The sequence below is a fragment of the Silurus meridionalis genome, chromosome 6 (genome assembly GCF_014805685.1).
Source record: "Silurus meridionalis isolate SWU-2019-XX chromosome 6, ASM1480568v1, whole genome shotgun sequence".
NCBI classification, from domain to species: domain Eukaryota; kingdom Metazoa; phylum Chordata; class Actinopteri; order Siluriformes; family Siluridae; genus Silurus; species Silurus meridionalis.
Genome location: NC_060889.1, coordinates 26,766,155 through 26,837,844, shown reverse-complemented (window position 1 = coordinate 26,837,844; position 71,690 = coordinate 26,766,155). Strand labels below are relative to the sequence as shown.

Sequence of the window (71,690 nt, the reverse complement as noted above, 5' to 3'; positions counted from 1 at the left end):
TCGAAGCTGATCCAGAGAACTGGTTTAAAAAAAATCATTGATGTAAGTTAGTGAACTCTTACAGCATGTAGGTGATGACTCCGAGGCTCCACATGTCCGTGTTGAAAGACACAAAGTCGTAGTTGACAACCTCTGGGGCGAGAAACTCAGGAGTGCCAAAATTCACCCGTAACTTCTCCCGGGGTACGTATCTGTTAATGGAGGAGGCAAGAGCAAGTCATTATTAGCTAAAGAATTGTTCAGTATTTAATAATATTAGAGGAGTTCGATAAATAACATACTTTCTTGCGAGTCCAAAGTCGATGATCTTGACTTTGTTTGTCAGTCTGCTAACACACAGGATATTCTCAGGCTGGAGACAACAACATAAAAATTGTCACAATACAGCTTTATAGATTACATTAACATAAAATTTCATTGTTATTCAAATTGCAAAACAATGTAGCTGTTGAATTTATTGGCATATGTATAACTGTATGCCATTTAACATTAGTTCGCTAGATCACTCCAGACAGAATTGAATCAAGAGGAGTAGAGTGATCTCTTGCTGTACCTGTTGTTCTATGACAATTATGTAAAGTGAGCTTCAGTGTAGTGAGCTGCTTTTATTTAGTAGCTTTTAGTGTAACGTGCTACTTATGTGTTACCTTCAGGTCTAGATGGAGGATATACATTTTGTGCATATAGCGCAGGCCCTCACAAATCTGTCTGACAAACATGATCGTGTCCAGCTCAGTCAGCGTGTAGTTCTCATCGATAATCCTGTCAAAGAGCTCACCACCATTCACACTGTCACCAATCAACACACAAGATCGTTTATAGTTTCAAAAAACACATTTAACAATAAACATCCTGAATATGTCTATATGAGTTGAGTTAATATTAATATTTTTGAAATTTATATAGTTTTTTATTGTAGTTTACATGTGATTGGCTTTTTAATGCATTTATCTTAATATTATATTAATATTATTATTATATATTTATGTGATTGCCAATTCAGAATAACCTGTAAATTACAAAATATAAATTTAAATATATATATTTTTTTATGTTCATTAAAATGTGAAAACAAATCTACTTCCAAAATTCCTTTACTGAAAACTTTTTCTTAAACTGAGCGTTCTAACATTTTTTATGGATTTTTTTTATTGTTATTATTACTATTATTATTATTACTAATTATATAATGTACTTAGGTGTTAAAAGTAGGCAGGCAGGCAGTAATAAATAAATAAATAAATACACAACCACAAGTGCATAGATTTATACTAAAACTTAATGCTTTAGTTGCAATAGTTGTATTAAAGGTGCCGTTTCTTTATTATTATTTTTTTATACCCACATTTCTTTATTGCATGTTTATTAAGTTGCTATATTCGAATAGGTTTTGAACTGACAGGGGGAGGGTCTAATGTCTAGGTCAGAAACACGCAAAACAGAAACCTGAGACATTCTGCACAAAATTGGTACAAACTAATTATCCAAAATCATTACATTGTAAAAATATAATGTATTTTTAAAACAATATTATTAAAATAGTTTTTAAAATAGTTATTAATATTGAAGAGAGCACTTTTAAACAGTCCCTATCTATTAACAATGGTTTTGTTTTTTGTTTTAATGCCTTATCAGCACATTTAAATACATCCTTATTGTAGAAAAGAAATAAAAATATCAAAGCGTTACATACAATTCAAGGACTAGGATAATGTCGTTCCTGGATTCGTAGGCGGCGTAGAGCTGGATTAAATTGGCATGGTCCAAATGGTTCATAACCTGAATCTCATTTTTCACCACCTCCTACCAAAGCAAACAGAAGTACATAGCATTTCTGTTAAATCCAAACTTGAAATTAATAGCGTTTGCATAATTTTATTATGATTAAGAAACAATTTTTATGAGTAGTTTTGGAGTGTTTGAATGATTGGTGTTTGGATGATTGTTGTCATCGTTAATTCTACCTTTTCCTTCTGACTCCGTGCTTTAATGATCTTGGCAGCCAGAGTGAGTCCAGAAGAATTTTCGATACATTTGTGCACCTGGCCAAAACGACCTCTGTGAGACAAATGTAAAAAAAACAAAGATTGAAGAAAATGTCTTTCTATTCTTTAAAAAAAAAAAAAAAACCACTTAATCTTAATCTAAAGTTTACCTTTAAGTACAGTATTCATTTGAAACCTGGCACTGGCACTGAGTTTAGTCTGTGAACTAATTCTCATGTACTTATGGTGTTTTTCCAAGCTACTTTAAAGCAAAGTCTCTTTGAAGTTCTAGATTACTGCTTACTGATTAGCCTCCAGCTGGCAAAGGGGTCCAGTTTCACATACCCAGAAATCCCGGGTTAAAAATAACTGCCCCTGACTCTGGAGCTATGAATCGAGCAAGAGGAGAGCAGAGCTCAGCAGTGGAAGGTTACGCAAAACCCTCCCTGTGAAGATTAAAAGGACTTTCCGAACTCTTCGCAACATTTCTTACATTCTGTACTCTGCATTTCTCTATTAGCTTCTCTGTGCCAAAGGTAAGGAATTGGAATGGAAAAGTTTACCCTCCGATGATCTCCTGGTGGTTGATGGTGTAGAAGTTGCTGATTTGGTTGGGTTTAGCCGAAACCACACGGTGGCTGAAGGGAGCTGGAGGAGGAGGGGTGCAGTCTGGAGGAAGGGCAAGGTGGGAATAAAAATGAATGACAAACAATTTATAAAATATATATGTAGGACAAAGTTGGTTCTTTGACGTGTTTTTTTGTATTTAACATTTGTTGATGAGTTATCTTATGTTGCATTTATATACTTTTTTGTGTGTGTATATATATATATATATATATATATATATATATATATATATATATATATATATATATATATATATATATTTAAAAAAAATACAATAGTACAAATTCAAATAATTATAAAAAACTTAAAATATTAGCAATTAATTGATTAATTAATTAATGGAAATATAAAAATATATTAACAAATGCGTCTTTTTTTATAAAATTTTTATATATTCTATTATACAAAAAAATTACTTTTTTCAACTTATTAGAACATTACAATCCCTTTTAGTAATCATGCATCAAATAAATGCACCATAATGAACTCCATAGGCCTCACCGATGAAGAACTGCTCGCCTTCGTCTTCATCTATCTCTTTCTCTTCTGTTTTCTTCATTTTGCTGAAATCTAAATGTATTTCGATCCCATCCGCTTTGAAAATGCCACACAGATCTTTTGGAAGATGCGTCAGGTTTTCGTTGGCTTCTTCTCTGAGTTCTGTACAGGCCTGCAGTTCACAGCTTGTTTCTGACACACATTGCTCACTGCTTATGGTGACTTCATGCGATGGTTCAGGTTCTGGTTCAGAGCTGAAAAAATGTATATTTGAATGAAAAATGTGTAGTATATAGTCTACAGATTTGTTGCCGAAGATTATGTATTATGAATTTTCAGCAATGGGATATTTTAATATTAAAATAAATATAGGTAAAAAAAAATAAAAAAATCTAACTAAAAAGCGCCAAGATGGCTCGCTCAAGTTATACTTTTACTTGTCTTACATCTGAAATATGATAGAACGCTGTCTCATATCAAATCTCCGGTCATTTTTTACAATTTCTACTCTATTTCACGAAACAACATTTTCTTTTGGCTGCTCCCGTTAGGGGTCACCACAGCGGGTCATCCGTCTCCATACTACTCTGTTCTCTACATCTGCCTCTTTTAAACCAACTACCTGCATGTCTTCCCTCACCACATCCATAAACCTCCTCCTTGGTCTTCCTCTTTCCTCCTTCCTAGCAGCTCCTTCTTTACCATTATTCTACCTTTGTACCCCATGTCCCTCCTCTGCACATGTCCAAACCATCTCAATCTTGCCTTCCTCACCTTGTTTCCAAAACGTCCTACATGTGCTGTCCCTCTAATAAACTCATTTCTAATATTGTCCATCCTCGTCACTCCCAACGAAAACCTAAACATCTTCAGCTCTGCTACCTCCAGCTCCACCTCCTGTCTTTTACCCAATGCCACTGTCTCTAATCCATACAACATCTCAGGTCTCACCACAGTCCTATACACTTTCCCTTTCACTCTCGCAGATACTCTTGTATCACAAATCACTCCTGCTATCACTCTTCTCCACCCACTCCACCCTGCCTGCACTCTTTTCTTTACTTCTCTAACACACTCTCCATTACTTTGCACTGTTGACCCCAGGTACCTGAACTCCTTCACCTTCTCCACCTCTTTCCCCTGCAACAGCACCACTCCACTGCCCTCCCTCTCATTCACGCACATATACTCTGTCTTACTCCTACTGACTTTCATTCCCTTCTGTCCAGCGCGTACCTCCACCTCTCCAGGCTTTCCTCAACCTGCTCACTACTCTCACCACAAATCACAATATCATCCACAAACATCATAGTCCAACTCTATTTCAAAAAACATGTGCTTTAATTCAATAAAACATTCATTTAAAGCCATGTTGCAATCTGGGAGTATTTTTGGGCTATCACTGCAGTAATCATTTGAGTAAATGAAGTACCTTTGTGGTGTAACAGCATTCTCAGCCTCGATAACATCAACCATGACAGACTCTTCCTCTTTGCTTCCTTCCTTAAGCAGCTCTTTTGTATCCTCTTTGGATTTGTCACCCATTTCGTCTTCTTCATCCTGGATATCTTCGGTGTTCTCCTCCTCCGCTTTCTCCTCTACTTCTTTTAACTTTGTGCCACTCTCCTGGCTCTCTGGTAAATGCTCCTCGTGTTCAACCGCAGGAACTTTTGCTTGATCCAAAATGAAATCCAGAAGGTTCTGGCTTAAAGGCTCCTCAGCCTCTGACCTTGTGGATGATACAGAGCACTCAGCATTCTCTCTGTTAAGCTTTTGAACTTCCTCCAGGAGCAGAGCCTGCTTTCTCACAAACACAGCATCTGTGGTAAACAGAAAAAAAAAAAAAAATTTTATCACCAACTTGCAAAACATCTTCCGTGATGTTCTGTGGAACATCTCCATCTTCATCTTATACGAGGATACCGATTCTGTGATTATCACGTGAGTTATTATGATCCCTGATCATAAAAAAAATGAATATGAAGATGAATTTCCAGATATTAATGCAAAATCAGTCTTCAGAACACAATTTTTTTGTAAAAAAACAATATCTAAAAATACATATTAATTTTGCACAGTTAATGTGGCACCATTGCACATCATATGTCGGAAATATCCCCATTTACTTTTATTTCACAAGCCATATGCTGCACAGGAAGTTGCATTATCTGAATTTCCTGAAGCTCACAGGAAGAAGAAAAGTATGTTTCCTTTGTTGTTTTAATGATATATTGATATTTACTGATGATGTCACTTCAAACATCCAAACCCTGTTTGTAACCCAGGATATTAGCATGAATGCTAGTTAACCACATTTGATAGTTATAGTGTTACTTCCAACCGTGTTACTCCTCTAAAAATAAAGAAACCTTATTGGAGGAAAACGTGATAAAGCAAATTAAAGAAGTTGACTGATATGGGTTACTACATACAGTATCCTTGACATCCGTATCATAATCTTTCATACCTGTGGTGTCTGGGGGCTTCTTTTTCTTCTGTGCCTTCAGCCCCTTAAAGCTCAGGCGACCCTTATCCTTCCCATCTTTAAACTTGTGATCCTTTAACTTCAAAATGTGGAAAAAACAAACAAAAAAGGTAAGCCATGAAGGAATACATTTTGTTAAACCAAACATGTTTACCACACTCGCCGTCATTCTATGCTTTTTCTGACAGCATAGAATGGTAGTTTTTTAACAGACTTCTGATCTATCACCTTAAGATTTAAAAAATAAAAAATAATACACACTTTTGAAGGCAATGAAAGGGAGGAGTGAAGAAAATGTAAGGATTTCTTTGAGGAAAAGAAATGCTTTGGTCCATGAAGTGTTAGATTATGAGTAGATGCCAGGCTGCTGGGCTCACGTGTTTCGGTTAACGCTTCTGCCCTTTCACTGGGTTTAGTAGAGGTAGTTTTCTGTTGCAGACACAACATGGATATGACGGAACACAGCACAGGGAATGATGAATGTTACCATAAGATAATGAATTAATGTGAGAAGATAGAGACATCAATGGCTATTAAAATTGAGAAATGATGGTAGATAAAATTATAAATTTTGTTGGGTTGATGTTAAAATGTCGTATGAGTGCATGTCTAAGAAACAAGTATATTTTACTTTTAGTAATTTCCTTTTAGTGAAACATTCTAAGTAGAACCTTTGCAGAATGTTAGAACTGTTATCCATCTAAAGAAGCCTTAAAAAATTATTCACTCAATATATGTCCAAAAGTGTGCATTTAAATAGAGAATACAAGAGGACCCAGAGGAGAACCTTGTGCCATGCCATGTATAACAAGTACTCAGTGAGATCAAATCCAAATGTTTTTCAATGTCATTCAATAAGCTTGTATGACTGACCTTGTTCTTTACAAGTCTACTCAGATTTTTAAAAGTCACCAGGATTCAAATAAAATAAATAAATAAATAAAAAGGTTAACTAAATGTTTTAAAAGGTCAATATTCTGTAGACTTATAGAAGTTTTGCTATATAAAGACTGCAACTGAGTCTGCATGAATATGAGAACCAGTCCAGAATGTGTTTCTGCAACGAAGATCACCTGATGATGGCAACCCTAGATCAGCAAGGGTTCCCAAACAAGGATACCACACAGGATCACTCAATTTAACAATGGGATGCACTAGCATAGGAGTTGAGCAATTAAAAATGGACACATTTCTTTTCCCATCTACCATTTCTGATTGTTTGACCACAGCAGGTGACTCAGTAAAACAGAAAACATAAGAAAATTGGCAAAAAAATACACATAGTGTAAAATAGTTTTTGATGTAAAAACAACTCAGTAACAGAAAGGTAGAGTGGTCACGGTTTGGGGTTCCCAAAAAAAGGCTGGCAAACATTTATGATTCTCAGAATCTGATCCTATTTCTGATTCATTTCTTGTTGAATTTGGGTGTGGTTAGATCTGGTGCCTGCACTATTTTCAGTGTACATTTCGAATTGGTGACATTGACTCGTCTGTAGGATCCTATCTCAACAGGGTGAGCTAGGGCTAAATACCTTTAGTCTAATTCAGCTGTCATTCCATAACCTGTCACTCTCAACTCTGACGCAAGCAGTGGAGACAACGCACATTCCTAATCACTTATATCATTCCTACCATACTCCTTAGAGGGTGTTGGAATCAATGTCTATACTTAATATCTATGAATCCTAAACTAGCTATCATTCAAATCTCTTTGATAACATGTAAATACACAATTTTATTATTAAAGCAACTAGCCATTATTTATTATTTATATTATTTAATAAGTAGAAGAAATTTAAGATTTCATTTCACATGGGTGATGCATCTAAATTGAGTTTGCTTAAACAGAAACCAGGCTATACCAAGAACTTTGCAGTTGGCTTCTCTGGTCAATTTAAGACACTTACATTGCTCAAGTAATGTTAAGAATGTACTGTCAGGTCAGGGTCACAGTTGGCATGATACAGTGTGTTGCCCAGGTATTAAAAACACCATGTTCCAAGAAGTGTAACAATACAGTTTTATGTACAGGACAACCTAGCAATGTCAGCAGTAAAAAAAAAAAAAAAAAGTAAGTCAGAGTTCTGACTCACCTTGCCTGGTACAGGTTCACCTGAGGCCTGTCTCTTAACACCATGTTTGCTATCCTGGTTCTTGCACCCTAAGGCTAAAGTTGCTTTGCTCTTGCGTGCTGCTGGCCCCTTGAACATGAGTTCCGTGATTTTGGAAGTCTTTACAGTTTCCCCAATCAAACTGACAACCTGCTGGATGCTCATCACAAGCCTCTCCATGCCTTCCAGTTTCTGGGTCTGCTGTTCGGTGCGCTTGTTTACGGCTGACATTATGCTGTTCATTTCTTGGCACATTTCTTTCATCTCGCCGCCAACACCTTGGGCTGGTTCCTTAGTGCGGCTTGTTGGAGGCACCTCCTCCTTGTCTACTTTCAGAATTTCCATGTCTCGTTCTATCCCAACAAGTTCTTCAGACATGCTGTCCAGGCGGCTGAGGACTTTCTCCTGGATGCTAATGAGTGTGTCCATTTTGCTACTTAGAGATTCAATCCTACCTTGGATTAAATCAAATCCAGGACTAGTTTCCACAGAAGTCATTGTGGCAGCAAAAATTAATGCCAACCAGTGGGAAGCTAGTGTAACGCAAAGATTTCACTCCTGCTGATGTCCAGAAATTGATTTAAATACTTCAAAGAATTACATATACAATTCTCTCATTAATCCATAAATATGCAATAGAAACCAATACCTTAGAAGATGAATAACCTGTCCTTCTTAATAGTTCAAGAACTACAATGCAGCAAGTCCTACAATGGCAAGTGTGCCCTTCTTTCTGTACACCTCCATTTGGCACTCCTGCAACTCTTCCAACTGGAGATAGCTTCAAGAATAGAATGAACCTGCCTCCCTAAATGTAACTGCCTAAGAGGTGGGGGTCCTGTGTCAACAGGGGCCTCAGGGGAGGGTGGCGGATCAGGAAGAGTTGTGTGACATCTGAGATGTTTCAAATGTTGAACTCTAGCAGATGCTCGAGTCAGACACTGACTGCCAGGTGTGAAAAGGTTCCTGTGTATACAGACACCACATATATGCACATGCAAGTAAATGGAAAAACTTTTTTCCACTTCAGCGCTCAATCTCAATTTACCCATTGGAAAAAATGGTTGATTTAAGACAAGGGAAGATCATGTCAAGACTTTCAAGATGTTTGCTGTTAAAAAGTATAAAATAATAAATAAATTAAATAATAAATACATTAAATTAATTAATTAACTAAGTTCAGTCTGGTTAAAGAGTTTCTGGAAAATGGTCTGTAACTTTAATATATTTACATATATTTTAATAATTCCCTCAAGTTTGATTTTATCCTGTTTCTTTCTTTGTTGCTGCTCATGATTCAAACAGGCTAAATGCAGGAGAACTTCATACAAATACTAATGAGCAGGACAATGCGGTTCACATTCATACAAACCTACATAGCCTTCACCTTTGTAACATTACATGTACATGTTTCCGCAGACTCTAAATTCATGGTAGGATTTTATTTATTTTCAGACTGGCTGTCTCTTTTGTATTGTCACCCAACAGCAGAAACACCCTGACTCACACATCAACAGGCTGCAGGTGGCATGTTACATCTCTGCATGTCACTGTGGCCCAGGCCTCTCGACTCTTATGGGAGCAAAGTGACAGCCATGATTAATTTGGTGTTGGGTTCCTGGCAAACACTTCTACTAAAATCCTATGAAAAAGCTTACTCATTCATAGTTAAGTCAGTTACAGATCAGTTTTAACTTAGAGGATGAAATATGAATCTGTTCTCTGTACCCACTTCTTTAAACAAGGAATAACCTGACAGTGCTTTCAGACATGGGCACTGCAAATGAGCACATGACGAATGGTGCCCACATGAATTATTTCTATTACTAATCTATCAGCTTTGAGTCCATCATGTCAATCCATTTTTTTACATCACTAAAACTCAGGAATGAAAACATGCCCATCCAAAAAAAATAAAAATGTTATCACTGCCAAAACTGAATATGAGCCAGTGCCTGGGTACATTCTCATCTTAGCCACTTAAATTTTTTTTGGACCTCTCAAAGTGTAACATGAATTATATTTGACAAGCAGTGGCACGGTCAGCAAGCTGAGCCAGGCCCACCAAAAATAGCTCGGCTCTTGGCTCATTCCAGGACTCGTGCCTAGCTCTGTACTTATAACCCCAGGAGGAGAATACAGTGCTCATTTTCCATCACCTTACTATAGAAACAAACTTGTCTGGAATAATTTGAATTTAATAACAAAAGCAAGACAAGAAAAGAGGCAAAAACAAAACAGTTAGTTGACCTAAACACATTTTTATTAGCAAAATTTTTATCATATATGGTTTTCTTTTTCAGTATAAGCAATGCTAGTATTTTAAGGAACCAATTTAATTCTGTTCTGGGCGTAGACAAGTGACATCAAGAACGCTATGATAAATTAGATCAAATAGAGGCCTAGTTGACGGGGCAGGACTGGTGCACCTGTTCACGGGTGCCAACAGATGACCGAGTGGAAGCATTGAGTGTGGAGATCATTATGTGATGTATAGGTCAGTTTATGAATGCTATATGATGTCGACACTAATACTGTTAACACTATAACCGTGACACTGTTGAAGAAACAAATGGAAGAAGAAGAATCAACCACACTGAGTTTTTATTTACATATGGACAGATGGATAAGGCTATGGTTTATATAATCAGCAAAGAAAATACTTTAAGCAAATTTTCAAATTATATCTATCTTATAGTCTTTATAACTTTTATTGAACTTTGAATCAAATTAATTATTTGCATTTCACCAAAAATCACCAAAGGACAGACAAATCTTAGCGTTAAATAAGAAAATTATAAAGTAAAAAGTAAGGCATTGAAATTCTTGTGTTGTATTATGGCCAATAGAAGCCCCCTCCATTGTTCTTCTATGTTGTCTGATAAGGGCATCATTACTGCCACCTGTGTCCCATTTCTTGCTTGCATTTAAGTTGCCCTGTTCTTTTCTTTCCAAACTTAGTGTTTAATGTTGTTAGGCCAGCATTTCTTGCCTCATGCAATTTCTCCTGTCTTTTGAGTTTGTCCTACTAGTGGAACCTTTTGGGATACCTTTCTTTCTTTTTGCACTTTGGATTACATTCAACTCTTTAAATTCTCACTAAATGAGTGCCTGACTCTCATTCATTTTCTTATTTAGTTTGTTATAAACAAAAATTAGTTTAACCCTAAATATGTTTGGGTCACTTCACTTGCTTGACATTTGCACATTCAATCAAACAGCACTTGGAATTCTCACTCCAAGCTTTCTGACTGTTTGGTTTGGCCAATATTAATGTGATTTCTGTGTTCTCACCTGCCTAAATAACACATTGGGGGTGTTTGATTCAAAAGCACTGTGTGTGAGTACCCTATGACAACAGATTGGGAAGATGTTGATAGAGTATTCAGGTCAGTATGTTTGGCAGACTACAGACTTCACACCTGTGATAAGTGTGACGCGACGGAAAACACATAAGCTCCCGATGCCAGGAACTGAAACAAGACCTGGGTGCTCAGGATAGTCCAGAACTGGAATTGGCCCATGCCGCTTCAGGACAAGAAGAAGATGCTGAGGTGGCTAGCTCGGGATGTGTTCAACACAAACAATACCAGCACATTTGTACGGTGACACCGGAACTTCTTGAGCATGAGAATAGTATGTTTAGCACTCCATTCTGGCTGCATTTTGGAGTGCCAAGTTGGCATGCAGAGATTTGGTACAGTATGACAGTGTGGCAGAGAAAGAGGCACATGGAGGTGAGGAATGCCACTCGGAGCACGCGTTTAGACCGGCCATTAATTACTCTGTCAGAAACATTACCCACGATACCCTCCTAGCCACGTATAAACACAGAGTGTGTGACCCTTCCAAAAAGACCTGACAAGAAGGTCATAAAGGGAGGGCTGCCCCTGGGTATTGGACCCATGTCTTTGGAACCCCTTGATTACTGGCTCCGATCTCCAGAGCACAAATTGTTCTTTTGGCATCCCTGCGAAAGTTGTAGTGGGTAAACGGATATGCTCTGAAGGCCTGTCACTGCCAGAGTAAGCGTACTCCAGGCTAGTGCTTTGACCCAGGGGAACATAAACACAATCCAGTGGAAAATTTCTGCGCTAATATCAAGCAGGTATCCACGACTGGACACGTCTACTTAGGGATGTCAATATCATGCAGAACAATCAGAGTGTCAAGATGGAAAAAAAAAAAGAAATTTGCGAATTTATGCTTAAAAAAGGAATTTGCATATCAAATCCAATACCTGTGCAAACTATTTGAGCAAACGATTTTTGGCCTAGTCATCGAAAAAAAAAGTATCATGAAGGTTATAAAACGTCAATATTAAGGTAGCAAGAGGCAGAAAACGTCTCAACGTCTTTAGCTACTCTCTCTTTAACACACAAAGTGTGAGTGAAGGATCACATGGTGTGATGCTTTGGTATTAGTAAAAGGATCCTTGCTCAACCAGGCAGTAAAACAGTAAGAACACACTCTCCTGGGACAAAATCCCTAGTGCTCAGTATTGAATTAATACCTGCTGAGTAGGTTAAAAACCATGAGAATTTTTACTGCGTAGGATCACAGAAGCAAAGCTGTGTGTGTTTTGTATAATGGAAAAACTAGAAAAGCTCAGTGGAATATTACAGAAATATCGCTAATATGTAAAATATCTCAGGTCCACATTTTCATAATCGCATTGTAAGACAGAAATACTATTTGAATTTTGGTGACTAATGATTAATGATCCACAATAAGAAAGTATTTTTATTGAAATGTACTTTGAAATGTACATTTTTCATTGTTTTTTTTTTCTTTCTGGAATTTTTCTTTTCATTATATTTAGTTTAGCTACATAAGCACATTCAAAAGCAAGTACATTTGTACTTTTACTTAAGTATAAATGTACAAGAAGGAGTTTTACTTTTACTAGAGACATTTTTGAGTAGGGCATTAGTACTTTTACCCAAGTTCAGGAATTATGTACTTCATCAAACACTGATTTTGTGGAATTTCTTGATGTTAGATGAATATGCATCTATGCATCCACAGCTTAGTACTGTAAATGAGAATAATGTTTGAAAGATGGAAAGTCAACTTGAAAATGTTGAGGGAAAAGGGTCTGTTTTCAACCCCATTAGCTGCACTTGTGTTTGAAAATTATTACCAGCCAGATGTTATTTATGACCCAAATTGAATTTCTATTAAACTTTTAGTAACAGGCTGTGTTTTAATAATCCATTTCTAAATGTGAAAAGTAAAGGGAGCTGCAAGACTGCATCTGCCTCCCTGCTCCCAATTCCACAGCATTTTAACGTGTAATAAAACATTTTAGAGGAAAAATTCTCCTGGATAATCTGGAAAGTGTGCACATTTTTTTAATAATTTCATGCAAAATGCTGTGCACATGCTCTACTGTCACAACTTTAACGTGAACTTTAACATGAACTTTATGATCTAGTAAACCCCAACTACTGTATACATTATACAATATTTTCCTACACATATATACTATAATTATTTACTATCTATATTCTTATACTAACCCTGAGTGTATTTGTGTACAAACCTGTTCATGCTCAAATCATATTACTCCAGCTGCATATCTTAATGCCAACACCAGAGGGAGCTGCACAACCACTCCAGAGAAAGCAAAAAAAGTTAATGTTTAGTTTTTGCCTCGCACTTTTAGTGTTTTATTAGTATTTTTATTATTACTATTATTACTATTAGTAGTATTATTATTAAACTTGAAAACATACACAACAATGCCAAGGATATAAAAAAAGAAACTAGAGTTAGCACAGTGACACTGTGGCTACTAACTCCGTACTGGAAATACGATTTCTTTTGTGCATGTATGGAAATGCTAAAGAATCCATAGCACTAGCGTTAGCCGATAACCAGGATGTGTCAAGCCGCTAAAGCTAGCAATATGGATTCTTTAGCGTTTTATGTCCAAGAATTTAGATGAAAATCCTTTTATTATTTAAATTATTTAATTTTTGCCAATTAAATGATTACTTAATGTAATCAATATAATGAGAAAGCGTATTGGATGAATTAGATTTATTCTATTTTATGTTTATAATTTTTTTTTATATTATATTATAAAATATTATTTTAGATAATATTTAACCAAGCAGGCATTTTAATATCAAATTGAAATGTGACTAAAAAAACAAGGTACGTACCAAACTGTGAATTTTGTATACTGTTACACCCAGTATCTAGGGACTTTGACCATGCCCAGTAACAGTGAACATATTTGTAATTCTATTATACTTTGTGTATATTCTTGTAGTGTTTTCATAAAGAAGAAAGAGCAAAAAAACAGAAAATCATTACCAACAATTTATTTCAGGTATGGCGTACAATCAGTGAAGAATTTATTAGAAACAACTGCACACAAAAAATTGGCAGATGTTCGAAAAGATTAAGAAAAGACTGTCCAATGTTTTTCAACATTTCAGCTCTCTAGTTTGTGGGATTACGTGCAAACTGTAGACCCGGATTTCTGTTTCTGCCTAAGTGGTTCTTTTATCTCAAGGAAGCCTCTTCATTCTAAAATGGTTTTGTGCACACCACAGTTGTAAAAAGTGGCTATTCAAGTTACTATATCCTTCCTGTCAGCTCAATCTCTTTCATCAGCAATACATTTTTACGCAACAGGATGGTTTTGTTTCTATCAAGAAGTCTAAAGCTTACCTAACCCAGTACAACTCGATAACAGGGCTCGATAACAATATTTATTTCTGGAACTGTTTTTTGCTGACAATATTGCTACTTAACTTATTGTTGTTACATTAAAGAGGTTAATGGTTGTAAATTGCCGTATTGAATTTATTGGTATTGGTTTTAATAAAAACTGTAATGGTCCCTGTGGGTCTTTACTATTAATTAATTGTCTTTTATTGATGTCATGTTTTATATATATATATATATATATATATATATATATATATATATATATATATATATATATATATATATATATATATATATATATAGTGGATACCATTGAGGACAAATAAAACCTCTGGCAACTTGTAGAGCACATGTTGGTATGTACTGGAAAAACAATAGGAACTATTGGGAAGTAAACAGATTCCAGTAAGTTTCTACAATGGTTTCTAAGGTTTTATAATGGAAACCATTTAATTATGTTTTAAGGTTAAAATAGTCTTTGTAGCTAAAACCACTAGAATTTCAGTGATGGTTTCTTTTATTCCTTTTAGTTTTCTTTTTTACCTTGAGTTGACAGTTTTTGGTCCTGTGATTTAACTTCAACCAGAGTCGGCCATTCATTTAACCACTGAGCCACCACTGAGTACTGTGAATACATCACGAAACACTTAGCATTTAGAATGATCTTATTAATACAGGTTTGTGTTCCTATCAGTGGGTCAGGGATTTGCCTTGTCTTAATAGGGTACAGTACATAAATACTTCTTGACCAACTGAAAATAATTCTCTGGATGACTTTTAATCCCCTACCTAAATACATCCTCAGTGTAATTCTTACAAGCTTGTCACTGTTCATCCCAGTTATAAACAACATCCATAAACCCAGAGCAGAAATACATCTGTTAAGTAATTCCTGAGATCACAAAAGTACAGAAAGTGGATTTTTTATACAATAGTGTGCAAAAACAAATGACCATTATACACAGTTTCAGTGGAAACTATCTTATATATTTAATTGTGTGTGTGGTGTGTGGAAGACACAGAAATAAAGAGATAAAAAACAAGAGTTCAATGGGAAGCTTAATGCTCAATAATGCAAACGCTTCATCCTTCTAAATCTCATAATGCGATAGGAACGATAACGAAATCCAGGATACTCTCTGCCAGGGTCGTTATGCAGGTTCAAATACTGTATGTCAATAATAAAATCTGTCTATGAAACAGTCTATAAACTCTCTGATCTCTTAAATACCATGAGTGTTTAACACCACAGGATTACCTTGATCAGACAGGAAATACTTCAGAGTAGTAACAGTAGTATTATTAATAGTCCTTTCATACATAAGGTTTTATGTGCAATCTTACAGGAAGTGGCTTCTTTTAAGAAGAGTTTTTGCTTTTTTTCACAGTTTTATTGATTATTCTAATGTCTCATCATCTTGCAGTATGATGTAAATATTTAATGAAGCTAATGATTAGTATCTACATGATTTTTTTTATTTTTCTATTCTGCTGCTGCCACCTAATTGGCTGAGCTGCATAACTGAGTATTTCTTAATAAGTTGTAATAAAATAGAATAAAATATAAAGCTATGAAGATAATAAAACAATACAAATGTAATGTAAATAAGAAAAACCCAAAGACGGCCACAAACCTTTTTATCTCTCAGATAACATGAGGGTTTAAAACCAAAGTTGGTTTCTGTATTTCTGATTGTTCCGAAGGGGAAGCAAGTCGATAATTAATGCTTGTTTTATTTATTTATTTATTTATTTATTTATTTATTTATTTATTTATTTACTTGTTTTTTTGTTTGTGTGTTTTATTATCTCCAGACAAATCAACAAATCTTAAACCAATCCCTATTTTATCTACATGATCTGATAAGTACAAGATAAGCTTGAGGTAGTATGAGTATAAGGTAGCTTGTTATTTGATTCTCGCTAGGAAAGATAAAGGCGTGGTTTGTGTTAAATTGATCAAAACGCAAGTGTGAAATCATTCTAACTTCATTTCAAAAATTTTAGCTAACTTTAGATTAGCTATAATTGTCAGCCGCTCCATCATCATATCAAAATTTGGTCCAGACGATCAGAAAACATTTGATGGTTGGTGTTTAAATCCTGGCAGCAGCAACCCTGAGTTTTATGTACTAAATGTTCTGGCTTAGTATTATTTGTTTTTTTGAGCCAACAATGTACTTAGATTAGATTCACATGCCAAAAAGAGACTGTTTCCAGTTGCAGCTGTGAATAGCTTTTTTTTTGTTTGTTTTGCTTTTTAAAGGCATTCAATTAATTAAATAATTGACTGTGAAAGCTAAGCTTAATGATCTGAGAGAAAATCTGGGATTAGGGATAATAATTAGCACTTTTCCTTCCATTAAATCTTTGTTTAAATGGAGGCGGGTTTAGGTTTATGCTCTCTCTCTCTCTCTCTCTCTCTCTCTCTCTGTCATTGTACTATGTACACTAGTGACCCTACAATCTATGACTTGTAATATATTACATATATATACATACATATATACATACATTACTACATTTACAAAACTAATGGTAATTTTTTGATGCAGTCTCCTGTAATATCTGAGTCTCTAGAGCCCATTCACAACATTAAGTGAAGTAGAAGTCTTTATCAAAATGTATATTTTCATAATTTAATATTTTTATATAATGGATGATTTACCAAAATCATACCTTTAGTTCAGTAAGATAATTAGAAAAATTCATAATAGATGCCTCACTGTATATAATTGTAACTGTATTTTATTATGATTACAGTTGTTTATAAGGCAACTTAGAATGAAGATTATACGGATCAGAACTACCTGTGGGTTCAATGGTTTGAATATACACCTTATAACCATTAGAATCAAGTATTTAGACCGACCACAGCATAGCATCTATAGAAACAATAAATGTATTGTGCTACAGTTGTACACTTCTGCCCAGCCAAAAGAATAAATACTTAATAAACATAGGCAGCTGTTAACTTAGCCGTTTACAATAAGCATAAAAAACTGAACATATGGTTAATATGTTCTAGACAAGCAAAAAAGTCTTCCCCGTGCCGAAGAAACCATCTGTGTCCTGCCTCAATGACTACAGTCACGTTGCACTCACTCCTATCATTATGAAGTGCTTTGAGAGGCTAGTTATGTGGCACATAAAGACCCTGCTGCCTGCAACACTAGATCCACTTCAGTTTGCATATCACCCAAACTGCTCCACCGACAACGCCATCTCCACCACACTCCACCTGGCCCTCACTCACCTGGAAAACAAAGATTCATACGTACGAATGCTGTTAAGCATTCAACAATATCATTCCTCAGCACCTGATTGGGGCCCCTCAGGGCTGTGTACTCAGTCCCCTGCTGTTCACCCTGCTGAACCACGACTGTGTAGCAATGCACAGCTCGAACCACATCGTTAAGTTTGCTGATGACATGACCGTGGTGGGTCTCATCAGCAAGAACGATGAGTCAGCATACAGAGAGGAGGTGCAGAGGTTAACGGATTGCTGTAAAGCCAACAACCTGTCTCTGAATGTAGACAAAACAAAAGAGATGGTTGTTGACTTCAGGAAGACATTGAAATTGACCGCTCCCTGCTGAACATCAACTCCTCCGTAGAGATCGTGGAGAGCACCAAATTCCTTGGTGTTCACCTGACGGAGAACCTCACCTGGTCCTTCAACACCAGCTTCGTAACAAGGAAAGCTGAGCAGCGTCTCTACTTTCTAAGAAAGCTGAAAAGGGCACACCTTCCACCACACATCCTCACAACCTTCTACAGAGGAACCATCGAAAACATCCTGAGCAGCTCCATCACTGCCTGGTTTGGGAACTTCTCCATTTTGGATCACAAGACACTACAGCAAATAGTGAGGACGGCTGAGAAGATCATCAGGGTCTCTCTTCTTTCCATCCTGGACATTTACACCACACACTAAATTTGAAAGCCACCTGCATTGTGGCTGACCACGCACACCCTCACACACACTTCACTCTCCCGCCATCTAGAAAGAGGTACAGAAGTATTCGGGCCTCACATCCAGACTGTGTAAAAACTATTTTGTAAAGAGGTTTTTTTCTTTATATTTTTTCAACAAGAGTATTTCTTTTTTGATATGTATATGGACAATCCTTTTGCACAACCTTTTGTACTGTATCTTTTTGCACACAACTTTCATACTGTATATGGACAGTCCTTTTCGCACAACCAACCTTCCTGTCTCATGTTGTCTCGTGTTTTTTTGCACCTTTTTTTGCATCCCTACAAGTGCAACAAATAGAATCAGAGGACTGGAGCTGCATTTGGGTACTGTATCTTTTACGTCACTGTTGTACACCTGTACAGTGTAGACATTTAATCTTTATCCCACAATGGTGAATGTGTAACAAGAGCTGACAAGCCTCGCATTGTTTCCATTGTAGCAGAGCGATACAGGATGATTGACACCTCTCAGCTAAATAATGTGACCTTGATGTCTTAATGAACATTAATGAACATGATTTAAGGTGGCAATATAGCATAAAGATTTATTATTATTATTATTATTATTATTATTATTATTATTATTATTATTAATATATTTTTGTATAACCAAACACAATTTAAATCTTGATCTTAATGTTTTCTTACGTCACCGTTATAGAACTGTACGTTCAATTCATCTGACATTTGGCTTGGAGTCACTCTCTTATTTCTTCTCTAAATATAAAACTCTCGCCAGCACACCCAGCTCATTGCTGCTTATTACATTAGCATCAGCATGTGAGTGTAACGTATTCATCTATAACTGGTCTCCATTGTGCATTTACAAACCGATATTATGCTACTTACAATGCGGGTTTGTGGTTATGTGGCTACAGTGCAGATGAAAACATAATCATATCTGTATTTGGGTTTGGGTTTAAACCCAAAATTGGTGTGGCCTAAACCAAAAAGGTTTCATAAACTTAATTTATTTTTAATTGTATTTTCATTTGAATTACTACTCTGCCCCCTAAAATACTGGAAAACCCTGGAAGAAGGTGGAAATGTCAATGTAGTGTAATAATTATGGCTCTGGTTCTCAACTTCAGCACACAGCACTCTTAATAAGAGTTGTTGGAACACTCACTTGCACATTTATTGATTTTGATTCTAGCCTTTTTCCCTGGAAGTCTAGTGGTTAGGATGCGGCGCTCTCACCTCTACGGCCCGGGTTCGATCCCCGGTCAGGGAACCAACCCCATCCACTCTTAGTGCCGGTCCCAATGGGGAGGGTTGCGTTAGGAAGGGCATCCAGCCTAAAAACATGTGCCAAATCAAACATGCGGATGATCCGTTGTGGCGACCCCTAATGGGAGAAGCCGAAAGAAAGATTCTAGTCTTTTCTAACAAATTTTGCCAGTTCTGTTTCCCAAAACTGAACCAGACTGTTTAAAAACTTCCTGCTTTCTGATATTGCAAGTGTTCCAGTCTCATTGGAAACATCTAGAGTCCATGTGAACCAATCACGTGACTAATAATGCATTTCATTTATTTTATCATCTGTTACACTATGGTAATATTACTCTACAGTATGTACTATATGACCTGGTTATCATAAGATACAACAGTAAAGCGTTGACAGCATCATGGTTTATAAAAATGCAGCTACGTTTGTGACAAATCATTGTTTCAATATGGTGTATTATGGTGAAATATTAAACATATCTCAAGTTTCTTTTTTATTGTCTAATATTGATTTGACAAAGGTTTGTCAAACTTTTGTGCTAATGCAAAAGAATATGGAAATGTCTCAAAATAAAACAGAGATTTACAGAAGCCTTTGGTTTTCCTATTTGAAATTATTTTCCAATTCTCTAAATGATTTATTAATTTATTCATTCTGCTTTAGTAACAACTTAATCTTGGAAACACTGAGAACAACCTCCAGCCATTCTGCTAAGACTTTCTAATTCTACACCTCAAGTTCTACAACAGTGAAAATTGCCATGCGACCGAAATTCTGAAGAATTGTAGTATTGATTCATTCATCTTCAGTAATCGCTTGACCCTGAAAATGGTATGATGGATTTGGAGCCTATCAAAATGAAAACTGAGAGCAAGTACTCTGAATTGGGAGCCAGTCAATTGTACATATTACAATTGCAATATGGCATGTTGATCATGTTTAATCATGAGAAAATTCCCTAATGTTTACAAGTCACCAATTTCAGAATAAGGCATACATTTCCTTGTTGTTGTTATTATCATTATTGCAGCATTCAACAGAATGTTAGAAAGAACTCAGTCCTAACTCAATATGTTTGTTATATATTTTTCATAAATAAGCTCTACCTGTGCATCTGAGATTAACAAGGATCTCCCCAAAGACTTCCCCTTCCTGCGGTAGGAAAGAAAATCCCAAAGTTTGTGCCACAGGTAAGAAGCCATGAGACACATGCTGCTCAGGAGCCACATTTCTCTTCCTTTTACGAAGTTCTCCACACTCATATTTCAGATCTCCTGCCACCTTCTGTTAAAGTGAAATTCTGACAAGTCTCAAGGTATCAAAGTCTCAGAGAAGAAGGTGTACGATGAATGACTGAATGTGGTAACATGAGTCTGCCTACTCAAAAATACAATAGTGGCCTTGAAGCAATTCCAACACCTGTCTTCAGTCGTGTGGAACAGATCCGAACTCTTACTCCCACTTTACAAAGGACAAGCGTTCCTGTCTCTTGTGATTAGCGGGTGGCAGGTGTTAGAGTACGAGTGTTAGTACTCTCTCTCTCTCTCTCTCTCTCTCTCTCTCTCTCTCTCTCTCTTTTCTATCCACAACTTCTATGAATCTTTTCTCAGCTGAGGCAGGGGTGAGGGCAACAACTGCTATTAAGGAGAACATTGTCACAGTATGTTCAGTATTCTTTATGTCAGAATGCTTCATGTCCCTCAAATGTTTATTTCTTTTATAATTTAACAAATTGAATTGCATTCATTGTTTAATTCACTGCTGATTGCACTGCATTAAACTGGTCAAATTACTTAAAATATATTTTATTTGATTATAGAAACATTTTATAAAACCAGTTTCAATAGAAATATCCTGAATAGAGATTTCACAAAAAATGCATATATTCTATACTTGTCCATACCATAAACTATATAACTAACATGTTTTAAAATACTTAAAAAGAAAAATAGACATGCGTATTTTTGCAAATGCTAATGTGTTTTTTTTTTCTTTCTTTCTTTCGGCTTCTCCCATTAGGGGTCGCCACAGCGGATCATCTGTATTCATGATTATTATTATTCTGTGTTTAGCCAACATTGAATGGAGCTTTGCTGTGAAATGATTTTCAGCCTCCAAGAGGAAGTGGAAACTCAGTGATTAATGCTCTGGGTAACTGATCAGAAGGTAGAGCGTTCAGCCCTGGTACCACCAAGCTATCGTTCTTGGGGCCCTTGTACAAGGTCCTTTAATCTCTGTGTTCCAGGGGCGCTGTATCATGGTTGACCCTGCGCTCTGACCCCAGCTTCCTAACATCGCTGGGATATGCAAAGAAGGAATTTCCCTGTGCTGTGAAGTACATATGACAAATATAAAGCACAAATTCTTCTTCTTTTTTTCCTTGTTTAATAAGTGCTTACTTATACTTTCAATGCATTTTAAATTCCACCTTCAACTTTTTTTTAGAAGTTGATGGGAAATTTGTTGAGAACATCTCAAACTCTACAAACAAGAGCTCAGGATTGAACCTCGAATCCTCTAGCTAGGATTCACTTTACATCCATGCATTACACCGTGGTTTCCTTTTACAGCATTTTAGCAGATGCTGTAATAGAGAGCAACTTCTTACGAATTAGCCAACCTATCACCGGACACAATCAAGAAAGGGACAGTTGTGGAAATGTTAGAAAGTCGCTGGTCTAGAGGAGGAAACCAGAGAACCACGAACCCCCAGAAGCACTTCTATCTGGTCTATCAGTCTGAAAAAGCTGCTTGGATGAGTAGAGAACCCAAATAGAATTCCAGATAGAATTCCAAATAGAATTCCAGCTGACATTACTCATTTCCAGATAGACCCGAAAGGGATTATAAGACACCAAATACAGTGAAGTCAGATGGAACTGTGTGTGTGTGTGTGTGTGTGTGTGTGTGTGTGTGTGTGTGTGTGTGTGTGTGTGTGTCTGAGACAGAGAGAGAGAGAGAGAGACCTACTTGTTGGAAATGTCCCTGTATCTCAGTGAGTTTGAGCTCCCAGAAGCAGCGCATGGTTTCTACTCTCTCCAGGTGAAGGAAGACTCCTCCCTTTAGTCTGACCTGCTTGTTTGAAGGTAACAGTTCTGGAGCTTTGGTCTTCACCACTGGAGTTACCTGAAACCCCAGACTCTCACCACAATACTTCTTATCTGAGCTACAGAGACAAACAGGAGATAAATAAATGTGATTGTTAGATCAAAAAAGCATTTTAAAGTGAATGTGTGTAATTTTATATATATGTACTATGACACATCAGGACAGATGTTGGAAAATGTGCTGGAAGACAACTATTCATTTTCAAAAAGTAAATAGATATGATAAAACAAAAATGTTTTTTTTTACGTGGAAATAAATTAAGAAAGACTGCAAAAATAAGAAGAGCACGAACTAAAACAAGAATTTTAAAAAAGTGAATAAAAACCCAGTGCAATTACATAATTTGACCAACAGATGGCGGTGCTGTGTCGTATTTGTCAAGTAAGCGTTTGTTTAGATAAAGAAAAATAACGACGTCGCAAATGCAGTGACATGATTTGACCAGCAGGTGGCTGGTCGATTTATGCCGTGTTTGTCGTTTGGGCATTGAATAGTAGTAGAAGGTTTAATGAAAACGGGGTGCAATTACACAATTTGACCAGTAGGTGTATAGTGTTTGGCGTGTAGGCATTCATTGGAAATAAATAACAGAAAAATAAAGTCGCAAATGCAGTGGCGCAATTTGACCAGGAGATGGCAGCATTATGCCTCGTTTGTAGGCATTTATTACAAAATTAGTATAGGAGTTTTGACCAGCAGAAAATAAGTAGGAAACGTTTAAATGAAAATGTAATGCAGTTACACAAATTGAACAGCAGATGACGCGTTGACATGAATTGATTTTGAATATTAATAAAGTCGTGTTTTGGGCTTTGTTCCCCTTTGACCAAATCGGAAAATATAAATGTGTACACTAGGTGGCAGTAAACAAACTTTCTGTGATGGGCTGCTGTTTAAACAGAGGAAGAAGAACACCCTATGTAGTGTGCACTACATGTTCAGTACGGAGTTGTTTGTAACTGAAGCTGTAGTTGGGTAATCCCTGACGTCACATAATTTGGCGGGAGTTGATAATAAACAATAAAGATGGCGGATGAGGTGAAGTGTCCTGTGTGTGCTGGGGATTTTAACTGCAGTGAAATTAACTCCCACTTGGATATATGTCTGGATCAGAGCCGGAAGAGCGAGGACGAGCTTCAATCGAGTGCCGTGCCTCCGGCTAAAAAGTCCCGCGTTAGCAGCGAGGCAAACAGCAGCCCTGGAGCGGTTGGATTTGGGACACGTGGGGCGGAAGTGAAACCAACGCGATCTGCAGGTGCCGTATTTTCAATGTTCAACAACAACAAGTCGTTTTTATCGTCCAAACAGTCAGCTAACGAAGGGATGACACGCGCCACGTGGTCGCCTAGCAACGCCCAGGACAGCGCGACACATCCGGGTTCTGGTTCAGGTTCAGGTTCAGGAACCCGGATGCAGAGTGATGAACCCGAGACACTGAACCAGAAGCTCCTGAACTCAGACAAACCTCTGGCGGAGAAAATGAGGCCCAATACCCTGGAGGAGTATTTTGGGCAGAATAAAGTATTGGGAGAACATACACTGCTCAGAGGTCTGCTGGAGTCACAGGAAATCCCTTCTCTGATCCTGTGGGGGCCTCCAGGATGTGGAAAGGTCTCAATCACACACACACAGATACAGATGCTGATAAATGTGTACATGTACATTACAGCACAGTGACATTATCCCAATGTTGAGAAGGTTTGGGGTCTTTCTCAAGGGCCCAAAAGTTGCAGCTGGGTGGTGCTGGGGCTTGAACCCTCAACCCTCTGTCCCAGATCCTTAACTGAAGAGCGTCCACTTCCTAACTAACATGTGGGACTGTGGGATTAGTTAGGAATAAAATATGCCAGGAGGTTGATGTAGAAAAATACCCAATGGCAGGGTCATGTGATGAAGCAAAAGGGGAAGCTCAGAGTTTAAGATGTTCGACTTTTGATCAGAAGGTTGTGAAACCAGTACCACTAAGCTGGACCCTTGAGCAAAGCCGTTACCCCTCGACTGCTCAGGTGTGTAAACGAGGCCTGGATAAGGGCTTTTGCCAAATGCCATAAATGTAAGCAGAAGATCCCAAAGTACAATCCTAGCTTCTTGTGTTTTTTCTTTTTTTTATAGGAGCTATAAACACTCATTCCCTCACCATCCCCATCAACTTAAAGCTAATAAAACACAAACATGGCCTCCTCAAAAATCATTCTGTTTAAGGATGTTTTTTTTTTTTCGTTTGCCTTAAACACCACTTCGCAGGCTTTGCGAATTAGCCGTTACTACGGTAACAGCACTATCTTTTATTCTCTTTCTTGAAGTTCATAAGAGACGGATGGAAAATAACACACTTTATGATTTAAAAAAAAAAACTACATCTATTTAACATTAAACAAATATGTATCTTTTTTCATACATGGGTTTGTCTCAAGACATCCATCATGCGAGATATTTTGTAAGCTGTTGCTATAGAAACGAGCGTGGGTATACATCAGCCTGCGATTGGAGTTACGCCTGGAATTAAACCTCAGAGCTGCTGTTAGAGAAATTAGTTAATCAAACACCTTCAGACCAACCAGAAGGTGTCAATAAAGAAAAAGTAAAAAAAAAAAAACTAAAGTTTGTGCTTCTCTGACCATCACACTCTTATGTGCTTGTTGAATATCTCATTCCAGATGTTTCCACTCTTTACAGCTGTGGGAATTTGTGCTCATTGAGCCACAAGAACATTAATGAGATTAGGCACTGATATCAGAGCCGAGTGTTTCAGGTCATCCCAAAGGTGTTCAGGGTGTTCGAGAGGTCAGGGCTTTGTGCTTGAGATCTTCCACTCCAACTAAGGATTGGGGATATGGGTTTAAAATTAAAATCTCTCGGGGGTTCCAGAATAGTATACCGATTCACAATTAAAATTAAATTTTTTATGTCTAACTAGTCATCTTAAAGCATAACTACAACATGACTGAAGTAACATTCTCTTTATTAACATGTCAAAAAACCATCTGGATGAGGAAACGTAAGTGGTCAACATGGTGTAAATAAATATTAAACAACGTGTCTAGTTAAAAATCTTTGCAGAAGATTTGAACCAAATAGTTTCGCCGGGCTTTCGGCATATTTTGCATTCGACAAATCGTAACCGTTTCCAAACCACGGTGGAAACGTTACTACCTTTTTTTTTGGCATGAGGTCGTTCTGAGGTGAAGAGCCATGATGTTAGTCCCCGTTTCTACATTACTGTCCTTCATAGAATGCTCTCATAAACAAGCAGTTAATCAGATGGGTTTGATGATTGGGGTGCACATACTTTTGGCCAAATAGTGTAAAAAAAAAAAAAAAAAAGGTTGGCTACTGTAACAAAATGTAAAAATGTTGGTAGTTTCAGGGTGTTTACGTGTTTTTTAGGGGTTTGAATTATTTTATTTAAGTGATTCAAACTGACTTACTGTCAGTTCAAAGATCTCCAAAACCCACTTTAACCAAAGGTGTCAGATTTATCAGAGCTGTTTTTACCTTCCAGCACTAACAAAAGATTTTTCATCGAATCAAACTCTTCTTTCAGTGTCATCAATCCAATTGTTCCTTATTTACAGGATTCTCTAGTAAATTCTTTAGAATTATATTAGACTCAAGATAATCACCTAAAATCGGCTGGAAGTTTGACACAATATGACATGAATTTAAATAGTAAGAATTACAGCACAGCAATAAACAGTTGAACTAAAACTAAGGTTACGAAGTCTATCCAAAGTTTTTTCAGGGATTTTTATCAATTTTACGGAGTAATACCGTAAAAGTGCTTCCCCAAAAAATGTCTTGAATTTCAGGACAAAAATCTTTTTTCTCTCTCTCTTGTTTTTCTCCTAAAAATGAATTGTAATATACAGTACTATAGATGCTTTAAAGCTCTCTGTAGGATTCTTAACAATATTAGACTGGAAACCTGTAAAAGAGGACAAAAATAAAGACAAGACAATATAAATAGGATGGCTCCCGTTCCTTCTTTACACCATGTTGTGTGTGATTTTCACATTATCCTATTAGTGTGTTTCGGATTCATTTCTCTCTCAGACGGCTATTTATTTATTTTTGTGTCTGTTTGAAAGACGACTCTGGCCCACATCATTGCTAGTGGCAGTAAAAAGAAAGGCACGGCACGCTTCGTGATCCTCTCGGCCACCAGCACGTCGACCAGCGAGGTGCGAGAGGTGATCAAACAGGCGCAGAACGAGCTCCGACTCTGCAAGAGGAAAACCATCCTGTTCATCGACGAGATACACCGCTTTAATAAATCCCAGCAGGTCAGTTACAGCTGAAGGTTGGAGTAATTTTTTTGCTTTAGTTACAGTTTATCTTGCGCTTCCTCTTACTTTTTGAAAGTGAGAACCAGATGGATTAGTGCATGTAATGTTACAATCATCTCATCTTCCAATACCTTAGACGGTTGAGCTTCATAACAGCGGCGTTGAGGCTCATTACCCATCATTGGAAGGAACATCTTTTCACCAGTCATGAGGGATTTGCAAGATTTCTAATCAGGGAGTCAGAAGGTTAGTCAATAGAGTAGCCCAAGAGCCCAGGACCGCTCACAAAGAGCTTCAGAAATATTTGAATGTAAATCTCTCCACTGCTATGGCCTCAGACATGATCAGGCAGAAAGCATGTTGAAGTTCTTCAACTTCAACAAGCATTTTCCTTAATCTTCAGTCGTCTGGAGCGAGCGTGCAGTGAAAAAAGGCCCTGCTGCCTCCAAGTCTTTTTGTACCTCTTTCCAATTGGCCCATGGCTCCTGTGCATGGCCGGTCGCTGGTGTAGTGATAATCCTTACACATGCAGATAATGGCCCCAGTGGTGCTTACAGGAACATTTAGAAGTTTTTGAAATCCACTGGTCAATCAGTCTCATCGTTATGTAGCACAGCATCTTGTTGCCAAGGTATTGGAAGAGATGAGATGTTTGAATACTTGCATTCAGAAGTGGTTTAGTCTTTTCCTAACCCATTTATTTTAATTTGCACAGGAAGGAGGTACCGTAATACCTCCTTGGTGGAATCAGATACTGCTTTGTTTGGGTGTGCTGCTTTTTCCTTAGCGTTTTAAAATCCCATGGGGGGGTTAATCCCATGTGGAAATAATCATTTAGCAGAGAACGGAAATATAATGATTTTAAAAGATTTTGTTTTTAACATAAAACTTTTTTTTTTTTTTTTTAAAGGCTAAAAATCAACAAAACATCAGTGAGAATCCAGTTTATGGTCTACAAGCGATCTTAATTCGTAGTTCATAGAAATAGTTCCGATAGTTGGAAAAGAACAGATGAATCAGTGTTAGACAGCATGGCATCTGGAATGCAGTGCCTCTACAGGGAGCCCGAGGTACTGCACTCTATACGAAGCAGCTGTTATGCCGAGCATCCCGACCGACTGTCATCAGAGTCATAACTACCGAGAAAAAACACTGAAGGATTTGTTCCGCTTGGTTTGGACTCATGGGCCACATTTTAAAAAAAGCAAACAGGGCTTATGGTATATCCTCGATTATTTTAGATCTGAGGAAGACCGAAGTAGTTCAAAGCCTCGTTGTTCAGAGAAGTTTACATCAAAAGATTTATTGGGGTTAATACAGGGATTAAATACAAGCCGTTGTTGTATAGCAACGTTCTGCATTTTTACGATGTGCATGCGGTTGTGTGTCGTCCTGGGAAATCTCTTTCCTTTCTTGGACATTCCTGTTCTGAGTTATGGTTCCCTTGAACATGCATCTCGACCACAAGTGACTAAAATAAATTCAGGTTCAAGTGAACAGGGGAGTAGATGCCATTTAAAGACTTTGTTCCAAATGTATCTGATTCCAAAAAAAAAAAACACATCCAACAACTTGCTCAAATAAAAAAATTATGAAAAAGTACCTTCCATTCATGGCCGCATTGTAGATGCTGAGAACTTTCTTCTCTTCCCCTCCCATCTTCTTTGCCCTCTTCCTCTCCTCTAGGACACGTTTCTGCCTCACGTGGAGTGCGGGACGATTACGCTGATTGGAGCCACCACAGAGAATCCGTCGTTTCAGGTGAACAGCGCTCTGCTGAGTCGCTGTAGGGTTCTGGTCCTGGAGAAGCTGAGCGTGTCGGCAATGAGCTCGATATTGCGCCGGGCAGTGGATTCGCTCGGTCTGGCCGTGTTACAGGACGAGCGTTCAGGACCGGACTGCTCTGCAGTGTAAGTGTGTGTTTGTGTTTCCCTCGAAATGTGGGGTTCTAGCACTCTAGAAAAATATCTCCCTGCCCACTGATTGGCTGAGAGGGTGTTCTACGGCCTCCCATCATTCCTCGTTCGGGTGTTTATTGGCTGAAGCTGGAAGCTCCAAATCCCTCTCTCCATGGCTTTCCAGTGTTGGTAGCCTGTGTGTGGGTATGTTTGTGTGTTGGACAAGAAGAGACAGTTGGCAGGTGAGTAGAAGAGAGTGTCAGGTTTTCGGAAGATGCCAGCTCCAGGGAGTCTCCACAGTAAACATGATGCTGTGTGGAGTTGCCAATGAGTTTCTTCTTTCAACACCAAGTCTCCATGTGATCAGTTAAATACAGTAAAATAATACATGTTTGTGGGTCAAACACAGGACGCTGGATATTTACATTTAATCATAAAATAATACGACTTTTTACAGCATTCACTGAAATGTTATCTACGAATAAACATAAAAAAATTTCCGATACTTGAATATTTTAAATAATAATTGCAAAAATGCAAGATGTATTTATATTTCAAAATCCAGTGAATATTGTGCATATCATGCATGCAAACATAAAATGGCATTTTCTAATAATGCTAAAAGAAAAGAAAAGAAAAGAAAAGAAAAAATTACAAGAAATTCTTTTATTTTTTGCAGGTTTTTTCTTTTATCTAAGACACATGTTTATTTGGCTCAGGACAAAAAAGCTCATAAAAGTATGATTTATCTCGCTTTTACGGCAATGTTTCTCAGAAAACCAGCTCTGGCATTTGCTCAAGAAGAACAACCGGTCCAGAAGATACATTTTATTCCCAGTACTTAGTACACTGCGATCTTTATTAAATCCAAGTCACCAGTGTGTGTTCAGGAACCAGAGAATCTAACTATATAAGACTACCATATGTTGGAGTAGTTCAGTCTTCCCATGTACAGTTATAATTCTGCTTAATTTTTTATAGGTTATTGTAGTCCAATCGAAACAAAAAAAAGTAATGGAGATATTAGGCTTCTTGATACCTTCAGCTGTCTCCTCACAGCCGAGCCTATAATCCAGGGCTGATTTATGATACCCCGTCAGTTGTAAGAGTGCTCCGTGTACAGAGGGTATGATGACCGTGCCCAGATTGTTGACCTTGTTTTCATACAAGTCATCTCCTTTACACTTAAACACCCCGTTCTTCTGGGGGTTTTAAATTTTGCAAGGTGTCGGGTGGAATGTTCTCTCAGGAAGATCTAGTGCTCCAGCTCTCTGCTGTTTTGTTCATCATGCTGGAGAAAACTTTGGAATTATTTGGTTATGATAAATTGTTGACCGAAATAGCGAGTCAGAATTCCGATGCTGAAGACGATCTTGATGGTGCCGCCCACACTTGACCCTGTTTTCTGCTGGGTAGTGTGTCTTTTCCTCTTTTCCCCTGTCAGAAAGATAAACATCAAATATATATATATATATATATATATATATATATATATATATATATATATATATATATATATATATATATATAATAATAATAGTCAGTGTGCAGCTTGTGCAGCAGTACAGAGTTACTGTCCTCCAAAAATAACTCAACATACAGCCATTATTGTTAAAATAACTGCCAACAAAAGTGAGTACACCCTCAGTGATAAGAGCTGTATGTCGTGTAACCGTGCAAAGTCACACATCCTGTTCATCATGTTCATGTTCGTTTATCTGCTTGACAGAACCATACATATTTGTGTATCTTGTTCTGTATTATTTGAAGACTATTATCACACTCTTGATGTCACCCAATTGAGGATGGGTTCCCCTTTTGAGTCTGGTTCCCCTCAAGGTTTCTTCCTCATAACATCTAAGGGAGTTTTTCCTTGCAACAGTCGCCACGGCTGCTCATCAGAGATAAATACACATCGTTCACCTTAACTGTTAAATTCTGTAAAGCTGCTTTGAGGCAGTGTCTGTTGTGAAAAGCGCAATAGAAATACACTTGACTTGTATTAGAGCAGTTCAAATTTGGTGCTTTGAGTACAATTCTCTCATACAGACCACTGGATGTTCACGTTGAATCCTCGTGCTGTGCATCAGGTGCAGAAGCTGAGGCATGAGTGCTGCAGGTTGCAGAAACGGAAGGTTTGCTTGTCAGTGTTTAGACCGTTCGCCGCACACTGCAACAAGTTGGTTTGGCCTCTTCTGAAGCTGGCTCGTAAGAAAGCCTGCAAACAACCTGAGCATGAATTACTGGAACCATGTCCTCTGGTCTGATTAGACTCGGATACATTTGTTTGGCTCAAAAGGTGTCCAGCATGTGTGGAGATGCCCTGGTGAGGAGAACTAAGAAAATTGTGTTTTCCTACAATAAAGCATGGTGGTGGTAGCATCATGATCTGGTGTTGCATGAGAACATGAACATGATGCCCTCCTTTCAGAAACAGTTGCAGTTTTCCCAACATAATAACAATGACAACTGCCTTGCTGAGGAAGGTGAAGGTCATGAAGTGGCCAAGTATGTCTCCAGACCTGTACATTATTGATCACCTGTAGGGCTCCTCAAGCAGAAGGTGGAGAAGCGCCATGTGTCGAACATCCAGCAGCTCCGTGATTTCATTATAGAGGAGTAAAAGAGGATCCCAGCAACAATTTGTCCAGCTCTGGTGAATTTTTTGAATTAGATGAGTAAGTTTTCCTCTCCATTTCCATCATACGGATTTAAAATACAGAGCACTGTTTGTGTTGGGATTTAGTGTGTACTGGTTCAGCCATTTATCTGATTCCCACTAACTTCGTAAATTCCCAAAAACTGAGAATTTCCATGTTATGAGTCTCTCTCTCTCTCTCTCTCTCTCTCTCTCTCTCTCTCTCTCAGCAATAACATTATCCTGCTGAGTCATGCCAGGATATCCAGCACAACTCCCCATCTCAATTTCTGAGGAAAATTCCACAGAGTAATCCGAGTTACTTTTGGATGTGCCCCCTATAGTCTGGTTGCCAGGGACACCCACAGTAGTTCAGGAAGCCATAACACAATCCATCACTGTCGAGACTAAACCAGGCTGTAGGTACAACCTTCTACATGAGCTTTTTGAGTGATCTGTAGATCGATGGAAAGTATTTTCAGCAAAGATGATGATGAGTGGTGGAAAATGGCATCCCTACCTACTTATCCACTTACAGCTTTCATTACATTTTATATGGCTGTTAGATACCTTTATGAAAGTGCACCAGTCGCCCTCGTACGTCTTGGAAGAATGACATGTAGCACCGTTTTTAGCTTTGCTCTAATCCTGGATATAAATGCGTCTATAAATCAAAGGTGGTTTTATAAGGTCATAGACATCCTGCTGCGTGCACAACTGCTTTCTCCTTAAACTGTCACTCAAAAGTACAGAACTCGTGATCAGAAAGGGGTTTCACGCCTGCAGAGTTTGTGCCTTAAAACCTACACGCTGAGGATGTGCTTTATGGAGTTTTAAATTTTATGTGACAGTTTTTATAACCAATCAGCATTGAAACGTATTTTTATCTCCACCCACAAATACCAGTTTCTTCAACACATTGGTGCTGAAATCAGTGGCAGGTTACTGTTACTCCAGTGTGCAAATCCCTACATTTTCCCAAATCTAATGGGAAGAGTGGAATTTATGATGACAGTAAACAGGGAATAAATCTGGAATGGGAAGTTCAACATGCACATAAAGCTATATTTTTCTTTTTTTTTTCTCTGTTCCTTTCTTTTTTCAGATTTTCGTTTTTGTCTTAATGCGTTATTTTTGTGTTTTTTCCATTCTATCTCTTCATTCTTTTCTTTCCTTCTATCCTTTTTCTATATTTTTTTACTTCTATCATTTTTTTTTTACATATTTATTTTTAAGTTTGCTTAGCATTTTAATTGTTTATTTATTCATTTGCATTTCTTTCTTTCTCTCTTTCTCTCTCTCTCTCTCTCTTTGTTTATCTCGTTTTCTCTCTCTCTCTCTCTCTCTCTCTCTCTCTCTCTCTCTCTCCCTCTCGTTTTTTCTCTCTCTTTCTCTTTAATTCCGTCTCACTTTTTCTCTCTATCTCTTTCATTCCTCTCTCTCGCTTTCTCTCGTTTTTTCTCTCGGATTCTCTCTCTTTTTCTTTTTCTTTATCCTCTTCACACTAATTCTCTCTCTCTCTCTCGCTTTTCTCTTATTCTCTCCCCTCCCTCTCTTTAATGCTCTTTAGATTTTTCTCTCTATTTTCCCTTTGTCTCCTTTTATTTATTTTCTCTCATTCTCTCTCTCTTGCTTTTTCTCTTTCATTCCTCTCTCTCGCGTTCTCTTTTTTTTTCTTTCTTGTTCTCCCTTTCTTGCTTTTTCTCTTTTCACTTACTCTTTCTCTCTCTCTCTCTTGCTTTTTTCTCTCATTCTACCTCCTTCTCCCTCCTTCTCTCTCTCTCTCTCTCTCTCTCTCTCTCTCTCTCTCTCTGTCTCTCTCTAATCAGTGTCTGTGATCTGTGTGTTCTGTGTGCAGGGGTCAGGTGTGTATCGAGCAGAAGGCCCTGGACACTATTGCTCACCTGTGTGACGGAGACGCTCGAGCGGCTCTCAATGGTCTGCAGCTGGCCGTGCAGGCGTGTGTGAACAAAACCCTCAACACACAATCACACGCTCCTCACAGCACCGTGGTCCAGGAGCAGCATGTCAAAGAGGGTTTACAGAGATCACACATACTCTACGACAAAGCAGGCGAGTATGGAGCTTGATTCCTTATACCTTAACACGTGATGTGGATTTCTGAATACCATCAAATAGCATCCTAAATTTTACACATTCACATGTTTAAATGTCCAAATAAATTCAAATACATTTTAAAAAGAACGTGCATTAAATTTCCTTTCTTTTACAAATAAACTTGATTCGATTGTTGCTTATTTTATTACCCGACTCCCAGTTCATCACTTCATGGGGTTAAAGCAGGTGTGTCAGGACAACTGTGTGTAAACAATTCAACTAAAACGACTATTGAATTGGCACCATCTCTTTAATCTAAATTAAACTCTGTACATTTTATTTTACAAGACAGATTCAAGTGACACAAAATGCTGACCCCTGGAAAAAAAAAAAAAGATATGAACACTATTAAAATATGACACCGATGTTCCAAGCCTGCTGTGCCCAGAGTCTGCTATTTGGCACCAGTTTTTAATGTGTCAGCAGTTTGTTGGGTTTTGAACACCAGATGTCCAAATCTACACCTGGGTTTTATCACAGGAAGTGATCACATGACTTTAATTACTTTTCTCTCATTTGTTTGTTAGCACAACTATGTTAGAAACACTAAAAGGAGCTCTTTGTTAGCATCGAAACAACATCAGACTTACTGATAATTAAGAAGTGGGCATTTTAGCCAACTTTTATTTTAATATTTTAATTCAATTTAAATGTCAGATGCTGATGTTTTTGTATTTTTTTTTTTTTTCTGGATCAAAGACGTATATTTTTTTATTTGTAATTTATTACAAATTAATATTATTTGTAAGACATGGTAGTTAGCATTGTAGTAAAACAATTACAGCAAAAAAATTAATTAATTAATTAATAAAAAAAAATTCTCTCAGCAGAGTTTTAGACTGATTGTCTCCGTCTCGCCAGATACCGTAAAATGTAAATATTGAACATTATTGAACAGTATTAAACATGTCTAGCTATTTTTTTATTTAATTTAGTTTCATCCGAAACAGAAATTCATTTAATAAAACAGGAAACTTTGTTCTTCTTCAGAATATTTTGGTTTAAAACACTTCAATCGATCTTGAATCAGGAAACCAGTTTCGTGAATCAAATTGAGTGAATTGTTACACGCCGAACAGCTACATATGGAATTCCAAAAAAACTGGGGGGGTTTTTCCACCTTGTCCATTTTCTCAGAAATAGTGTAGGAATCTCTGGTTCCTGTGTGAGACATAAGACTGTACATTCCCCGGTTAGTTATCTTACTCAATTGTACTGATACAGGCTAATTCTTAAAGATTGATGATTTTTTTTTATTGATGGTTCGGACGATTTTCCAACATGGATTTAGCTCCAGCACTGCTGACAATGCAAGAAAATGAGAAAAGGGAAAGTACAAAAAAAGAGTAAATAAATAAAAAAATGAAAAAGACGAGTAAATTACATTTACACGAGTGCAGACATTTCTTGGGTTGAAATATTAAAATAATAAAATGAACATATTTAATTCAAATGAATGTAATATTGGAGAAAATTCAATTCTGCTCATTTGATATCAAAACAGTAATACATAGATGGAAAAGTTTTTAAAAATACAATTGTTTATCTGACTTAAAGGTGAGGAGCACTACAACTGCATCTCAGCCCTGCACAAGTCAATGAGGGGCTCAGATGAAAACGCTGCCCTCTACTGGCTGGGCCGGATGTTAGAGGGAGGTGAGGACCCACTGTACGTGGCCCGTAGGCTGGTGCGCTTTGCTAGCGAGGATGTCGGTTAGTTAGTCATGTGTTTTATGTTTTTTTTTTTTGGGGTTTTTTTTTGGCTTATTTGATAATGAACATAATAACTAGTTTAATTGACCTTCCTAAACCTGTGTACAATAACGTCTAGTGTGCGTCTTGTTTTAAGGTTTGGCCGATCCTAATGCTCTCCCTCAGGCAGTGTCTTCGTTCCAGGCCTGCCACTTCATCGGCATGCCTGAGTGCGAGGTAAACATCACTCCTCTATAAATACTGGATGTTTATATTGAGATTTTTATAACTGATTATATTTTGTGTAAATATTTATCTGCTTGTTTGTCTAGGTGATCCTAGCACAGTGTGTGCTGTACTTGTCCAGGGCTTCTAAGTCTATCGAAGTGTATACCGCTTATAATAATGTTAAAGCCTGTCTGAGGAACCACAAAGGCCCTTTACCCCCTGTGCCGCTTCACCTCCGCAACGCTCCCACCAAACTAATGAAGGATCTAGGCTATGCTAAAGGCTACAAATACAATCCAGCATTCAAAGGCCCAGTGGACCAAGAATACCTCCCTGAGGAACTCCGTGGAATCAACTTTTTCTCCTGGAAGCCATCTGACTCCTGAACTCTGTTTCACCACTGTTTCTGGAAGAGTCGGCTGCTTTATTTACACTCTCGCTGCTGTAATTATCAGATTTACAATATACACTTAAATGCCACGTGTTGTCTTTGTTCGTGACCTCGACTTTGTCACTTGTCACTGATCATATACATTTTTCTTTTCTGTAATTAGCGTGCTGTAAAGCTAATATAAAGACTTGAATCAAAACCTTTTTTATATTGTGCCATGTTAATTTTTTCATTAAAATCTCCCCATCACAAAACTGATTAAAGTTAAACGGTTGGGAGAACACACACACACACACACACCTAGTTCTCAGTAACATTTTATAACAAACACAAACAGCTCCATATAAAGCCGCATCTTCTTTACATGAATGATGAAGGAAATATAACATACAGTTGGGAAAATAGTTATTTGATCCCCTGCTGATTTAGTAAATTTACCCTCTAGAAGTCTAGAACTTAATTTTAACAGAAAGAGAAAGGATATAATGAAGTCTAGAAGAAAATTAAATAAGTTAACTTGTATTTGTTTGAGTGAAATACGTATTTAATCCCCAACCTACCAGCAAGAATTCTCTCTCCCACACACCCAAATTAGTCCTGAACCTTTAAGAAAGAACTCCTAATATCCACCACCATGGGCAGACCAAAGAGCTGTCAAAGGACGTCAGGGACAAGATTGTGGACCTTCACAAGGCTGGAATGGGCTACAAGACCATCAGCAGGAAGCTTGGTGAGAAAGAGACCGCTGTTGGTGCGATAATTCAAAAATGGAAGAAATACAAGAGAAGTCAATCGCCCTCGCTTTGAAGCCTCATGCCGAATCTCACCTCATGGAGTGAGGATGATTCTGAGAAAGGTCAGGGATCAGTCCAGAATTACACAGGAGGAGTTTGTTAATGATCTCAAGGTAGCCGTAACCACAGTCACCAAGAAAACCATTGGTAACACATCAAACTCCATCTGCTCAAGATTACACATAAACAGACCCGTCTGAAGTTTCCTAATGAGCACCTGAATGATTCAGAGAAGACTTGAGAGAATGTGATGTGGATCGCCACTGTCAAACATGGAGGAGGAAATGTTCTGCTTTGGGGCTGTTTCTCAGCTAAGGGTACAGGAAGACACATGAACAGGGTCGTGCACTGTGGAATCTTGGATTAGAAAGTCCTGGCCTCAGCCAGAAGACTGAAGATGGGTAGTGGACTGGTCTTCCAGCATGACAATGATCAAGAAGATTAGACTATTGAAAGTTATATTTTATATATGGGTGTTGTGGGTCTCAGCTGGTGGCATGTTATGTCTGATACCATTAAGGACCAATGGAACACTTTTGGCAACTGGACACTAATAGGGACTTTTAGGACATCATGTAAATTCCAATATGATTCTGCAATGATTTCTTGAGTTTGATGATAATTCAGAATGAAAGTGTACCACAGCATTTTGGTAATCGTTTTGGGTTGTGCTAATGGTTGTTGTATAAAATATTTTGTAAAATGTTTGATTAAAAAAAGACGTGTGTGTTTGGGGTTTCTGCATGTCGGCATCATCAGCATGAGGAAATAGCGCTGTTTTTATGCCGCTCCGACAGATGGCGCTGCTGAGCAGAGCGGTTTACTCGCTGAGGCGACGAAGCAGAGTGTTTTGTGTAAATATGGCGGCGCACTGTAGCTCCATCATGCGTCTTCGGACTCTGTACAACCTTGGGAGAAAAACCTTGGATATCGGATGTAGAACCGGTCTGGACTGGAGCGGTACGAGCCTATACAGGACCCGAGCTGGAACTGCTCCCAGCCGCGGAGAAACTGCCCCTGACAACCACACAGGTAGTGTTACAAGCCCGCATGACACCGGCTCCATACCTCCTCTCATACACCCCTAGTCCCAGATTACTTCCTATTGGAAATGTAGTGCACCCCTGCATGTAGAGTTATGTAAAAATCTAGTGTCAATGTTCTGCTTATTTTTAATAATGACCATGGGTGAACATGGGGTATTGTATGAGAAACTTTGCTCTGTGCTCTCTGTCTTTGTCTTATGTGCTGTTTAGTGCAATTTATAAAGATTTTTCGAATATCCAAAAATTAAAAATGTAGAGATGAGGGGAAACTCTTCTTTCATCCATGCTGTGTCTAACTTGTGGAGGTGGTAACAGTGATTATGGCATTGAATTTAGGATCCAAAGGTCGTGAGTTCAAATCCCAGCCAAACCAAGCTGCCATTCCTGGGCCCCTAAACAAGGCCCTTATCCCCATAGATGCTCAGTTGCATGAATGAGATAAATGTAAAAAACATGTTCTCACACCTCAGAAGTTTCATTCACCTGTTCATCGAACAGAATGTTTAAATGTGAAATGCAAATGAGCTCTGATTTCAGGCCTATGGTTTAAACTTGTTGAAAATTGAAGGAGCCTATACTGCATACAGTATATAGCAAAAACACTGTTAGTTCCAGTACCGGTGCCATTGTGTAGTGATGCACAACAGTTACAGATAACACAACCAAAGGGTTTTCAGTGTTATCATGTTCCTCGCATTGATAAATGGATGTTTTAATAATCTGATTAATTTTAAAGCTCTAATACTATTCAGGTATATACTGTTTATATACTCTTTCTTGTTTTTCAGCAGGGCACATTCAATTCCCCCAAGAGTTCAAGAGTAAAAAAATATATATTTTTATAAGCAAGGGCAAAATGTGAGCATCAGTTATTTACCATGTTGTAATCAAATGGTTTTTAGGAAGAGCAGAAATTAAAACCAACAAACTTGTTTCCTGCTTCAGTCGAATATTAATTTGTATCTTGAACTGTAAGTGTGGTATCCATCCAGATGATGCACAGTGACTTATTTTTAAACCGTAATACCTCTGTTTATTATTTAATCTAAGTGCAGCTATTGGCAACAACATTAATTGAAAATGTATTTGTGAGTCTGCATCATTTTGTCTCTCTTGACGTGGGACTACTTTCTCTCGAGGATGAACACAAAACAACGGGTTTTCTGTTGTTGTTGTTGTTGTTGTTGTTGTTTTTTTATTACTCCTGATTTCCCAAATCCACGATGTCTTGTCTGTGGTGAAAGATTAAAGAGAAATTAAAATTTTCTACTGAATATTTATTAGTGTTTAAAGTCATGTGCATTTGCGAGGTGATGCATCACCTAAAGCTCGATTGTGTTTGTTCAACAGACCAACCTGATTTCCTCATGGATTTTCCTGAGCCAAAAAATCTCCTACATTCAGTTCTGTCTAGATCCCTGAGACAGTCGAATATCTCTCGCTATATCCAGTATAAATGCACAGATGGAGATATTAAGGTAGATACAGAGTAAACCCCTACAACTCTACTTATTCATTCAAATCTATAATTAATGTCTCTTAATATTATAAATAGAACCTTTCATGAGATTTCCTTTGATGTTGTGTTAGAGGGCAACAGTTACACTGTTGTGGCCTGAAAGGATCGAAGTAGAGGGATTTGGAGCACGGAAGCAGGAGGCGGAGCGACGCGCAGCAGCAGCTGCCTGCCATAGGCTGAGAGTGAGTTGAGGCCCCGCCCCTTTCATTCTGAAAAAAAGTATGCATAAAACAAAAAATCCGCTAAAAGAAGCATTGCACTTAGTAAGTTTTGGAATTAAAGATAAAGCTTTACTATCATGTTTATTGAAAGAATTTACTATTTATATTTGATAAGCAGTGCAATTAAATACATTGAGAATCAATAAATCCTTTGGGGAAATCCTAAACATTTTTCAGAACACACCCAAGTGTAAAAAGTAGCATGAAAAAAGTAAATGTTTAAACTTCAGGCATTTCTTTGACTGATTGCTAAATACAGGTGCTTTGTGTGAACAGGAACTGGGAGTTCTGGGTCCAAGAAACCAGGTTCCCACACAGAGATCATTGCAGGAAAATGGATGGCGCTCATCTCTCAGGGAGGACACAGACAAAGACCCAAATGAGCGTAAAGGCAACGAGCTACGAAGAACCACAAGCAACAGGATGAGAAGGGCTGCAGAAAGCCTGGAGTACGCTGTTTATATGCTTAAACCACAACTTTGGGCTTTTATTTTATTTTATTTTTTTTTTTATTTTTTTTTTTTAAAGATAAACCTTCATTTGTCCCACAGTGGGGAAATGTTTCTGTTACAGCAGCAAAGAAAAAGAAATGTGCAAATATATAAAATAATGGAGACATAATACAGTATAAAGTATACACACAACACAATGTATAAATAGAAAAGAAGAAAAAAAGAGTAAGTAGTTATGCTGCCAGACATATTGCACGGTTTTAAATTATTGGTATTAATTATAACTGTTATTGTTATTATTGCAGTTAAACAGTGTGTATTATTTCGTTGGGAGTGACGAGGATGGACAAGATTAGAAATGAGTTTATTAGAGGGACAGCAGATGTAGCATGTTTTGGTGACAAGGTGAGGGAGGCGAGATTGAGATGGTTTGGACATGTGCAGAGAAGGGACATGAATTATATTGGTAGAAGAATGCTGAAGATGGAGCCACCAGGTAGGAGGAAAAGAGGAAGGCCAAGGAGGAGATTCATGGATGTGGTGAGGGAAGACATGCAGGTAGTTGGTGTGAAAGAGGCAGATGTAGAGGACAGGGTGGTATGGAGACGGATGATCCGCTGTGGCGACCCCTAATGGGAGCAGCCGAAGAAGAAGAAGAAGATAGGCTTGTATATGCTTTTATTATTAAAAAATTATATTTTTATTATTAAACTTAAAGGAAAATCTTGTGTGAATTTTAGAATCGTTCATTTTTTTTTTTATAAGTCAAATATTTATTGAATTTTTTTTTTTATCAAAAAACATCCGTTTGTTTATTAATTTAAATTTTTTATTTATTTTATATGTAATATTTTTTTATTTATTTTTAAGTCCCCAAATTATTTTTTACATTTAGTCCAAGATTTGTTTTGAGCTCTCGTGTGCTTGTTTTAAGTATATTTATTGTATATTGGGTGCAGAGCGGTAAAAGAGGATCCGAAAGTCTCGGAGGCACTGTCCATCTTCTCAAAACCGAAGGCTCTTCTGGTCAGGGTTATTCAAGTGGCCACAACGTCTGGTAGTGTCAACGTAAGTTACCGGAGCATGCTGGTTATTATTAATATTTGGGAACTGAACAGACGTATGGGAATGTGCTGCTGTTGTAAAATAATCACCATCTGGGACGGTCCTGCATGCAGCTGTACTAAAGAGGATTGGTTTTCTATAATCAATCCTTCAGACAACTTCACATTAAGAATTCAATGACATTCATTTAAACGAATGTAATTAATATAGGTATGATGTCATAGTTAATAATTTAAAAACATTTTAATTAATCATTTTAATTAATCATTTCTTTGGGATTCTAAGTTCATGGAGGGTAAATAAATATATCATTTGCTGGCATTTTGAGGTCAGGTCACATGGTTTTATACATTTCCTGTCCTTGCTCTCTTTCTTTTATTGACATTTTTTGTTGTGTTCCACAGGAACTGCTGCACTACAGGACAGTTGGAGGGAAGGTGAAGGAGTGTGAACTCACACTGCGTTGGCCCGAGGAGATGAAATTTATTGCCCACGGCCGCCGCAGACTGGAGGCTGAAACGAGAGCAGCAGCACTTGCCTGCCTCAGACTTAAGGTGTTTAGAATTGTGTTTGTCAGATAATTAGTGAAAGAAATATACAAGTATTTTTAAGCTTGTTTTGATTGACTATGCAGCTGACTAGGGGGCAGCATTTTACCTTTTTTTTTTTTCTTCTTCTTCTTCTTCAACCGCTCATTTGCAGGATCGCATCAATTATTAGATCATGTCACGGTGAATGAACCTGGTCATGACTCGGAGCACTTAGAAAGGAGGGGTGGGGGTGGGTGATGTTGGGTCATGGTGTGGCTCACCAAAGGGTGTTATTCAAGCCAGAACCAGCTAGCACCAACATACAGTTCATTTTGAGACGAATAATTGATAAAGAATCTCTTGACTAACTTGCCACGGCACCTGAAAAATTATAAGACATTATAGCCATAATAAATCATAGTACAGTTGAGGGCGCAAATACTTTTATACTTTCACTGAAAGTTTAAAGGGACATTTTTACTGGAGTAACATTTTGCCCAGTGTATCTCTACTTTAACTCAAGTACATGGTTTGTTTGCTTTGTTCAATTCTGTTTATTGCACCACATGCCAGAGAATCAGTTCTGTGCACTGACAGAATGTCTCCGCCTGTGATATCTGTCCCCATAGACATTGTGGGACACGTAGACATTATTTAATGTAATAGGGGTAATATTTTGGACCGAGCTACAGTTTAAAAGGCCAAGTTCAGAAATTAAAAAATAATTCTGTGAAAGCTTGATGTTCTTGTTATGCTTTTAGGAACTGGATCTGCTGGATGAGCAGAATAATCCTCTCACGCATGCCATGTACAACCAAGCGGAGGTGAGGGAGGCAGGAGAGCGAGAGAGGAGGCCGTGTCTCATGGAGATCCCTGATGATCTGAAGTACAGGATTAGAGATTATTTAACGCAGGTCTTTAATGTTTGTTTGTTTGTTTACTGTTGTGCAATGAGAGAAGCTTGTATGAAGAAACTGTAGGATGGGTCAATATATTTGTAATCTGTTCTTTTTTTTGTTGTTAAAATTATACATTTAAATTAATTATACTGAGTACTAATTTCTTAACCTTAAAATTGGAAAAGTTTAAATGACAAAAAAAATGATTTGTTATTAATTAGTATCCAGTGGAAGAGGGAGTGCGGAAACTGTGTAAAGAGCGAGCTGACGAGAGACAGTCTTCCTCTTTTAATGAGGACGATGAAGAAGATGGCACAAAGGATCCTGTGCTCAATGCAATCACTGGCAAGCCGTATCACCCCCTGAACCCTGAGGAGGCTCAGCTCCTGAGTGACAACATTCTGAGGCAGTGGGAGAGGGCGGGACCAGCTCGGGGGGCAGAGCTTCCTGTAGACTCTCATCGTGCATGTCTGGTGGAGGCAGTGCAGGCGTCGCGGGTGGTGGTGGTTGCTGGAGAGACGGGTTGTGGGAAGACGACACGGATCCCACGCTTTCTGTTGGAGGACCGAGTGAGAGGCGGAGCTGGGGCTCACTGCAACGTTTTGGTAACACAGCCGCGCAGGATAAGCGCGGTCTCTGTGGCTGAGCGTGTTGCCAATGAGATGGGCCCCATCCTTCGACCTTTCGTCGGCTATCAGGTATATTATGATTATACATCTTTTCAGGTGAGGTGTATTTACAGTGTATGGTAGGACTAATGAGAAATACTACAAAGTGTATTTTTTATCCTCTCTGAAGGTCCGTTTAGAATCTCGTCCCCCAGAGGCTAGCAGTGGCTCGCTTCTGTTCCTAACCGTTGGCGTCCTGCTGAGGAAGCTGCAGTCGAATCCGTTGCTGCGTGGCATTAGCCATGTGGTAGTAGACGAAGTGCATGAGCGAGACGTGAACACTGATGTGCTGCTGGCCCTGCTGCGTCGTGCCCTTACCCACAATCCTGAACTGCGTGTGGTCCTCATGAGTGCCAGCGGAGACACACAACGTCTTTCTTCCTACTTTGATGAGTGTCCAGTGTTTCACATCCCCGGCTTCATGCACCCTGTGAAACAGAGGTACCTGGAGGAGGTGCTGAGGGAGATGGGTAGACCAACAAAGAAGGCAAACATCCAGGTGACTGAAAAGATGCTGCTATGAGCAATGGTCAGAAGGAAAGGAAAAAGACTAAGACGGTTATATGGGTGAGAAAGAAGGGAAGTGAGACAGATATACAGGAGGGAAAAGGGAGAGTAAGTCAAATATACAGGTGAGAAAAAGGAAATAGGTGAGACAAGAAAACAGGTAAGAAACATGCATGAGAGAGATAATATAGGAAATTGAGACATTTACAGGTGAGAAAGGGATGGATGTGACTGGTTCAAATGATATAAAAGGAGAGTGAGACATGCAGTATCTATATATCTATATCTATAAAGATATATGTGTGTATCTATATATCTATGTCTATATAGACCAGTCATAACATTATGATTTGTGAAGTGAATAACACTGATACTTCTTCATCATGGCACCTGTTAATAGGTGGGATATACAACATTGATGTTAGAAGCAGGATAAATGGGTGAGTGTAAGAATTTAAACGAGTTTGACAAATTGTGACGTCTAGACGTCTGGGTCAAAGCGGCTATATAACCGCAGCTCTTGTGGGATGTTTCTGGTCTGCAGTGGTCAGTATCTATCAAAAGTGCTCCAAGGAAGGAACAGTGGTGAGACTTAAGTGGCTGAGACTTATTGATGCACGTGAGGAGCGAAGGCTGTTCCGTGTGGTCCGATCCAACAGACGAGCTCCAGTAGCTCAAACTGCTGAAAAAGTTCATGCTGTTAATGCTCGACAGGTCAGAAATGTTTTGGCAGAAAAAGTGGACCAACACAATGTGTTTTTTAATTTTTTTTACTGTATAAGTAAGAAAATGGAGAGTAAGCCTGATGATATAACTTGAGATTAGATAAGTATGTGAGACAGATATACAGGAGAGAAACATGAAGTTGAGAAGCAGGAGAAGGATATACATAAACACTAACAGTATATTCATTTATTTATTTATTTACGGTTTGTGTATTTTAAGAAGGACCCGGATGATCCAACAACTGATCTCGAGTTAGTGGCCGATGTGATTGATCACATTCACACTAATGGAGAGCCAGGTGAACTTAACCACCACACATATACCTTTTTATTTCATCTCTTAAACATTAGCTTAACCGTACAACCATTTTAGCCTGATACCTGTGGAACTTTGTGTCTTCTTTCTCTCTATATCTGGGCTGTCCAGGTGCAGTGTTGTGTTTTCTGCCTGGCTGGCAAGATATTACAGCTGTGCAACAGAAGCTGGAGGAGAAAAAGGCCTTCAAATTGGGCTCACAGCTCATTCTACCATGTGTGTATTATAGTGGTTCATTACTTCAGTTCATCTGTTCCTTGTTTTTCTACCTCAGTTTAACACTGATTATTTCTTTCTAGATTAAATATACTCTGTCTTGTAGCAGCTTAATACTTTTCTAAACCCTAAAAAATATACAGTCGAGTGTAAATTTTGCATTCCCACAATTTTAGGGGAAGTAAAATACTAAGTTAAAACAACACAAAAGAACCACTGAACCACTATTTCCTGAATTAATGCACACTCTGCATTACTTTCTTTCTTTTTATGTTTGTCCTCTCAGTGCACTCAAGCATGTCTGTGGCTGACCAGCAGGTTGTATTTAAACGTCCTCCAGAGGGCCGCCGCAAAATTGTCCTGGCAACTAACATCGCCGAGACGTCCATCACCATCGATGACATCGTGCACGTAGTGGACCTGGGCACTCAGAAAGAGCAGAGTTACGATCCAAGAACTAAGGTGAGACCAGGGAGAGTGAAGAGGAGATTCATGGCTTGCATGTTCATAACTCAAGCACAGTAATTAAATTGGTATTTGTATTTGAAAGATGGAAAGAGAGTGAATGATTGTACAATGCAGATTGGTTCGAAATAATCCTGAAATTCCTTCTGCACAGGTCTCATGTTTAGATACGGTCTGGATTTCTCGCTCAAACGTCATCCAGCGACGAGGGAGGGCGGGCCGATGCCAACCTGGCCACGCCTATCATTTGTTTCCTCAGAAAAAACTAGACACCATGTCCTTGTTTCCCATCCCAGAGATTCTCCGCACCCCCCTGGAGAGCCTGGTGGTTCAAGCTAAGATCCACAGTCCTCAGAGTAAAGTAAGTGCTGTGGGCTGTACCAAAAACCTCTGGAAAGGGGGGTGTTTGATGTAAATGTACTTTTTTGTACCATTTATTTATTTTAAATTATGTTGAAATATAGGCTGTAGATTTCCTGTCCCAAGTGTTGGATTCTCCAGAGCAAGGAGCAGTGAGGGAAGCCGTGAGGACGCTGCAAGATATCGGTGAGGTCGCACATTTGTGATACGACACTCCAAATTTGGACCATGTTTAAGTTTGAGTCCTCAACAAGTGTCTCTCCTTCTTTCTCTATAGGCGTGTTGGACAGCTCGGAGTGTCTGACTCCGCTGGGGGAGCGTGTGGCATGTATGTCATGTGACCCCCGCCTGGGGAAGCTCCTAGTTCTTTCCACTGTTTTCCGCTGTGTTCTGCCTATGCTGTCTGTGGCGGCCTGTCTGACCCGAGACCCATTCCACAACAGTCTTCAAAACCGCACCGCAATCAACAAGGTCACACACACACACCCATGAATGTTCCGTTTGGGTCAATGTGATCTCACACTCACACTTTTGGATGGTTTTATTGGAATCAAATGTTGCAAGTTCGGCTTGGTTTCTGTACTGAACCATACAAACATTTAAAAGAGTTATATAATAAAATTGACCTCAACAATATACTTATTAAAATTGACTTCAATCTGTTATTTATAATTCTGTCTTTCTGTCCCAGCAGGCTAAAGAGGCTCTGAGTGGCTCCAGCTGCAGTGATTACCTAGTGTTCAGTAAAGCAGTACAGATTTATAAAGAGCTGCATGACAGACGCGACCGGCAGGAATATTTAGACTCGCACAGTCTTTCTGCGGCCAGTCTACGTTTTATACATGGCAAGTCAAGTCGCTTGCATTCAGCACATCACTTGGTACTATAGGGTACAGGTTTCAATGTTGCTCCTGGAAAACCACAATCACATTTTAGGAACGTCCCTGCTCCCTACGCACATGGTTAATATAATTAGTAGCTGCTTTAATAATTTTACAATAACCAAAGGGTTCATTAGGATCAGGGCTTAGACACCTGTAGATTCACTGTATCTATAAATAGATACATCTTTGTCATTGTGAAGTACAGGGAAACTGCAGTGAAATGCAGTTTATCATCTACCAGATGTGCAGAGAAATATTTCAATATATGTTCAGAATCTAAGGTGTGGAACTAATGATTATTTTGATAATCGATTAAAATCGACGATTATTATTATTATTATCGATTAATTGGATTAAAAAATGAATTTAAATAAGCCCCCGCCCGCTTATTATAACTATATAGAACCTTAAATTAGAGTGTTTATGTATAAAAGTGTACTTCTAAAAGCTTTAACTATCTATAATTTTGACATTTTAAAGCTTATAGTGGCTGCTTATTAAGGAGCGCATGGGGAATTTCTCCTTAGCATACTTTTGTACTAGTTATACTAGTATGCAAAGTCCCCCCTGGACTTTGTGGTTAACATTGTGATTTATATTTTGCATTTCTATAAATAATCATGTGATGTTAATACTATAGTGTGTGTGTGTGTGTGTGTGTGTGTGTGTGTGTGTGTGTGTGTGTGTGTGTGTGTGTGTGTGTGTGTGTGTGTCCTTGCTCAGGTTTAACTCAGCAGTTCAGTGAGAATCTGACCGAGGCGGCGCTGGTCACACACTCTGCTGAGTGTCTCCGCCCTTCCTCACTGCTCAATCAGCACAGAAACCAGGAGGAACTTCTAAAAGCTGTGCTGCTGGCCGGGTTTTACCCCAACCTCATCCAGGTATCTAAACACACACACACACACACACACACACCAGTTGTAGCACATTTAAATAACTGAAATTCTTCGATTGTCAGATATTGTTGGTCTTTTAGACAATTTATTTATAAAGGCACACACACACTATACATACACAGTATGATGTGGTGAGCAAAAGTGGTTGAAGAAAGCCTTCTAGGATTCATGCAGTGATTGTTTTGATCGTGTGAAGAATTTTGAATATTAACACACCAAGTAATTGAAGTACAGTTTAAAAAAACATCAGGCTGTCAGATGCCATTATCAGAGAGAAAAGGAAATGTTTTAGCCTCATAATAAACTTTATCTCACAGAGGGGCATCACCACAGTGTGCTTAAATTACACTAAAGCTTCTGTATTCAGTATCCAGGCCTTGTCATGCTCATCATTTTCAGGTGAGGAGAGGCGTTGTAAGCAAAGGAGGCAGGTTTCGTCCCAACGACCTGTGTTACCGCACTCGCAGTGGATCTGTGTTACTTCACCGCTCCTCCGTCAACAGGTAACCAATCTGCACCCTGCAACAACACTATACATATTAGATGGTTAGATTTGAGCCAAACAGTTATTTAAAAACACGTGAAGGCTGTGAGATTTAAAATAAAAAATATCATTAAGAAGTGTGTGGTATTTTATTTATTTAATTTTTTCAATTATTTTTTTTTATTCAGGACTGAGCGAAAGCTTCCCAGTCGCTGGCTCACGTTTTTCTCTGCAGTTAAATCGAACGGCTGCGTCTTTATCAGAGACTCTTCTGCAGTCCATCCTCTGGCCCTTCTCCTCCTCACTGACTGTAACCTGATCGAGCGTGGTAAAACATACACACACACTTGCTCGCGCGCACACACACACACACACACACACACACACACACACACCCGACAAAGAGAGATGCACATTCACACAGAAAGTAAGATATACAGGCACACATAGAGAACTGAGAGAAAGAGATTTACACCAAGAGTGTGAGATACACAAGCAGAGAGACTTATACAGAGAGTAAAAGTGAAAGGTGCATAGACACTGAGAACAAGAGAGAAAGTGCAAGATGACTATTTGTTCTCTGTTTGGATCTTATTCCTTTGCTTCGGGAATACACCACTCGTTTTGAATTCGCATTCTTTGCCTGAGATGATCAATCAAAATGCAAAAAGGGAACGAGAAAAGAGTGAGTGTGAGAAGAGCAGACAGAGTTGACACCTACACAAACCTGTTTAATACCTTTTTTTCTCTCTCTCTCTCTCTTGTTTGCAGCGTATGGTGATCGGGTCGAGGTCATCATGCCGGGCCGTTCTCTCATACAGTGGGAACTGTCTGCTCAGAGCTGGGAGCTGCTGTGGCCCTTGCGGACGTCTCTACAGGTTATGCTACACCGTAACCTCCAACCTTTAACCTCTGACTGTAGTGTGGAAGAGAACAGAATTCAGGACGGCCAGCTCCTCTCTTTATTAGTGGACCTTCTGAACAGCACAGAGCCGGATGCTAACAATGCAGACTGCAGTGATGTGGAATGACGACACGTTTTATAGCTAAATTATAGAAAACTTGCACTTTGTCCCATCATTCTGTCTTGTGTTAATTAAAAAAATCATATATTCAGTGTGTATTCAGTGGGTGTTGGATATTCAGACATTCTACACATGGCTACACTGATTACATGCATAAAATAAATTGTTCATAACTGTGAAGCACTGCAGAGACAGTGGCATTTTAATGACCAAGATAGATAATTGTGACATCCATTTAATCAAAAAGCATAACAGGTGATATAACAGTGTATGAGTTTTCATCTATATGCAAAATAAAATGCACACTATTCTTTATTTCCTGAATCTATGTTAAGAAAACTTGAAACTATTTGCACTGGGATTATCCAAGTATGAGCTTTTTATTTATTGTTGGCCGACACATGTTGGCTGTGTGAAATGTTTTTTTTTTTTTTTTTTTGTTTGTTTGTGTTTTTATATCTTTATGTACTTGCCACTGAACTGAGGATTTTTTTTTTTGTATTTATTTCATTTCAGTTCTTCCTGAGCTCATTACCATATCAAAAGATAAATCAAAAAACAATATTACATGTATTTGATCATAATTAATGCTAAAATATAAGTGTTGAACCGTAAAACATAATGGTGTTGCAGTTTCTTAATAAGAGTTGAGTGGATTTCATGCAGACCTGGCAACATGGTAATTTGCATCCCAGAAAGTCGCCAGAAGCAACAGGACTCTGAATTGACACAAATATTAAATATGGATTTAAATATTGAAATTTTGTTACCATCCCTAAATACAGATCCAGAGACTATTTTCAGTGGAAGCACTTTAATAAGATGAACATTATGTTTTATTTTTCTTTAATGGTTTATGATAATGCGGCTGTTCAGGGAAACACACTGATGAAGTAAAGATGGAATTTTTCAGTCTCTTCAGAACGTTGGTCATGGTCTTCTCTGGAGTTAAATCGAACGGCTGCGTCTTTATCAGAGACTCTTCTGCAGTCCATCCTCTGGCCCTTCTCCTCCTCACTGACTGTAACCTGATCGAGCGTGGTAAAACATACACACACACTTGCTCGCGCGCACACACACACACACACACACACACACACACACACCCGACAAAGAGAGATGCACATTCACACAGAAAGTAAGATATACAGGCACACATAGAGAACTGAGAGAAAGAGATTTACACCAAGAGTGTGAGATACACAAGCAGAGAGACTTATACAGAGAGTAAAAGTGAAAGGTGCATAGACACTGAGAACAAGAGAGAAAGTGCAAGATGACTATTTGTTCTCTGTTTGGATCTTATTCCTTTGCTTCGGGAATACACCACTCGTTTTGAATTCGCATTCTTTGCCTGAGATGATCAATCAAAATGCAAAAAGGGAACGAGAAAAGAGTGAGTGTGAGAAGAGCAGACAGAGTTGGACACCTACACAAACCTGTTTAATACCTTTTTTTTTCTCTCTATCTCTCTTGTTTGCAGCGTATGGTGATCGGGTCGAGGTCATCATGCCGGGCCGTTCTCTCATACAGTGGGAACTGTCTGCTCAGAGCTGGGAGCTGCTGTGGCCCTTGCGGACGTCTCTACAGGTTATGCTACACCGTAACCTCCAACCTTTAACCTCTGACTGTATTGTGGAAGAGAACAGAATTCAGGACGGCCAGCTCCTCTCTTTATTAGTGGACCTTCTGAACAGCACAGAGCCGGATGCTAACAATGCAGACTGCAGTGATGTGGAATGACGACACGTTTTATAGCTAAATTATAGAAAACTTGCACTTTGTCCCATCATTCTGTCTTGTGTTAATTAAAAAAATCATATATTCAGTGTGTATTCAGTGGGTGTTGGATATTCAGACATTCTACACATGGCTACACTGATTACATGCATAAAATAAATTGTTCATAACTGTGAAGCACTGCAGAAACAGTGGCATTTTAATGACCAAGATAGATAATTGTGACATCCATTTAATCAAAAAGCATAACAGGTGATATAACAGTGTATGAGTTTTCATCTATATGCAAAATAAAATGCACACTATTCTTTATTTCCTGAATCTATGTTAAGAAAACTTGAAACTATTTGCACTGGGATTATCCAAGTATGAGCTTTTTATTTATTGTTGGCCGACACATGTTGGCTGTGTGAAATGGTTTTTTTTTTTTTGTTTGTCTGTTTGTGTTTTTATATCTTTATGTACTTGCCACTGAACTGAGGATTTTTTTTTTTGTATTTATTTCATTTCAGTTCTTCCTGAGCTCATTACCATATCAAAAGATCAATCAAAAAACAATATTACATGTATTTGATCATAATTAATGCTAAAATATAAGTGTTGAACAGTAAAACATAATGGTGTGGCAGTTTCTTAATAAGAGTTGAGTGGATTTCATGCAGACCTGGCAACATGGTAATTTGCATCCCAGAAAGTCGCCAGAAGCAACAGGGCTCTGAATTGACACAAATATTAAATATGGATTTAAATATTGAAATTTTGTTACCATCCCTAAATACAGATCCAGAGACTATTTTCAGTGGAAACACTTTAATAAGATGAACATTATGTTTTATTTTTCTTTAATGGTTTATGATAATGCGGCTGTTCAGGGAAACACACTGATGAAGTAAAGATGGAATTTTTTCAGTCTCTTCAGAACGTTGGTCATGGTCTTCTCTGGAGTCGCCAGGCAAATCCTTTAGGAAAAAAAGTAAATGGATGAGTACTAAAAAATACTGACCACAGCTTATCACAGATTGGTTCACTATTGGGAGTCTCTAAACAAAATAGAGCCTGTTTGCTTAAATTTCTTCAGATTATATTAAAAATGCATACCGTAATTTCCGGACTATAAAGCGCACCCATATATAAGCCGCACCCACAGAATTTTACAAATATTTTTATTTTGAACATTATTAAGCCGCACCTGTCTACACTGAAACTAATGAACTTTGCACAGGTTTTAATGAAAGACAGTGTCTGTTACACGGTGTAACAGGGGAAATGTGTTGTGGCTCCTTCAAGAGTAGAGCGGTATTTTGGGAACAGCCTGCCGCAGCATTTTTCCGCTATTACTGCATGTGTGCAAGACTGAGGAATATGTCCTTATTATGTTCTGATGCTCATTTCTACGTTTTGTTTGGGGTTCAAAACGTGGGAAAAAGTAGCGGCTTATAGTCTGAAAAATACAGTATATATATATATACAAACACTATACGGACAAAAGTATTGAAACAGACCTTTCCAACTATATGTGATTCATCCCTGAAGTGCTACCACAATATTGGAGGCAAACAATTGTATAAGATCTTTTAGGATGCTGTAATTGATTTTGCACTGAAACTATTAAACCCAAACTTGTTCAAGCGTGACATTACCCCTGTACACAAAGCCAGCTTCAAGAAGATATTTACATGGAGTGTTGGAGTGGAAGATATTAAATGGGATTCTATAGAGCTCTAAAATTAAACCTATCGGACACATTTGGAATAAAATGGAACGCTGACTGCACCCCAGGCCTCCTCACCCTGCTTCAGTGCCTGACTTGTGGCTCAATGAGCACAAATCTCCATAACCTCACTCCAAATCTAGCAGAACATCCACTCGACTGTAGTTTATTATAACAGCAAATAAAGACTAGATGTGGAATGGGACATTTAAATAAGAACAATACAAATCTTTAGAAACTTTTGTCCATATTTAATTTATTTATTCCCACCTGATGTGATATGTTCCCTCTTTTTGTCCGTGTACACAACCAGCTTCCACGCACAAGCCTTCATCCTCCAGCAGATACAAACAATACAGCAAGTCTGGCTCCAGCTGCTTCTCCTGTATGTGGAAATACTGCAGATCATATCCTAATTGTGTAACAGCATAACAGCCAGACGCAGATGACTTTATACACTTCACTTCAAATCTAAGGTGTCTGGTGTCACACATATATCCGAATATCATATCATTCTAATTTTCTGAAGCTCATGGAAAGAAGAAAAGTAAGTTTTCTAAATCAGGTCATTTACAGCCCTGCTGACCGAATAATACACATACAGTAAAAACTTTGAACTATAAACTATTCAGAACTGAATAGTAATTAGTAAATTCTTTAGCCATTAGTGCAGATACTAGTTAGGCACTTTTCTATATTTGAGCATTTTGTTATAAATCTTTCATCTGGCCTGTTTCTTTCAACCTTCTGTTATTTAAATGATACACGAGATTTTAAAAGAAAGTTTTCTTGTAAATTATTGAATGAGAGACTCTGGTAGCACAAGAAGGCAAGTTATAAATTAAATGAGAGCAAGTTTTAGCAAAATATAGATCATTGGTTAAGTGTAATTAGTGTTGCTAGAAATCTTTTACCTTGGCATGTTTTATTGCAGATGGGGGCAAATGCAAACGTGGGAAGGCAAAAATTCCTCCATTTACTGGCTGGCAGCTTATTCCAGGTAGGCCATTGAGAACCTCCACAATCTTCTGGGCGTTATTTCTTATTGTGCTCTTAATTGATTGAACCTCCTGGAAAGTACAGTTTAAAATAAGAACAATTTATTTTTAAAAGTTTGAAAGAAAATTCTAGTAAAAAACGATTGATTACGTTTTAATATAACACACTTGAGTGTAGAGTTCATACGAAGGCTGTGTGGGTTGTGGAGGATCAACCATCAAATCCACACCAATCTGCCCCATCAATGATCCGCACGAATGCGTGTTGAAGAACTTCTGGACGTACGGAATCACTAAAGTGTCAAGGTTCACCAACTCCAAATAGCCTCCACGCAGACCACACCTGACCACATAAGAAGATCAGTTGTCAGATTTATTTATTTATTTATTTATTTATTTATTTTATTATTTTATTATTATAAAGCCTAATTCTAAATTTAAACATTTAGATGTTGAAAAATGTAAGTAAATTTTTAGATAAAATTTTAAGTTCAAAGGTGAATTGGATACAATTCAGTAATATATAAATACATCATTTATTTATTTTATTTTAATTCCTTTAAATTCCTTTAATATAACTGATTAATTTGTGATTAGTTCGAAGCTCTGACAGCTCCACAGGTTTAATGCATATTAATGGACTATATAACATATAATTTCTATAGTAACAAGTCATTCAAAGTAACTAATATAATAATAATAATAATAATAATAATAATAATAATAATAATAATAATAATAATAATAACAATGAAAGGTCTACATATTTTTGCTTAGTGTTATTTTAAAAAAGTAATTGTATTTTAATTTCTTATAACACACCGAATATATTATAATTCCTTATATTATAAACTTCCTAAAGTTTATACATTTAGACCATATATATATAAATTATAAATTATTAATAATATTTATATATATTAATAATTATTATTAAATATAAATTATTATTATTATTATTTGTCTTTACTAATTTATTTTTTTGTTTATATGTTTATGTTTTTTGTAAGTAGAAGATGCATGGCTGGTACATTTTTGTAGTAGAGTATTTTAAATGTAAAATACAATTGTTTTGTCAAAAACCCTGTAACTATGGAGTTTATGTTATTTGTAAGAAAAAAAAGGGTATATAAAAAAGAAAATTGGTTATTTTTTTTTATGTACATGTTTATGGACGTATCATCATAAACACCCCTTTAGTGCTCATTCCCCAAACTGTTTCCACAAATTTGAAAGAGCACACTCGTATACATAGGGTTTTGTATGCTGTAGAATTAAGCTCTTCACTGGAACTAAAAGGTTTAAACATGTTTCAGCATGACAATGTCCTTGTGCACAAAACCAGCTCCATGAAGACACTGTGTGTTAAGGTTGAGGTAAAAGATCTTACTGAACCCCAGTCCTCCTCATCCTACATCAGAGGCTGACCTAATGTCTGTGTAGCTGAATAAACACTAATCCCTAGAGCCATGCTTTAAATCTAAACATGAGATATACATTATTTAGCATTGTAGTGTATATAAATATATATACTTACTCTCCCATGACACTCTTGGAGATGGAATTAAAGGAGGCTAGCTCTACGGTGCTGGAGTACGGGAGTCCCATTTCAGACAGCACTCTTCTGTAGGAATAAAACTCAGTCTCTTTCCCATACACATTATCCTGATGCACCTGTCAAAAAACGGCATTTATGTTCGAAATATTCTCCAAAAATGTCCTAGTTGATCATATGTACAGTACACAAAATTTAGTGTTAATAATACAAGTTACTCTTTAATGTATGAAATAAATTGTGTGAATGATACATTTGTATGAAATTCTCTTTTATAAAAGACTGCTACCTCGTCTACCATTAAGAAGAGCCTTTCGTCTGCAGCAAAGCGAATCACTTCGGCAATCGAGTCCTTACTCTGCACATGGCCTGAAACATGTAGCAATGCAACTTTGGGTAAAGACAATGGTTAAAGAGCTCTAGAGAGTGATGAAAATGACTGTCTTTTGTTCCTGTAAAGGTTTAATTGTGTTAAGTTTGATCATGGTTTTTATTTTTATTCATTTATTTAATACTTTACTTCATGTCTGTCTCATTTTGTGCTATAGACCTCAATGAATCTTGGTCTTTTCTGCTCATTTTTACCAACAGCTTTGATTAATAACACATAGTCAATAAAAAAAATGCCACTATGCCAATATTATTAATATTTTGTATTACCTGTAAGACTTGGATTGATAATGTATAACACCATTGGGTTGCACTGCCCCCTGGCTGTGTGCAGAGCGCGGTGCAGTTCTTCGAGTTTTACCGCCCACCCCTGTTCCTCACACAGGTAGTACGGCACCACAAGTCCACCCTGACCTGCCACTGCCATGTTAAAGGTGGTGTGGGCTGGTACAGGAGTAAGAACTCCGGTCTTCAGAGAACCCCCACTATGAACCAGCATTTTCATTAACATCTACAGAAAAAAACATTATTTAGTGGCTTTTTTTTTTACAGTATTAAATGTATTATTTGAATCTGTGCCTATTGTTTTGGTGTTTCTCACTATAAGGGATGTCTGGGATCCACTTGTGATGTAGATGTTGTCAGGATCAGGAACAACACCATCACGTTTGGTGATAAATTTACATATGGAATCTCTGAACTTTTTTATCCCACGTGCAAAAGTGTATGATCCTGGTAATATAAGGACGACACACAAACTAAAACAAATTACAACTACAACTACTACTACTACTACTACTACTACTAATAATAATCATAATAATAATAATTAATAATAAATAATATTAATAAATAATAGAGAATATCAATAAATAATATTTGTGTAATATTTTGTGTAAAAATATTCGTGTATATATATATATATATATATATATATATATACACACACACACACACACACACACACACACACACACACACACACACACACATATTTATGAGTTTAACTACTTAGCGAGTTATGGATAATTTGTGGAGTTATAAGGAGTCTGATTCAAAGAAAGAAATCCAAATCCAATTCATTATTCAATAATTCAATAATACAAGTCAAAGTATTCCTAAGATACTGTAAACATTTTTTTAATTTACTGTAATGTAAAAAAAAAGTATTTTCAAAACTACACATTGCGTTTTTAAAGATATATATTGATTTAGAGAAACATAATGAATGTAGGAGTGCATGTCATACTTTGCCATTCTTTCATGAGCTTTTTTTGATTATCAACATTAACACATTTCGGATATTGCTTAACTATTCTAATCTGTAAAATACTGCTGTAATGAGGAGATATGCTATAAAGGTTATTTAAACAAATCACCTATGCTTCCTCCTTCACATTCTTCCAGAATCCTTTGTGCCCTCTCTCTTGCATCCAAAGGTAAACTCTCATCGTTCAGAAGAGAGGGTAGGAACAAGTAGCCAGGACCTACACCACAGTCATCACACAGTCCTCATTACATCACATTTAAAAACTTCACAGTGATACTGAGTAAATGTTCTATAAATACCATTCCCTTAGTTGTTTTATCAGGTTAGAGCAGGAATTTAGCTGAAAGCACGAATCCTGTTTAGTTTAGTTTTAACTTTTGAAAGACATTAGGTTAAACTTATCCAGCAACTGATGAAAAGACTGTACATGCTGGATAGACAGTCTAGAACAGAAAAGGTTAATATCACTATAAACTTTGACCGGTCAAAGTGAATATTGGCTTTACCTGACGAACGAAGGTGATGGGTTTTAATCCCATTCTGTGGGAATCAGCAGAGGAGACATTAAGAACTTCATGATAGTGTTTCTGCAAACCCTGTACAACAGAACAGCATCACACATTCAAAAAACAGAGGTCATTTCACAAAACCTGTGCATGTTTTCTTTTTAAAAAAGCGGAAGGCTAGCAAATGCCTTTAAATTGCTATGGTTTAACAGCTCATGTGCTAGCAACAATAATAGATAGATATATAAAAATACAAATTGCAACTTCAAACTATCTTCAAGTTTATGAAAAAGGTTCACACTGCATTTGTCAAACCAATATTAAAGTTTGTTGTGACAAACTTTACCTCGCTAGTTATAACTTGGTGCTACATTTAGCTCTGTGACAGTCACAAATAGACTTTTACAAATAGACAGTTTATTAGGTTAATATTAATAAAGCTTATAATAATCATTTGTCCTGGTGTTTGTTCTGGTCTGGCAAATTATTTGTAAATTATTTGTACATATTTTGTAAGGTTTTATAAAATGAATGTACAACCTCAATTCCATAAAAGTTGGGACACTGTGTACAATGTCAATAAAAACACAATGCATTGATTAGCAAATCTCATAAACACATATTTTATTGTCTTACCTGTTCAATTTCTGCTGTCATTTTCTCTGCACATCTGTCTAAAATGCCCTGTGCTGAAACACAGAAGCCTTTGGGCTTTAGAGTGATTTCTTTTAGAATAGACATACTCTTCATATTCCCTATTGTATTATTTACTAGCATATATTTCTCAGGTTTAATGTTAACAACAGTCAGTGCAGGTCCAAGAATATCTGACTCATTATGATTCTGTATCTGGGTTTATATAATTCCCACCCACACAGCAAATGTGTAACAAATGTAAAAGCTTATATGCTTATATGATTAACTTATCTGACAGAATGCCACCACAATCGGAGACCAGAACGACCCACAGGTGTGGTGACCTACAGATGACCCACTTGTAAGATGATCATATAAGCAGTACATGTATGTTAAACCTTTTTTTTTTTTTTTATTATTTAATTCATATGTTACAACACACTCGACCACTTAAATGTTACTTAAGAGAACGTGTCTAAGAGAGAATTTATAGCAGAGTGGTTAAAGCTATTATTTCTTGTACCACATTTACCAGAATGTAGTTCAGATCTGCTCAGATCTCTGAGGACCCAACATCAACACCTCCTTCGACATTAACATTGCCCACAACCATTACCATCTAAAGAGAATAACCAAAAATAGCAAAGCATAACAAAACACAATACAAATATTTAAATACCAAAATATTTCATGTGTTTTAGGGTGGACTAACCCTAGATTATCATTAAACTTACCTTTTGAAAAAGTCATTTGGGGTTTATGCAGGAGGTACAGCTCTAGATCTAGGGGAATACTACTGACAACATATGACAGACATGGGTGGTTAGCTGGGTAAGTGGAGCTATTATGTGGTAACATCTAGTCATCTACAGGAGCTTTGGTTAATATTTAAATCAGAATCAGAAATAGCTTTATTACCAAGTTTGCTTAAACACACAAGGAATTTGACTTGGCATCAGGAGTTTTCAGTGCAGGAGAAAGTACAAACATTATGTAACAGAATAGTAAACCAGACAGTTAAATAATGCATATACAGAGAAAAATATTGTTTGTACAGATGTTATTTGCAAGTGTGCAGTTTACAAATGTGCCATTGGATTCTATGTATAAATGTGTCAGTTATGATGGACAATGTGTAAATATTTTAATTGTTCATGCTGATTATAGCCTTCGGGAAAAAACTGTTTATGTGCCTGGCTGTTCTGGGGGATGGTGTTCTGTAGCGCCGACCAGAAAGCAACAGTTTAAAGAGCGAGTGGGCTTGTTGTATGGGGTCCAAAGTGGTTTTCGTAGCCCTTTTCTCCACTCTGGATGAGTAAAGATCTTGGAGATTGGGCAGTGGGGCACCTATAATCCTCTCAGCAGTCCTGACCGTCCGCTGTAGCCTCTTGATGGCTGATTTAGGAGATACTAAACTAAACCAGACCATAACAGATGTACACAGGACAGACTCAATGATGGCCGAGTAGAACTGTTTCCGCAGCTCCTGTGGCAGGTTGAATTTCCTTAGTTGGCGAAGGAAGTACAACCTCTGGGCCTTTTTAGCAATGGAGTCAATATTATTGTCCCACTTCAGGTCCTGAGAGATGGTGGCACCCAGAGTTTGGGCTAATCTTCAAAAGTCTTTCTAAAAATGCTGGTATGACATGCAGTGAAATGCTTTTTATGACGGTCTGGCATGAGGGAATAGGATGGGGAGAAAAATAAAACAAAGAAAAAGAAGGCAGATAAATAAAGTATAAAACTATATAAAATATAAGAATATATAAAGATATACAGTATATGAGAAAAAAAGGTGTATATACAAAATATGCTTATAGCAGTAAACAGTAAATCGGTAAACAATTTAAGGTGGTTTATGTGGTTGTCCTTAAAGTGTCCTTGTGTGGTATGGTGTGGTATAAAAAATAAAGTGCACTGTGCTGTGCGAGTCCAGAGCTAAAGTGACAGTCCAGAGTTTAAATTGTCATAGTGCGAAAAGAGGAATATTCGCAGAAAAAGTGTGACAATGGAGAGAGTGGACCAGCTTTTAGATCCTGGGTGTTTCCTGGTCCAAACTCCGAATGGCCTGCGGGAAGAAGCTCCTCCTCTCTGTGTCCGCTTTCAGGGAGCGGAAGTGTTTCTCTGAATGCAACAAAGAAAAGAGTCCATTGTTGGGATGGCTGAGGTCCTTCATAATTTTCCTTGCCTTGGTCCGGCACAGCATGCTGTAGATGTCCTGCAGGTCAGGGAGCTCATTGTGGATGGTACGTTCAGCTGAACGCACAACCCTCTGGAGGGCTCGCCTGTCCTGCATGGTGCTGTTCCCAAACCAGGAAGCCGTCAGAACGCTCTCAATTGTGCAAGTGTAAAAAGTCTTTAGCACCTGAGAGGGTAGTTTAAAGTCCCTTAAGCGTCTCAGATGGTACAGACACTGCCGGGCTTTCTTCACCAGGGTGTTGGTGTGACAGGACCAAGACAGGTCCTGTGTGATGTGAACACCTAGGTACCAGAAACTGTCCACTCTCTCCACTGGGGTCCCGTTGATGTTTAGCGGTTGGTATGACCGTTCCTGCTTCGTGCTGAAGTCCACTATCAACTCCTTAGTCTTGCTGACGTTCAGGAGAAGGTTGTTCTCCTGACACCATCTCTCCAGGTTTTTAACCTCCTGTAGGTAGGCCGTCTCATCGTTGTTGGAGATCAGGCCCACCACAACAGTGTCATCAGCAAACTTTATGATGGTGGTGGAGTTGGAAGTGGCCACACAGTCATATGTGTACAGTGAGTACAGCAGGAGGTTCAGAACACAACCCTGGGGAGCTCCAGTGCTGAGGGTGAGGGTGGATGAGATGTGTTTGCCCACCTGTACGGCTTGTGGTCTGTCTGTTTTGTGGCTTGTGGTCTGTCGCTTAGGAAGTCAGGAATACAGTCTCACTGATACAGGTCAGACAATGATTGTTAAAATGAATGCCTGGTCTTTCACCAATCTTCTACTGTCCAGTTTAATATTAAGTGAAGCTCTTGGACTGTATCTGCATGACTGTATGCTTTGTCTTAGTGCCACATAACCAGTGGTGGATGAAGTACACAAACTATGTACTTAAGTAAAAGTAGAGAGACACTCTGTAAAATATTACACCAGTAAAATTACTATTTTATATCCTATCATAATTGTTTTGTCAGAAGCCTCTTTACTTAATCAACTCAGTGTATGTAAAAAGGCTCTAGGATCTTAGCACAATAATCTATTAATAGAATAATATTAATAAGTCAATAGTTGATATCTATTCAAATTATCATTAGCCCAAAACCTTATTTTTAGCTGTGTGGCAAGTTAGAGTCAGGAGTTTATTCCATTATTACTTAATCTTTCTGTTTGCTGTTGAACTGACTGATGGAATTAGGAGATGTTAGTGTTTAAAAAGATCCATTTAATTAAGCACTAGAAAAGCATACAAGACAAACCAAAAAAGCCCTGGAGAAACAATTAGGCTGCTTCTAGCTGTTGTAATCTTGCCTGTTAACCTGTAAATTTGTAGTTGAACACCCTATGGCAGTTGCAATATATAATATCAGCTATAATATGTTCTATGTCCATACCACACCGGCTCTCTTTACCCAGCATCTTCCTCGCCAATGTTCGGTCGCTGGCAAACAAAATGGAGGAGATTCGACTCAGCATCACACACAGCATGAAACTTCAGAACTGTAATGTCATGATTTTCACGGAAACATGGCTACACAGCGGCATTCCTGACAACGCTATTGAGCTAGCGGGACGACACACACTCCGGGTGGATAGGACATTAGATGGCTTCGGTAAGACCAGAGGCGGTGGACTGTGCATTTATGTCAACAAAGCTTGGTGCACAAACTCTGTTATTGTCGAGAGTCATTGTTCAGCTAACCTGGAGTTTCTAATGGTTAAATGTAGACCGTTTTATCTACCGCGGGAGTTCACGTCCACTATTATTACTGCTGCTTACATTCCCCCTGATGCTGATGCCAAGCTCGCTATGAAAGAACTTTATGCGGCCATCAGTAAACAACAGACTGTTCACCCGGAAGCTGCGTTTATTGTTGCGGGAGATTTTAATCACTCAAACTTAAAGGCAGTTCTTCCAAAATTTCATCAGCATGTTTCATGTCACACCAGAGGGAACAAAACTTTAGACCATGTATACACAAACATGGCTGGAGCTTACGTTGCGACCCCCTTACCCACCTGGGACAGTCAGATCACCTTTCTTTGTTTCTCACCCCCAAATATGCACCCCTCATCAACCGGGTAAAGCCATCAGTGAGAACCATCAAGGTGTGGCCCGCAGACGCAGATTTCACACTTCAGGAAAGGTTTTTACACACAGACTGGAGTACATTTGCTTTTCAGGCCACCAGTGACTCTCACACAGACATTGACTGCTATACCTCCTCTGTTCTCCTCTGATTACATCAGTTCCACCACAGACAGTGTTACTACCCAGAAACAGATCATTACATACCCAAATCAGAAGCCATGGATGAACAAGGAGGTGCGCCTCCTGCTGAAGGCACGCACTACTGCCTTTAGGTCAGGTGATGCTCAGGCCTACAGCACATCCAGAGCTAACCTGAAGAGGGGCATCAAAGAGGCCAAACACTCCCACAACCTAAAGATAGAGGAGCATTTTTCCAAGTCTGACCCTCGACGCATGTGGCAAGGCATCCAGGCCATCAGTGATTACAAATCCTCCCACCCTACTCCCGCTGCCACTGATGTCCTCTTTCTGAATGAGCTTAATGACTTTTATGCTCGCTTTGAGAGAGACAACAAAGAAACTGCCACAAAGCTCAAACTCTCGGCTGATCACTCTCCAATCAAACTCTCCTCCACAGATGTCTGCAATGCACTGAGCCGGATCAGCGATCACAAAGCCGCTGGACCAGACAACATCCCTGGTCATGTACTCAGGGCATGTGCTGAGCAGCTCGCTGGGGTCTTTACTGACATCTTCAACTTCTCTTGCCCAAGCAGCTGTTCCCACTTGCTTTAAATGTACCTCCATTGTGCCAGTGCCAAAACACTCCAACCCAACGTGCCTGAACGACTACCGCCCTGTAGCACTGACACCCATTGTCATGAAGTGCTTTGAGCGGCTGGTCCTGGCACACCTGAAGGACTCTCTGCCATCCACATTAGACTCCTACCAGTTTGCCTACTGAAGCAATAGAAGCACAGAAGATGCAGTTTCCATGGCACTGCACTCTGTGCTCACACACTTGGACAATAAGAACAGCTATGCACATATGCTGTTCGTTGACTTCAGCTCAGCATTCAATACATCATTCCATCCAAGTTAATAGCCAAACTTCTAGATCTGGGCATTAACACCTCCACCTGCAACTGGGTCATGGACTTTCTGACCAAAAGTCCCCAGCAGGTTCCATCTGCTCCAACACCATCACACTCAACACTGGTGTACCACAGGGCTGTGTGCTGAGCCCCTTCCTCTACTCCTGCTTCACCTCCGACTGCAGGCCTGTGAATGGATCTAACTCCATCATCAAGTTTGCAGATGACACTACCATGATTGGTCTCATCACCAACAATGATGAGACTGCCTACAGGGAGGAGATCCAGCACCTAGCCACATGGTGCAACAACAACAACCTGCTCCTTAACACCTCCAAGACAAAGGAGCTTATTGTGGACTTCAGGAAGGAGGCAAGAGGCACACATGACACCACCCACATCAACGGGATGGCTGTTGAGCGTGTCTCTAGTTTCAAGTTCCTGGGGATCCACATCTCGGCGGACCTGTCCTGGAACATCAACACCGCCAGCCTGGTCAAGAAGGCTCACCAGCGCCTTTTTTTCCTGAGGACACTTAAAAAAAATCAGCTCTCCTTTGATATCCTGGTGAACTTCTACCGCTGCGCAGTAGAAAGCATCCTGACCAGCTGTGTCACAGTCTGGTATGGGAGCTGCTCTGCTGCAGAGCGTAAGGCACTGCAGCGGGTGGTGTAAACTGCCCAGCGCATCACAGGGACTCCACTCCCAGCCATGGAGGACATCCAAAAGAAACGCTGTCTGCGTCGAGCTTGCAGCATTCTTAAGGACTCGTCTCATCCCACTCATAGACTGTTTACTCTTCTGCCCTCTGGCAGGCGTTACAGGTGCCTCCGGACCAGGACCAGCAGACTAAAGAACAGCTTTTTTCCTAGAGCTGTCTCTTTAGTGAACTCTGACACTCACTGATACACTACCACATTCCCCCCCCACACCTCACACTCTGTCAGTTTGCTAATGGACTCTCTGAACAAAAACTTATGCTCACCAAGACACTGATCATTTCTCACCTCACACTTTGGTTTTGCACGGACTGTTTACACAAACCTTTGCTCATTTGCACACTGCTCTTTTTTGTATTGCTGCTCACCATAAACTTATCACCACTGTATATATACCCGTTCTCTGTTTATAGTTATAGCAATATTATTATGTTCACCGTTTACATCCTTCTGTAAATCTCTGTGTATAGTAATAGGCATCTGTTTATCATGTTCACAATATATATATATATATATATATATATATATATATATATATATATATATATTCATCTGTATATTATTGTTCATAGTACATATATATATATATATATACAGTGGAACCTCGGGTTACGAGTTTAATTGGTTCCATCACTTTACTCTTAACCTGAAAAGCTCGTATCCCGATACAAATTTTGGAATACGTACAGTATTTAAAGTTCAGTAATTCCACACTGTTAGAGCGACGAGCGGATGTGTATGTGCTGCACGAGAGCGCAGCGAGAGCACGTGGCGATACGTAAAAAAACTAACCTGCCTGCGATTTTTCCGTGCGCAATGCTCGTATCATAAAAAATTTCTCGTAACTAGAGGCAACATTTTTTATGAATTGCGACTCTTAACCTGAATTTTACGTATCCAGGGGCGCTCGTAACCCGAGGTTCCACTGTATATATATATATATATATATATATATATTCATCTGTATACTACATTTATAGTACATATACATCTTTACATTACTGTTTATAATCTATATTTTATTTTATTTAACTATGTAAATTCATGTAAAAACTGTATTTCCTGCACTTGCTGTTATTGCACTCTGGTTAGACCCAAACTGCATTTCGTTGCCTTGTACTTGTACATGTGTAATGACAAAGTTGAATTGAATCTAATCTAATCTAATCTAATCTATAGTTCAAAAGATTTACTCCACTGCCAATAATTGTTTTCCTGAATAAAAACTTTCTTTGAGCTTCTCCCGTTAGGTGTCGCCACAGCGAATCATCCGCATGTTTGACTTGGCACATGTTTTTACGCTGGATGCCCTTCCTAACGCAACCCTTCCCATTTATCCGGGCTTGGGACCGGCACTGAGAGTGGCTGGGGTTGGTTCCCTGACCAGGGATCAATCCCGGGCCGCAGCGGTAAGGGTGCCGCATCCTAACCACTAGACCACCAGGGGACAATTGTTTTCCAGAATCCTACTGATTAATGAAGAGATTTATGCTGATACTGTCATTAACAATGCAGAAGTTTCTGTGTTATTCTGTGTTCACTAAGCAGGAATGTACATAGATTTTATTACTGGCCATCCCTTCAACCAAGAGGTGTGTGGGGGTTAGGCATCATCACCCCAGTCTTCTCTTTAACCCATGCTGTGAGGTTAATCAAAATAGACATTTAAGATTTGCTTGCTTTATATAGTCTATGGTGTATTCTACAGAGTAAGACTACACCATAGACTATATATCAGTTAAATAAATAACACACATACACACATATATCCATGTTCGATTCTTTTCAGTATTGAATGTAAAAGTAAATTAAGATGTAAGGTGAATTATGACTAGTTTATTTTATTGAATGATTATATGTGGTGGTAGATCAGTGGTTAAGATATTGGACTTTGCATCCGAAGGTCACAGGTTCCAATTACAGCACCACTGAGCTGCCACTGCTGGGCCCTTGAGCAAGGCCTTTAACCCTCCCCTGCTCAGTTGTAAATTTAGTTGGGTTAATAATTGATTGAATAATAGGTGTGTTTAAATACAGAACACAGAAATAGTTAATCATTCCAATACAGTAAGCAGGGCCTTAATACATCTTATGAGACGCACAATACAAACAGTGCCTCATGTTATTTTTTTATACGAATGAAGCAGTTTCTTAAATAATTATATAATAATAAAAGGAAATATTATAGTATGGTAAATTAGGTAAACAAGATAAATTTTAGGATTGATTTATGGTAAGGTAAATTAGGGTGCAGTTTCTCATACCACTGCTATTATTATTTACGATAACAATAGCAAGTCTCACTTTCCAACCTCTAGTAACTGCTTTATCGTTGTCAGAGTCATGTTGGTTCCATCACCTGTATTAGGAACACTGGGTTTGAGACTGGAAAACTCTTTGGATGGGATGCTAGTTATTGACAGGGCAGACAATTAGTCGTCTATGTGTCAGTCCACCTTTTGGCATATTTTTATAAAGTGAGAAATCCAGAGAACCACGAAAAAACCTGAACATAACACACACTCATTACTCATTTCAATCCATTCCATCATTTATTTATTATTATTTATACCGCATTACACTGTTTACCTGCTTTTTTCTTTGCACCTGACTGTATTACACTGTTTACATGCTGTTTTATGCACCTTTGACTGTATTATACTATACTGTTTACATGCTGTTTTTTGCACCTCTTGACTGCTGCTACTGCTGTTTTTTGCACTGCATTGTGTCTGTTTATATTTACTCCCAGTTATAGTTTTTACAGTTCTCCTCGCACAGTACTGTATAATCAAAGTCTACAGTAGATTTACTGTTTGGCGCTATCTTGGGTTTTGTGTCTTGTCTTGTGTTGTCTTGTGTTGTCTGTCTGCACTGTCTGTCTGTATTGTTTTTTATCTGCACTGTTTGACCTAGGTTGCACTTGATGAACTTTACATAGCTTGTGTTATGTTGTACCTCTATGTTGTCATTTAGTGTAGCACCAGCGTTCTGAAGAAACGTTGTCTCGTTTTTACTGTGTATGGTGTACCACTGTGTATATTAGAAAAGCCTCTTGACTTGACTTGAAAAACTCACATTTATAGAACATGCACAGAAGCTCCGCACAGATAGTAAACCAACCTCAGAATTGAGCTAGGGACTTTGGAAATACAATTCTGAGAGTTGTATTATTTGCACTAGCTTGTATTTACTTTTAAATTCTATTAACTTTAATTTTATTTACTGGGTAAATGCAAAAGCGCAATTTATTGGAAATCTAAAACGAGTAAGTTATGAAGTAGGAATTTTATAATAATAAATACATCATCAGAATTTGTAAGATATACAGACAGTTGGGCGTTTTTGAGATAATAAACAGTACTCTAGCCTAGCTGCGCTTGCTGTTTTATTTAAAAACTTTAACTTTTTCTTGAGTATTTTTAGTTGTCACGTTGCTTGTGCTGTTTTGAACTAAATAATAAACAGAATAAACTAAAAAATAATAATCCATCCTCAAATGGCGCTGACGTGAATCAGCAGGCTTACATACCTAAGGTTTATGCATCTCATACACATTTTCACTCCCAACTCATCACATATAGACGTGTTCATTAGGATCCCTGGGCGTTTTGACCCCCTGGGTACCCCTTTGGTGCATTTTTCAATGTGCATGGTTAGGGTTAGGGTTAGTGAGTACAGGTTAAGGTTAGGGTTAGTTCTATAGAAGTAATTTTGTTCCTAATTTAAAATTTATATCTTTTTGTTTGGACATTTACTGCATGTAATATAATTACACTGAACATTAGCCTCCTGTTTTAAAGTATAAGGGTCAAAGGTTCCCAATTCTTTCCCACCAGGGTGCACCTTCACGTCCATGTTTATGTAGCCATGTGCGTCTTTGTTTTCAGTCCTGTCATGTCGTTCCTGCCCTGTTATTGGCATTCATGCATGCTTTCATTACACATATGCATGATAATAACATTATAATTATGTATGAGATTCAGACAGTGCCAGGGAGGCTTTCTTACACTATGTGTATTTATGTAATTGTGCATAATAACAGCCTTTAATAAAAACATCCAATGATCCTAAAAATCTCTTTTTCTTTTTCTAGAATCACTGTCTGAGGCTCGGTGGACACTTGGTCTCAATACACAACAGAAATGAACAAGAACTGGTCAGGGCCCTTATTCGTGCTCATGACAATAGTGAGAATCCGTCATGGATCGGTCTCTAACTGTGAGAAGGTTAGGTAAGTATCAACATTTTGACATTTAAATTTATGTATACATTTTTTTCTTTGTCTGCAGTGAGTAGGGCATGGAATGACTATAAGTGTGACAGGATCCAACCCTTTGTTTGTGTCAAGAGCAGTGCCTGAAATTCTCAGATCCTTAACTCAGCAGCTATAAATGATCATATAATCCATTTTACTGCAAATGTATTAAATCACACTATGTTGGCTTACTATAATTTCAGCATTAAAAAAAATCTTTAAAAAAATGTTTTGAATTTATTTCATTAAAAAAGTTAAAAAAGTTATTCATTCTTACGCATGCACTCATATGCAAATATCATTAAACTCAATAAATGGTTTTGTCAAAATCGTCTGGTTGATTAGTCTCACCAAGATGACACTATAATGAATAGACATTTGGTGTCACCCTGATTACGACTGGTATCCTTCTGAATCTGGTTCCATTCATGTTTTTTTTCTCATACCATCTCTGGGAGTTTTCTCCTGCCAGTATTATTATAGGGGGCTAATGTATGATGCTAAAATGTATTTTCATAATCTATTTGAAAAAACAGCTTTTGGGCAGTGTCCATAAAATCTTTATTCAATTAAATCAAAGAACACTTAAGGCAGTTATACAAGTGGGTTAGGGGAAGATTAGGGGCCTGAGAAATATTTATAACATTTATATAGTTAGATATATTGTGCTGAGTGCTGCATACCTGTTGAGGTTTAAACTACCCTTAGATATGCGAGGATTGCGAGGGTTCAGTAACAAAATGGAGAACAGATTTACAGTAATACAACATGCATTTTAGAGAAGTTAAATCAAATACTTGTCTTTTGAGGTTTGCAGGGAAATAATAGTGCAGTGCTTAAGATGTTAGACTCCTGATCAGAAAGCCTTTAACCCTCAACTGCTCTGTAGTTTAAATTAGATCATTTATACTGTATACAATCATCTCAGGGGTATAAAGTGTAAGTCACTCTGAATAAGGGCATCTGCCAAAGTACTGTACATGTAAATGTACACTCTTTAAAAAAAGCCACTTGCATTATAAATATAATAAAGTATAAGGTATTACAACATAATAAATCCTATTATCAAGTCTGGGTATTAGATCTCTGTCATCTCTTTATGAGAATGTTTTCTGATTTATTTTTTCCAAATTAACTATCTAACTAACTTTTGCTCTTTCAGAGGAACAGCGGGTTTTGGAATGATGGTACCAAATTGTCTTTTACCAAGTGCAATCAAAATGAACCAAATTTTAACAGTAGAGAGTGTTGTGCACATATGAACTGGGGAGGTTAGATAGACAGGATCAAACCTTGAGTGTATTCTTTTTGTGTGTGGTGTTTTAAATATTGTATTTTCTTTACATTCTCTAATTTGTAATTATTTATTTCTGTATTCAGGGCAGAAGGACTGGAATGACATTCCATGTGATAAGAGCTATCCTTTCATGTGTGCTAAGAGAATCAACTGAAATTCACAGAGTGTAATATAATACATTTGTAAAAACACACTAAAATCTTAATAAAATCTGAGCTATACTAATAAAATAAATAAAAACAATAAATCTTGAATATATTAATGGAATTATTTTATGTACTGTATTTCTGGTTTCAGCATTGTTGGCAAGAATCCCATAATGTCCCTTAAGCAAGGATTGTATAGAACATGGAGGATCACCATGTTTGTGTATTGGTACTGTAACTAATATATTCTAATGCATTATCAAAAATCTACCATAATATACAATTTTGAAATGTTGGTGGTTAAATTTAAGTTTTTTTCGGATTCCTTAATAAAAGAAGTACATGTAATTTCAGACACTTTATCAAAAATATACATTTAATATACATATTTAAATGTAGCCATTGAACTGCTATGTGTTACGTCCCATTGGATGTTCGTGTGTGTGGGTGTTTGTCTCTCTCTTTATTGGTTCACCTTCCTGTCAATTTCTCAAGGTTCCGCCCTCTTTGGACTGCTATTGGCTAGGGAGATAATCAACGTGTGTGACCTGACTGCACCTGTGGCCAATCCGGTAAACTGTTGGGGTTTAAAAAGAGGACTGCAGGAACGTTGGAGAGAGCACCATGAGCACCATTTGTTTTGCATTGTTGTGTTTAAAGCATTGCTTGTTTATTGTATTTTCCCCTTTTGACTTGGGTTTGTACAACAATTGTTGTTTCGTTGAATGTTATCTTGTTTGTTTTTGAGTGGTTATATTCTGACAACAACCCTTGTGTTTTCCCCAGGAGTGTTGGGCAGGTAGTATGTCACGTGACTTACATCTTGCAACACGTAGATGATACTATGTATAGAGACACTAGCTAGGAGTGTGCGCTACTTCTGTATTTTTGTTAGTTTAGAGTAGGTAAGCTAGGGCGTGTAGAGGCGCCGGAAGAATTTTGGTTTAGTGTTAGGTTAGTGGTTTATTACTGAGATAGTTGGGTTGGTTTTATTGTTCTTTTCTTTAGCACCACTCTCCGCCTCTCTCTCCTGTGGGATTATTTAATAAGCTTTGGATTTTGATTAGTGTAAATATTATATATACTTTGCCATTCTCTTCTGTTCCTCCTTGTTTGAATAAATCCTTTTATATTATACTTGGTTTACGTGTCCTTTTCCCTGGCCTATTCACAGAATGGATCACATATGCTATTAAGGATATTTATGCTATTTATGCACATATGCTATTAAGGATATTTTAAAAAGTGTCATACCGTTGGACAGTAAAGGTCTAGTTTTTGGTTAAATACCCCAGTAATGGTTAAAAAAAAAAAAAAGCTTTACAAAAAAATGTTTTTCACAGGAGAGTCCTACCCTGAATGTATAGAAACTACAATGGACATAAAATGGATCAAATAACAGAATTTGTAAACCATAAACTGGAACAATTTGCTTTGTATTGGGAAAAATAGAACTAAATACCATATGCAACGTATCATATACCTGATTTTATCTATTAATCAAAATCGACAAAGTACAGAAAGATTACTCCCTATATGTACACAGTTTCTTTATTTCTTTTTTGCACAATGATATGAACACATGCATATGTAGATATGTGTCTATATGTGAGTGTATTCGGTTACATAACGTCTGATATACAATTTATCTGATAAAAATGCAATGTGTTTTTATTTGATAAAAAGTAAATAAAAAATATGTAATTTTTATGTTATTAAATGGATATGACTATGACAGGAGAACTACTTTTTCAGTAGGATATCTGAAGTCACAACTATTCTGCACTCTTTAAGCTCTTTGAGCAAGATCGCAAATACTTAAGTTATTCAGGATTATCAAGCAAAAGGTATTAACCCCGATGGCAAAAGATGGTTTTGGTGCAAAGGTTTTTTTCATCTATAATACATCAACAAAAATGAGTGACATCTAGTGGTCCAATGGATGAGTTTGTGGATTGTTATCTACTGAGTGCTAGTAAAAGCCACTGAAACATTCCAATACAGTCAACAATAAATAATTATGCATAAAGAAACACAAGTACCTTCAACAAATCACCATATCAGTAAGTTAACAACAATCCTTTTTAAAAAGTTTATAAAAAAACAAAAACCTTTGCT

The 71,690-nt window shown here is 37.9% G+C and overlaps 4 protein-coding genes and 1 long non-coding RNA gene across 8 annotated transcripts in view; 3 read left to right on the top strand and 2 right to left on the bottom strand.

Moving 5' to 3' along the window:
• The window catches only part of mylk4a (myosin light chain kinase family, member 4a), a 24,897-nt gene extending 4,024 nt beyond the window's left edge, over positions 1-20,873 (bottom strand). The window contains exons 1-10 of one of the 2 annotated variants that reach the window (XM_046852402.1): positions 20,711-20,873; positions 5,581-5,677; positions 4,546-4,933; positions 3,117-3,367; positions 2,549-2,654; positions 1,965-2,058; positions 1,694-1,803; positions 648-789; positions 282-352; positions 63-191 (exon numbers count right to left, since the gene is read on the bottom strand). In XM_046852402.1, the coding sequence (XP_046708358.1) occupies positions 63-191; positions 282-352; positions 648-789; positions 1,694-1,803; positions 1,965-2,058; positions 2,549-2,654; positions 3,117-3,367; positions 4,546-4,933; positions 5,581-5,677; positions 20,711-20,866 (1,544 nt within the window). In that variant the 5' untranslated portion in view covers positions 20,867-20,873. Of the gene's footprint in view, positions 1-62; positions 192-281; positions 353-647; positions 790-1,693; positions 1,804-1,964; positions 2,059-2,548; positions 2,655-3,116; positions 3,368-4,545; positions 4,934-5,580; positions 5,678-7,693; positions 8,816-20,710 lie in introns of those variants that run through there. The other variant, XM_046852401.1, reaches the window with a different exon arrangement.
• Positions 20,874-23,622: 2,749 nt separating this feature from the next.
• wrnip1 (WRN helicase interacting protein 1) lies at positions 23,623-36,167 on the top strand. Of its 2 annotated transcripts, none has more exons than XM_046852408.1 (7): positions 23,623-24,323; positions 26,801-26,995; positions 28,685-28,908; positions 33,393-33,607; positions 35,210-35,308; positions 35,502-35,581; positions 35,677-36,167. In XM_046852408.1, the coding sequence occupies exons 1-7, from the start codon at positions 23,739-23,741 to the stop codon at positions 35,956-35,958; spliced, it is 1,680 nt and encodes a 559-aa protein (XP_046708364.1). In that variant the 5' UTR covers positions 23,623-23,738; the 3' UTR covers positions 35,959-36,167. The 2 variants fall into 2 exon arrangements, with proteins under 2 accessions (XP_046708364.1, XP_046708363.1); XM_046852407.1 differs by having other exon boundaries at positions 23,624-24,323; positions 35,210-35,365.
• A 1,425-nt stretch (positions 36,168-37,592) lies between these two features.
• Positions 37,593-49,350, top strand: dhx30 (DEAH (Asp-Glu-Ala-His) box helicase 30). 2 transcript variants are annotated; one of them, XM_046852397.1, is made up of 20 exons: positions 37,593-37,789; positions 39,154-39,281; positions 39,394-39,504; positions 39,820-39,992; positions 40,955-41,063; positions 41,465-41,614; positions 42,352-42,504; positions 42,711-43,187; positions 43,288-43,656; positions 44,613-44,688; positions 44,817-44,921; positions 45,208-45,383; positions 45,541-45,747; positions 45,851-45,932; positions 46,024-46,217; positions 46,441-46,591; positions 47,354-47,511; positions 47,926-48,029; positions 48,199-48,338; positions 48,782-49,350. In XM_046852397.1, exons 1-20 carry the CDS (start codon positions 37,618-37,620, stop codon positions 49,039-49,041), a joined length of 3,495 nt encoding a protein of 1,164 aa, XP_046708353.1. In that variant the 5' UTR covers positions 37,593-37,617; the 3' UTR covers positions 49,042-49,350. The 2 variants fall into 2 exon arrangements, with proteins under 2 accessions (XP_046708353.1, XP_046708351.1); XM_046852395.1 differs by having other exon boundaries at positions 37,594-37,789; positions 44,610-44,688.
• Positions 49,351-49,981: 631 nt separating this feature from the next.
• On the top strand, positions 49,982-51,087 carry LOC124387825. Its single transcript, XR_006926230.1, has 2 exons — positions 49,982-50,076; positions 50,519-51,087. It is a non-coding gene; the product is annotated as an uncharacterized LOC124387825 (long non-coding RNA).
• Positions 51,088-51,220: 133 nt separating this feature from the next.
• Positions 51,221-58,687, bottom strand: LOC124387814 (alanine aminotransferase 2). The gene is given in 14 exon segments (XM_046852415.1): positions 51,221-51,734; positions 52,757-52,869; positions 53,401-53,556; positions 53,653-53,827; positions 55,022-55,158; positions 55,329-55,408; positions 55,700-55,940; positions 56,031-56,161; positions 56,809-56,892; positions 56,895-56,916; positions 57,206-57,295; positions 57,842-57,894; positions 58,374-58,460; positions 58,576-58,687. Coding segments are annotated over 12 exon segments (1,341 nt in total). The 5' UTR covers positions 57,863-57,894; positions 58,374-58,460; positions 58,576-58,687; the 3' UTR covers positions 51,221-51,643.
• Positions 58,688-71,690: the final 13,003 nt, after the last annotated feature.

What these genes read in the sequence shown, in the direction of transcription:
- dhx30 (XM_046852395.1), top strand. Translation starts at nt 37,618, where the DNA reads ATGGCGGCGCACTGTAGCTCCATCATGCGTCTTCGGACTCTGTACAAC. An exon ending in AGGGCTGCAGAAAGCCTGGA is followed by an intron (nt 39,993 to 40,954) that starts GTACGCTGTTTA and finishes TATTGGGTGCAG; the next exon opens with AGCGGTAAAAGAGGATCCGA. An exon ending in GAGGACGCTGCAAGATATCG is followed by an intron (nt 45,933 to 46,023) that starts GTGAGGTCGCAC and finishes CTTTCTCTATAG; the next exon opens with GCGTGTTGGACAGCTCGGAG.
- wrnip1 (XM_046852407.1), top strand. Translation starts at nt 23,739, where the DNA reads ATGGCGGATGAGGTGAAGTGTCCTGTGTGTGCTGGGGATTTTAACTGC. An exon ending in GCTTTAATAAATCCCAGCAG is followed by an intron (nt 26,996 to 28,684) that starts GTCAGTTACAGC and finishes CCTCTCCTCTAG; the next exon opens with GACACGTTTCTGCCTCACGT. An exon ending in TCGGCATGCCTGAGTGCGAG is followed by an intron (nt 35,582 to 35,676) that starts GTAAACATCACT and finishes TTGTTTGTCTAG; the next exon opens with GTGATCCTAGCACAGTGTGT.